This window comes from Aythya fuligula, chromosome 1, assembly GCF_009819795.1.
Source record: "Aythya fuligula isolate bAytFul2 chromosome 1, bAytFul2.pri, whole genome shotgun sequence".
Lineage (NCBI taxonomy): Eukaryota > Metazoa > Chordata > Aves > Anseriformes > Anatidae > Aythya > Aythya fuligula.
Genome location: NC_045559.1, coordinates 175,922,755 through 175,983,702, shown reverse-complemented (window position 1 = coordinate 175,983,702; position 60,948 = coordinate 175,922,755). Strand labels below are relative to the sequence as shown.

The 60,948-nt window shown below is 40.2% G+C and overlaps 1 protein-coding gene across 1 annotated transcript; it reads left to right on the top strand.

Moving 5' to 3' along the window:
- The first annotated feature begins 766 nt into the window (after positions 1–766).
- On the top strand, positions 767–50,385 carry EPSTI1 (epithelial stromal interaction 1). The gene is made up of 11 exons (XM_032205230.1): positions 767–951; positions 11,196–11,254; positions 13,038–13,121; positions 16,980–17,053; positions 17,676–17,759; positions 23,496–23,569; positions 33,717–33,810; positions 40,542–40,615; positions 42,160–42,265; positions 47,805–47,845; positions 50,170–50,385. Exons 1-10 carry the CDS (start codon positions 767–769, stop codon positions 47,823–47,825), a joined length of 855 nt encoding a protein of 284 aa, XP_032061121.1. The 3' UTR covers positions 47,826–47,845; positions 50,170–50,385.
- The last annotated feature ends 10,563 nt before the right edge of the window (positions 50,386–60,948 follow it).

The window sequence follows — 60,948 nt, the reverse complement described above, 5'->3', positions numbered from 1 at the left end:
GCTGCCCAACATCTTTATTGTACTATGGATATTAAGTTGGTTCCTAGTTTTCACCAGCCCTCCAGATTTCACGGTGCCTCATCTGATTGATACAGTACTGCTGGTCAGGTGTGTTCACTTAGAGGATCTGTGTTTTTGCTTAAAAGGATCATGTATTTGTTCTCTTTTCACAAGCTAGAATTAGGAAGATTAAAAAAAAATAATAATCTGACTGAGCAGAACTGAAAGGTAGAGCTGGAATTTTGTATGACCATCACTTTAGGATTAGCTATTATTAGGATTAGCTGACTATTATTAGTTAGCTATTAGTTTCACTTTTATCTTTCTATGTACACTCCTGCAAAAATTTAAACCAATAATAAATAATAATAATGATTGATAATGATAATGAACAGCATCGTTCCCCTCCCTCATTGGGAAATTTGAAGTGCTGGGGTAAAAAATTGTCAGAAATATGGCTTTCAGCCAGACCTCCGCTTGCTTATCAGTCTATTCAAAGATTGCACAACGTGTTACTTGTATGTTTTATTAGCAAAAATCAGCATTGCTGTCAGCTCATGACTCCACCTCCAGTCTTACTCAATGCTGTGGTTCAGATGATCAAATTGAGCCTCATCTGGAGGATGAATCAGAAAGGAGTTTGTGGATTTGCATGTCCTATGGCTGCGAGTCCAGCTGGGGGTGGGTCTTACAGGGAATTGAAACTTACTTGAAAGAAGTCAGTGTTGGGCTTTTCCCTAGCTTTAGCTGCTCCATTCTGACAAGGATGTCTGGGGTTGGAGGATGGAGGGGAGGCAGCAGGTACAGGACAGCTGCTGCCTCCAGTACCCCATTTTCCTCTCAGGGTTACAACAATCAACCAGAGGCGGCTGGAAAACCCCAGCAGCTGATGACATCTGGAGAGGAGGAAGGGCACCAAGCATCAGCCTACCATCAGCAGCAAGAGCAGCAGTAAGTAGAAAGGAGCCTAGGTGAGATTTACTAGGCGAGATCACTTTGCTCAAGGTACACACCTGTAAATGTAGGAATACTTTACAGAGATCCTGTGAAAGGGATTGGGCAAAAAAGCAGCATGTTCTCCTGCACTTGGAGAAGCCTACCTACCAGCACTGCTTCCTAAATGGCACCTGAGGTCTTCCAACAGGTTTTGTGACAGTGTGGCTCACACCTGGGGCTGCTTATATGCAATGTGTGCGGACAGCATCAGTGCTACGTGTGATAGCAGCAGCCAGTTCTGTGCGTTTGGTATTGCTGTACATGGCATCTGCTTCTTGGCATCGCTTTCTAACCAGAATTCCAAATCCGGTCCTACCTCCCTGTTTTTCTCTCTACTAATATTTCATCCTGGGAAGTGCAAAAATACTTCCTTTGGCTGCAGAGACGGATGTCGGCTGCGTTCCAGCACTGATCTGAATGCAATCCAGGACATGGAACAGCTTCTAACGACTTCATACTGACAGAAGTAAAACCAAAGCTTCAGCCCTGAATTTCATTTTAAGTTTTACCGGGATCTATGCCCTGTCCACCTCTGGTTTTCTAGTGACAAGCTTAGATACCTTATAAGCTCTAACGTGCAAAAATAGTGCAAAACAAAAATTGTCAGTAGCAGGTGTGCATTTTGTGCACATGCCTAGCTGACCAAAACTAATTGTTAAAAGTTTTTTTTTTTCACCATTTTTTTCTGAGCTGCTAGTAATAATGCATGTAATGTTGTTGTTATTGTGCACTGAGTTTGCTTACCTTGCTTTTTCTCCCCCATCTTTCATAATGCAGCTGATGGAAACTGGTTTCACTATCTAAAGGCTGTTTCAGTTTCCTTTCCTTGAAGAAGGAGGAGCCAGGCTGTGCGAGATTTGGCAGACTGCTGGTCATGAGCAGCAATCAGCAGCTTGCCACTGTAACCCGTGAATGACTCTACTAGGTAGTAATAATACATGGACTATTAAGAGCTGGGCTGCTTGGAAATCCTCAAGCACTTTAACAACTCACCTTCAGGAAAGCAAACAGCCATTCTCAAGTTATTCTATGTTTATTTCCTGACACTTCCAAACATGAAGGACCCTCTGCCTTGCCTTCATGCATACTGGCATATATCCACATCACAGTGAAGGCAGCTCAGGTACTTGTCCTATGTGCAATGTTTTGCTTTTTTTGTTGTTGTTGTTTGTTTTTTTTTTTTCTTGGGGGTGAGCAGCAGGAGTTTTCCCATGGGTGTAGCTGTCTTTGCCCAAGGCTTGGTACAACCCCCTAGTTAAAGTTAAGTAGATACTTAATCAGTTGGTTCGCCTGAGTTCCCTGCAAAATTTACAGCAAGATTAAATATATCCACAAAGATTTTGACTAGATAATGGAATCCCTATAAAACTAGCTAAGCTTTTGGGGAAGAATAATTAAAAGTCCTGTTTCATGTTTATATGATACTTGCAGAGGGAAAGCTGGTACACATCTACTACAAGGGCTTCACACAATATTTTTCACTATGTGAGATGAAAGATTCTCTCTGCACATCTTAATAAAGCAGTAATGGTGAATTATTTTCTAAACCAGGAGTATACAAATTAAAGTCTGCAATATTATGAAGTTAATGAGAAAGAGGAATGAACGAGAGGCTGGGTCAAAGAGGAACCATGTAATATGAGTGGGAAACAAACACTCAAAGAAGTGAACGAGATTGGGGTTTCTTCACTACCCTTGGGGAGAAGAGCACGAAAGCTGGTGAAGAGACTAGAAACACAAGTTATGAGGAGAAGATGAGTGAACTTTAGTCTGGAAAAAAGGAGTCTGAAGGGAGACATCATCACTCTCTTCAACAACCTGGTAGGAGGTTGCAGCAAGGAGGGTGTTGGTCTCTTTGCTGAGGTCTCAGGTGACAAGTGATGGGACATTAGGAAACGGTCTCAAGTTGTCCCAGGGGAGGTTTAAACTGGGCATCAGGAAGAATTTCTTCATGGAGCAGGTGGTCAAGCATTGGAATGCGCTGCCCAGGGAAGTGGTGAAGTCTCCATCCTTGGAGGTATTTAAGAAGTGTGTGGATAGAGCACTGAGGGACACATTTAGTGATAGGACTTGGTGGGTCAGGCAGATGGTTGGACTTGAGGATCTTGATGGTCTTTTCCAACTTGTATTATTCAATGATTCTGTGAATGAGATGAAGACAATTAAAATGGGATTTCTTTAACTAACCCAGATGAAAGTGGTAGAAAGTATCTGAAATGCTGAAGCAGGCAGGAGGAGTCTTCTATTCTTAAAACTATTACATCTGTTGATAAATATTTGCTCTGTTATTTCAAGTTATGTTTCAAGCCAGCTCTCATATTAAAATATCCTTCCAGAGGTGGCAAAGCTAACTCAACTTTTTGTCTCTGGGTCCCTTTGGACATGGTCCTTCAAACTAAAATACTAGCACACCCTCAGAATAGTCCAGGTTTTTAGGCTCAGGGTTAACAAAGAGTTGAACAGAGAAGTTTGACAGTTAATGTCAAAGGGTGGCAGCAGAATTAAAAAACCTACAGACAAGCATTAGTTAAGAAGGCTTTCTGGTATATGTGTAGCAAAGGAAACAAGAGGGGCCCAAGAAGGATGCCTCTGTGCCAAGAAGTGGCTCCGTTCCAGTCAGTGTGCTGCTTACTATTTTCCAGAAACAGACAAGATCTGGTCTTGATGCCAACAAAGCAGGAGTCTGAGCCTCTGTTGAAGCCTGTGTGCGAGTAGGGGGTGTGTGTATGTAGTTTCCATGCAAAGTCTCAGCCTGTGCTTCAGAGCAATTGGAAGTGGGGAAACACCTCAGCAGCATCTCAGTGTGGGATCAGGTGATGGTTATGTAGACTGGACACATGAAATATGTGTGAGATGTGACATGTTAAAGCCTCACCCACCAGCCGAATCAAAGTTTACTCTTTCCCCAAAAAAGTGCAAGTTGGGCAACTGGTATTAGATGGTAATTTGTCTCTTACTTTGGAAAAGCTCTTATATGATATGTTGAGGCTGCGAAGTGATTATAAAGTGGTTCTAATTAAGTTACAAAAAATACTTGTTCAAATGCAAAATTGAAATGAAACTTCACACATCGCCCCCCTCCAGTTCTGTACAAGATGTGGTTTCAGGCTATGAAGAAAAAACACCAGGATGACAAGTGCTTGAAACTGCTTATAATAATAAGCTTGCATTTAAGTTACTTCACTTTGTCTGCTAAGTGCCATGAAATTAACTTGTAGAAAGTGAATTCCCAAATTGCCCCTGTTCATATCTATTCAGAAACAAAAGTCTGTACAGAAGAAAAGGTGGAGGAAAGTGGGGAAATTAGAAGCTGAACTATTGCTGGTGTCTGAAAAAGAAAAAGGTTGTGATGGTCCCTGCCCCCATTCAGCAACAGCAGCCTGTCCATGGTGTCTTTAAACCTGGCAAGAATTATATTGGTCCTGGCAAAATACATTTAAAAAAAATCAAATTCAAAGTAATAAAATGTGAAGATATATTGTCACACAGCTGGTAATAGTCCTTTATTGTCCAGTGTGAAAGGAGAGCAGTTACTAGAATGCTTGACTTGAGAAATGTTATTCTTTGACTGCAGGAGCCAAATCCATCAGGGCTTTCTTTCCTTCCTTTTCCAATCTTCATCCTGAATTAAAAAGAAAATCTATAGTGTTGTAGCACCTCTTAATCTTTTGCTGATAGAGTGTCCTTAGCAGTTCTTAGGAAAATTATTTTGTTTCACAATCTGAAATTTCTTCTTTTTAATAACTCTGAATTGGCCTATTAAACTGGCTTCTTCTCTAAATGCTTCCTTTGTCCACTGGTGGTACTGGTGTATATGTAATCTGAATTACAGACAATTTGTTTAGAGTTGACTGCGGTATTTGCTGCACGGGACAAAATCTCCCAGCTCTGTATCTTTCAGGGTGATGTACTAATCTTTGCAGCACGGTGGGGCGATTCAGAGATGCCTGGCTTTGGTGTTGTCAGTAGCCAGCCCTACCTCCAGTCAAGCGTTCAGTGGCTGAGTCTAAGTAGGAGGATAGCTATGCAGTAAGATTTGGGGACTGCTGGGTTCTTCCTAAGGGGTGTGTGTGTCCTAGCTCTGCATTAGAAGACTACCTAGGAAGATCTTGATTCGCGTGAGGTTGGATTTGTTCTCTTGATGCATAGCTTGATGAGGAGCTATGTTTAAGAAAAATAGCACATGGGCAGGGGGCAATGAAAGGACACCAGTACTTTGGTAGAGCGGGAGTGGAGGAGAAGCATATTGTTGGAAAGAAAGTGGTGGAAGTGGAGGTGAAAACATGCCACTAGCTTAGGTCTCAATCTTCATGTGGTAGTCTGACCTGCTCAGCTCGCAACACACAAACACCTCTGTGGGGCTTAGCTCAGCTCAGCACTGATGCTGCCAAGCCCAGTGCCTGGCCTGTCTCAATATAAATGCTCTCTGCTGTTGATTTCCAGGTGCTCCAGCTGACTCTGGCACACTCGAACACTCGACACATCCCTGGCACTGTGCTGCACTAAGGCAAATGAATTATTAGGGGACAGCATAAATACAAGTGTGTCTGACAGCAGGGATTTCATGGACTTTGTTGAGTCTAGTGTTTGATTTACTGTTTATTTGGGTTGGAAAAGATTTTCAGGATCCCCAAATCCAATCATCAACCTACTGAATCCCATCACTAAATCATGTCCCTTAGTGCCATGTCCATACATCTCTTAAATACCTACAGGGATGGGCACTCCACCACTTCCCCGAGCAGCCTGTTCCAATGCTTGACCACCTTTTCTGTGAAGAAATTCTTCATAATTTCCAATTTAAATCTCCCCTTGTGGACCTGCCATTCTTCCTGTGGTGCTATCACACACCAAGTGCAAAGCAAACTGCTGAGTCTTAGCTGGGAAATTCAGTTCTGAGTTTTGGTTTTACTCTTTGGACCTGATTTTAACTTTGGGAAGTTCTCTAGCAGCTTCTGAGAGTTGAGATTTGAGTGCGGGGCTGTTGCTTTACTGCTTGTTTCTGACTCAAACTTTCTCCCGGGCCTGTCTCTGCTGCTGTTTTCCTTCTCACTCGTTCCCAGTGCAAGTTCACGTCTCCAGAATTTAACTCTTTGTTTTATCCTTAGGCCTCAACTATAGCAAAAATGTTGTTTTAATGAAAGCTTTAGCTAAACGGAGGGACCAGATACAGAAGTGAGTTATCTTAGCTTAATAAACTTCCAGACATCAGCTGAACTGTGGTAATTAAGTGCACTCCTAGCCTGTGGCAAGTACAGGACAAAACCCATGAACATAGATTTTCAGTGGTAAACATTTTCTGCTAAAAGCAGTTTATTTTCGGTCTCTCATGTTAAGAAAGCTAGGATGACTCAGGCAGTGTATAATGTTAAGCCCCAGTAATTCACTTTTGTGTCTGAGCTGCAAACTGGTAAGATAGTGCTGCTCATACAGATGGAAAGCCAAAGTCCCAAGCCTCCAAGCAAGATTTGTACATATGGGTGCAAAGTGTATTGCACGACTGAGGTCAAATGCTAGGGCTGTCGGTTATCATTAGCTTGTGCACTGCAACATACAGGTACCTACAGGACAGTTGTCTGCTCATTGAGGTTTGGAGTCTTGTAGTGGCAGCTTTTGTGGTGTTTAGCAGCATATGGGCTGCTCCATCAGGCATAGGAGCCTCAGTGAAAATAATATTTTGTGGTGGTGTTGACTTGACTATTCTCAAACAACTACTGGTAACTGGATGCAAAGTTCAGCACAGTGTGTCTTTGAAGAAGATTTTATGATTGTCCTTGGCAGTTTGCTCCTTTTCTTCTTTTCTTCTCTTAAAGTTAGCCAGTCTTAACATATTGTTTAATGCAGTATTTCATTTGTATCTTGAGCCTTAAGCTTATATATTAAGCACATTTACTATAAAAAAAGGAAAAGGTATGCACGCATATACCCACAGTCATGCACATAAATGTGTGCAAGTACATGTCTACATGCCTGTGTACTTTTCCTTTGTGCTTCTTTTTTCATTGATTACTGAGTAGAAATGAACCTTTTCCTTTCAGTGGTTCATATGCAGATGTATTTGGAGCCCCACGAGGGTTCCCTTCAGTCCTTCCTCTATACTAAACCTTCCTTTTTTTTTTTTTTTATTTTTTTTTTCACCAAGCTTTAGTCGTTTGTGTTGCTCTCCCCTGCACGCTCCTTGGTTTCTGGCTCTTATTGAATGCAGACAGCACATTGCTTAGCAGAGCGAAATATTTAGCTTTCAGCTTTGTGGCATTCATGTACTGATGCACCAGCAATATAAAACACAGTGGAACTGGAAATAGTTTATAACAGCCATTACTTTTGTAACTCTTTAAACTATTTCACACTTCATTTGGAAGGCTCCCCAGTGGTAGCTGGCTGGAGTGGGCTCGAGGAAAAACTGAAGGGCACAGCTCTGCAAAAAACATTATTGGTGAACAGCAGTTCTCATGTGTTTATTCAACTTCAGAAATAATCTATTGTATACAAACCTAGAAGAAAGTAGCGCAAAGGCTATGCCCTGAAAACATTGAAGGCTAGTCCTTGAGTAGCGTGAGTTAAATGTGTCAAGTCGCCCACAGGCTTACAAATTTAAGATTGCAGACATGGTTGCTGCTCAGTGTTGCTGATAGTTCAAACTGTAAGCTATCTTTGCAGATTTTCTGTGAGGGTATTGTATGTTTCTCCTGATTGAAAGATTTTTCTATCTATTTGTATATATTGCTTTATAGATATTAATCTTATTATTATTGAGATATTTGATGTCTATGTGTTTGAAAACTCATATGAGGTTGCTTTTTGAGTTTTATTCCAATACAGATGCATTCTCTTATTGGGTTATAACTTTTTCACAATAGTTAATATTTGCTCAGTCTAAGTAATTAGGCAATACATTCCCCTTTTTTGTGGGAAAAAAATAACCAAAAAAGTCTTATCAAGATTAATATGACTTATAAAGGTAGAATAGGGTTTGTTTCTCTTTTATGAAGAGCTATAGCCTGGTAAGATGTTCTTCCCACTCCCAGTGACTTCCATATTCGTATTTATAAATCAACCATACCTCAAAGATAGATTTAAGTCATAGAACAATAAGAATCATTATTAGGGAACCTGAAAAGTAAAATTCTCTGTAATCTTTTCAACTTCACTTCATGTATTGGTATAAAGTACAAAAAGTCTGCACACTGCTGGTAGCTTAAAGTCTTCACATTTCCTTAATTGCTATCCAGGTAAGTAGGATAATTTACTCCAGACTTAAAGCTGCAGTGGCAACTCAGAAACTGCCTGAAATATTAAATTGAGAGGCTGTAGCATTTTCTGTAGGCTTTACTGGATCAGAGGTTCTGTCTGGACAAAGTACTAATTTGCAGTATCCCACAAACTGGCTAAAACATGAATTGAAAGCTTCTGGTGGATTTTTTACTTTATTTCCTTAAAAATATAAATAAAAATAAAATAAAAAAAAAATAAAATAAAAATCAAGAAAATGAGAGACAGTCGGTGTGGATATGAATTTTAGCTTTAGAACCAGTAGGCAGGTAGAGTCTATTGGGCAGCAGCTCATCTGGTTCCTCCTGTGGCTGCAGATTTGAAAAGCAAGGATGGGTTCAATCCCTGGCTTTCACCTATCCCACGGGAATCTTACTGTATGTTTGCTCTTCCTTCTCCCAGTCCCAATACCCCATGTTATACTCTGACATGTCTATCTTTCCAGAGAGACCAAGGTGAGCACTATCAAAATAGATAAGCTCACCAATGCTTATATACATGTATATACATATATATATATATATTACTTTGGCCAAAAATAGAGCATGTTGTATAAATACTAGGTAAAAGAAAACCCAAAGTATCCTGTTCTCCTTTTTATTCCTGAACCAGAGATTTTAAATCCTCATTTTATTTTAACTTTGCTTTTATTTCAATAACATAGAAACCAAACCAGGTTTTAAACAAGCACTCTTTAACCACAGTGACTCTTACTCTTCGGAAAACAAAGCTGGGCTGTCTCTAGGTAGGTCTAGTTTCCTGTCACTGGTCTCACTTCTACCCCTTTAAAGAACTGATTGATCTTTGTTATATTTCATGTGCCATCCTTCTGAACTCCTGGATAACGGCCATGGGCAGATATCAGGAGAGTGGCCCCACCTTGGCCTCCTCCAGCCAAAAAGCAAAAGCAGATAAAGAAAATGATTCATGGCACAAAGGCTATCGTGTCATAAAGCCTAGAGCTGATATCATGGTTCTTAAACATGTGCAGATACACAGAGCTCCTCGTTGTCTTTTTAATTGAATTCCTAATTTAGAAAAAAAAATGTCATCAAGGTACATCTAATGATATAAAAACTCTTCTGCCCCTTATGCTACAAATCAGTGGGATGTCTTAGATGCAACAATGTTTTTTGAGGGGGAGAAGTATATAGTCTTGCAACTTAACCATTCCAGCCATATTTTTTTTTCACTGACAAACAGATGGCAGTGTAAAAAGTATGCAATATTTTTTTTTTGTATGAATTTGAGAGAAATATGATATTAATACCTGAAAAAGCCAAGAAAAAAATAATACTTATTGACACTGACCAGCTGTACAGCAGCTTGTTGGGGCAGTAATGGAGAACATTATGCTAAAGCATGCAAAGGAAGATAGGTTGTCAAAACTTCCTTTAAGTAATAGTTGAAATTGTGCAATGATGCTGGAAGGGCAATGCTGCTACCTTGCTCCTGCCTCTGAAGGCCTGGGGTTTGGTGGAGAGGTGAGGAACAGTCTCACTGGGTGCCAGAGGAAGCAGGCAGGCAGGGAAAGGTCCACATTAAAATGACACTATTAAAGCTTACAGCTCTGTCTTTGCTAGTTTAATCTCACAAATTAATCCACATCCTCCTAGAACAAGTCTTCAAAGAGAAAGAGGTAATTGGATATAAATGCTTTCCTTCCCAAATGTCGAATTACAGTGATATGGCAGCAGGCGGCTTTTTGCACTTTGATCTCCTTGCATGATTTTCATTCCTCTTTTTAGCCTTTGTCTCAGACCTCCTTCTCTCATTACTTTTCCACAGCCAACCGAGCTCTCTCTCCTTCCTAGCTTGTCCTCTAGCCCTTTCTTCTTTCAAGGGGCACAGTTTTCATCTCTCATTAGTCTTTGTTTTCTGCTCTTCTCCTTCTGCCTTCCCAAAGATAACATCAAATAAAATACCAGTGCCCACATGTGCATCTAAAGCTGTGCCGAACGCTGCAGAGATGTGAGCACACTCTGATACGTGGAGCCAACCTCTGCTCAGTGCACGGCTGGTGAACCTGCACCCCTGTGGCTTTGCTTTTGCTGAGGTGGAGTGCAGGCAGTGCAAACTCCTACCCACACAGTATACCTTGTAGATTAAAAACCTTTGTTTCCTCCGAGTGAAACTGACATGTTTTCATCACTCATTTGATCACCTCCAGTCTCTAATACACTCCGAGCCCTGTTCTGTTTCTTTGCTGTCACGCTAGATTGATAGCTCTTTGAGACAGCAACTGTGTTTTGAATTCAGCCTAACAAAACAGGGCCTCAGCCCTTATTCAGTGTGTCGGACCTGAGGCGTGACAGCAAAATAAATATGCCTGAGGAATTCCTGGTTCTGGAGAAACACAAATCTGACAAGGAAACTGAGGCTTGGTCAGGCAGCAAGTCACCTAAGTCCATGCCAAACAATGTGCCTTTGAATTTGTGAGGAGTTGAGTGCCATCGAGGCATGGGGTGGGTCAACCAACACCGATGCTGTTCCCTATAGACAGTGTGACCTGTGCTTGAGCAAGCCGTACTGGAAAACACCAATAGCGCCGCTGGGGAAGTAGTCCTCTACGAAGAGGAACTTCTTGATTTGAGGAAGTGATTTGATTTGAAACAGCTGAGATTTGAGGTCTGCAGTCTAGAGTGAGACTTAATAAGAAACATGGAGACTGGGCTAAGAGTTTCTGAAAATATTATACTTGGTATTCACTGCCAACTGCAAATATAACTGTGTTCCTAAAATATTTACCAAAAATCCCTGAAGACCTGAATCAAAGTAAAAACTGGTTCTGATATAATGTTTTTGTTGTTGTTGTTGTTTTTTGTTACAACAGCAGAACACTGACCTCACTGATGAAGAAAACCCCTTCCAGTCCAATTGTTTTTCTGTAGACAGGAAAAATAAGACATTGTTTTCTTTCATTCTAGTGTCAACTCGTACGTTTTGATAACCCCAGATGAAACCAGAAGAAATCAGTTGCAACAAAGTAAGTTGAGATGTCTAATGCATTATTTCTACTTGAATAAGTTTATTTTTGTGTGTGTTTTATCACCCTTGCAACTTTTATCTGCATCCTTTCAATACTTTTATGTCTGCAGCTGTAAGTATAAAGCCAGGGCTATGAGCCTTTGCCATCACCCTGTAGGCTTTTCTCAAGTTCAACTTCTCATCTGGCTAAACTGCACGCATAGTAAGGCTTCTTCGGGAACAAGTTTTTGGTAATAGCAGTGCTGTAGCTGCTCAAGCTGACTTGTACAAGACTCATCTGGAATTAACTCAACCCTGAATTTGTAAGATTGAATTTAGATTGGAGAACCCAGCTTTGAACACTCTTCAGGTTATGGGGAGGAGGAAGAAAAGTACAAGAAAGAAATATTTTTGAAAGTGCTCTCATGTGGAAGCTAAAGCAACTAGATCCATACCATCTGTTGTTTCCTGAATCCCTGCTTAAAGATTGTATATGGATCTTTTAATGAAGGTGGGAAAGATTTTAGATAGCAAAACACCTGCAGTTATATAAGGTCACTTTTGCTTGGCTTCAAGTCTTACTGGTGAAAGTAGGTAAGCAGGAACATCCTGAAGCTGTACAAGAAAGAATAGGCATGTGTTAAAAGTCTTTCATTGGCCAAAGTTACTACAAAAGAGCCATGAAAATAATTCTGTGTACAAACATGACAAAACACTGCAGTCCTGCACCCCTGGCTGTTTATTTGTGTAGAATATGACAGCTGAGGGAATGTCAGTCAGCACTCCTCAAGTTTTGAGCCCTCAAGTAAATAATGCAATTAAAACAATTCTTCTCAAACATCATGAGTTTGGCTGAAATGCTCTATGAGCAGCCTATCATGGGGTGGGATTTCCTTTGGTTGAAAGAAAATGGACTTTCCCTGAACCAAACCATAATCCTCTGGAAGGAGGAATAAAAGCAGGTCATCTTATAGGTGATTGACTCTAAGAAGATAGGTCCTGCTGCCTTAGTAAAGGTCTGTTTGACTTTGTGCAAGGTCTCAAGCATGCAGAGTGCTTCCATTTTCAATATTCACAGAAATGGGGCCTCAATGAATCCAATCCCAACCTAAGGGCTTGTTTTAAAGCTGAAATAAGAAGCTGGTGTCAGTCTTGGGACTCTTTAGAGACCTGCCCATGGACTGGCTTTATCATGTTAGAGAAGAACTGGTGCTAGCATCTGTTAGCTGTAGCCTGGCATTAGATAATACGGTTCATGTGTTTAGTACAAGTGAGTAACTGAGGTACTACTTTAAAACACAGCTCATTTTCTCATGCATTTTGTGGACTTTGATATGAAATGAATTGCCTTTTTCTCTGTCAGTTAAATCTGGGGAACAATTTAATCAACCAGCCATCCTAGAGCATAGGGCTGGCTCCACAAGTCTCCCAATGCCTCTGGCTGCATTGACTGGATTTCCAATGAATACACTGGGAGCTTGGCACCCAGCTCATCTGCAGACATAAATGCTGAAGTGTCTTAATTTGAAGCTGAATTGTGCATACCTCTTGTTTTTATTTAAGAAACAGGGTCAGGAGGAAAAAAGTACTTACCATATGGTTTTAAGTTAACAAAAATATTTGCCTCTCCATCTGATTGTTCCAGTGACTGTGTAACCTCTTGCAGGGGTGTCTGCATGCCTTCAGAAAAAGTGGGTCTGTTCCTAGATGAGTCTTCACTGTTATACGCAGCTAAAGACATTATGTGCTTTTTAGGATGGCTTCTAACTTCCACATATTTGTTTCGTTTTGCACCTGTTCAGTTGCTAAGAAAGAGCTAGATGAGCTGGAGCGCTGGAAGGAAGAGCACAGGCTAAGGCCAATTAAGTTGATTCCACAGAGACTGGGTAAGACATTTAAATCAGCTATTATGAATTGGAAAATCCGTACTTTTTGTTTTATGCAATACATATTATATATGCTCACATACCCTTTACGATATAAGACATCTTTCACTGTTTTTCTCTTATACTACTTATTAAGGAGATTTGGTGTTAACAAGGGCTGACACGAGCCTGCTGTATGCGCTCTGTGCTTTTTGATGGTCATGACAATGAAGATGTTTCTGAAACAAAACAGCACAGAATGTCACTCAAGAAATTTGTCAACATCAGTGTAGAAAATCTATAGTTATATTTGGGAAAAAAGAGGTTGATGAGCCCTTCCGCTGGTAATATTGATTGGTTGATGTGTCAGAGGGGCTGCACATATGGCATTAGCATGCAGGTGGACAGCATATGTTGGAGACCCTCTGGTTATCCATAAAAAAAAACTCCTCTGGTTTAGGGGACAGTACACATACTTCCCTGATTTCTGGCTCCTGAAGAGGTAAAAGTGATCCCTGAAGCTTCAGGCATTTGCAGGCTACACATGCATGAGGCTCTGTATTACCAGTTTTATAAAAAGTAACTACAAGGGTAGGTAAATGAAAAACAGGAATAAAAAGCTGCATGAACTTAGGTCACACTGAATTGAGCTGATGTGTCTGATAAGACAACCAACCTTTTTTTTTTTTTTTAGACAAGTGAGAGGAACTGTAGTAGATCTCTTCAACTGTAACCACTATAAAGCATTTACTATAGTGCTTTGGGACAGTTAAGGTTTTGCTTTTTTGTTGTTGTTGTTGTTTGGTTTTTTTTTGTGTGTGTGTTTTAATTAGAAATTGAAAGAAAAAAGCCAACAACCCACCGTTAGTTTTCTATAGAGAATAGGGTTGCAGGTTGTGCTACAGCAAGGAGAAGGTTATTAGAAATGCTTTCAGGTATCAGTCTTCAGACCTATCTTGTTTTAATATCTTTCTTTAATGTCTTTGGCACAAAAGGTAGGAGCAAGCTGATGAAACTTGCTGACAAGACAAAAGTTGAAAACATCGTTCTTATAGAACATGATGAGGATATAGAGCAGCAAAGTGGGATGACCTTGAGGGCCTGCATTAGTAGAAATGGGGCAAAATTCATTATGACAAAATGAATGATTATAATGATGCCTTTATTAGTTTTATAAATGTAGAGCTCCTCTTCCTTCTTTTGGCTGTTGTAAGGGTTTTGGGGGTGTACACTGCAGGTTATTGTCTGCCTTGACCTCCTGGGAATGAAGCTGGTAAGCCATGCTACCCAAGATCAGTCTGGGGTGGCTTTGTGCACATAAAAATTGATACCAGGTGGGAGATTTCAGATTCAGAAATCTGAACTGTCTTTAGTCCAGATTTGTTTCTGGAGTCAAGGTGATGCTGGTTCCAGTTCCAGCCTGAGTCCCAGCTGTTGGCAGTGGTGATCCTACCTCTGCAAGTTGGTGTCAGGCCTTGTGTTTCCCCTCCCACATGCAGTCGTGTGGCCAGACGTAGTCTTGGTGAGTTCATGTGTACTAGCTGCTTCCTACCTGTGAGGAAGTCCTAGAAGATATGCTTGTGCCCCAAGAGGATCACAAAGTTTATTGCTGAAGAAAGTGAGATCTGAAAAACAGAAAGTTGGTGTGTGGTGTCTGCTCAGGAAGTGTGCAGGCTGGCTGCGTGGCTGGGGACGTGGTGGGAAGCCTGCAGTGGATGTGGGGGGCCTTAACTTCCCTCTGATCTCACTGCATTTAAAAACTTCCCAAGGAAAGAAGTGAATTTAAAAAAATAAAGATGAAAAAAAAAAGCAAAAAAAAAAAAAAAAGCTTCTGAGAGAATTCAAGGAGGTTATATGAACTCTTCAGTCTCCATCTAGCTGCCGCTTAGAAAGACCCCTGGAGACCGAGACACATGCACTATGTTCAGTGTTTCTGCAAAGAGGAAAGGTGCAAAGATTATTAGATCTTAGCATTCCCAGAGGAACAAATTTGGAACAGAAGAGAGCTCAAGGAGGGAGAAAAAAAATCTAGCATCTCTAATTTCACAACTGTATGTACTCATTAAGGTAAAAAAAGTATCCAATGTTATTTTCTCAGAATGAGTTTAAGAGACTACCCATGTAGTCCAAATCACCAGAGAATTCTTGAAGTTTCTTTACACTTGTGCTTTCCATAGGGAAATAAGTATTCTGGATTTCAACTCTGCAGTATTTGACTGGCAAACTTTCAGGTACCGTGGAGGGATGAGAGCAATGAATGATGCAAGTGCCACCCTCCTCCATAAGCAATGAGTGGAGGAAAAAAAAATCATGCCTGTTAAATGCAATGGCCTTTTTTTCCATCATACTGTATAAATTTGTCCAGTCATAACACAACCTGACTTTAGTGAAACATTTGACAGATTACAGTCTAACCAACTTGAAGGAATTAAACCTCTCTGAAAAGCTATAGGCAATGGCAATTAATGATAAGTAAAATACTTATTTAGATCTGATATCTAGCAATACATGCAGAAACAGACAGTGAACACAAGTGTGTTAAATGTTGACAACAGCAGGTTAGAAAGAAAGAAATACCAAGCATCTGGAAGGTTTCAGAAGTTGTTTAGTAGCAATTTTATTTCCCAGACTTCACGATGCCAGCTGTATGCTTGTTGCTACTGTAAGCTTGTTGCTTGTATCCTGCATGGCCAGTCATTCTTGAGTGCTCAATCCTACAGAGCTTTTTGTATGCATGAGAATGTTTTTGTGCTTAGGGAATTGATCTCCCACTTGCTGAACCTCACAAAGTCACGTAAAGATTGGCTGTCTTCCATTAGTAAGGGGAGAACACTACTTTTAGTCAAGGGTGATCCATCCTAAAGGATCTAGCATGGTTGTCTTATATTTCAGGCACCCCAGGTAGCACAGATTGGTCCACCTGATCATATTGAAGTAATGCTCATATAGTGGGGAATTTCGCAGAAAATCAGTAGGTGTAAATATAGCCTTCATCCTCAGAATGGAGTGGGGACTGCTGTTGTTTTTACTGTTTGTTTGCTTGTTTCCAACAACCAAGGGAATAAATTATTGAGTTTCCTACAGCAAGAAAATACTTCAGAATATAATAGAGCAGAATAATTGAATCAAAAGCACTCCTTCCCATCCCTTGGTTGCTACTAGCACTTTCTATTTGTTCTGCTTTCTTTTTTTATTATTTTTTTATTTTTTTTTTTACTTTTTTGTTCAAAGCCTGAACATCACGGCCAGAGGTCTAGATGGTCTCAGTAGAGAGTCTTTGCCTCTGGAAAGGACACCTTCTGCTAGCTGGATATGAATATGAGGTCTGTGGAAAAGGTTTTGATTTCCATTTCAGAAAGCAGATCCTTCCTCAAGCCTCATGATATTGCTAAGAAGATCCTCAAATGATAGCATCCCATTACAGCTGGTAGAAACTCCAGGCTCCTAAACTTGATAAAAGAGAAACTCTTGGCCAGTAAAGTTTTTGATTCAATATGTGTGCATGATAAACTGAGCAAAGGTAGGGTGAGCTAGATCTGAAAATCAAGACTCATCTGCAAAGCATGACTGATCTTCTGAAAATGGAATAGGTCCTCAGTAAACTGATCATATACAGTAGGATATATTTGCTGGTAGAGTGGATGATACAGTGGATGCTCTGCAAATAATAAGCTAGTGCTTTTGACGGATGGATAAAATGATCAAAAAGGTCTCCTGCCCATTCTCTTTAATGTCAGACAGCTACTGTAATTATGAAAAATTTTCTGTAGATGCATACATTCAATTTGTTATATTGCTCTGTTCAGAAATGACTGGCATTTTAACTTTAAATGCTCATGCAAAATGCAATTTATACTTTTTTTTTTTTTTTTTTTTAAGGTGGAAAGGAATCAGAGGCTGAAGCAAGACAAAAACAGCAAATGATGCTCGTGCAATCTAAATACCAACAAAAGGTCAGGAAGAATAAATTTGTTTGTTTATATCAGGAATCCAAAAAAGGCTTTTCATGAAGTGTTTCATATGGCTATAAAATGAACTCACAGCTGCTCAACAAAAGAATTTCATGAAACCTGAAGGAAACAGCAGAAAACTAGAAACAAATGATCTTCACCAAAGAAAATGAGAAATCTGCCCATGAATATGTATCAAACAGTATCACAGATCATATCTAAAATGATAACCAGTACAGTTGTAAAGACACTTATAAGCCTTGCTGTATCTTCCAGCGTGCTGCCTACTGTTTCACTAATTGATCAACATACCACCCCCATCCAGTGCTAGGTAGTAGATGTGTTGTTCCTGTTATGAAAGGTATAAATGCTTGTAAGTTATCAATCATCTGTGTGATTCCTTGCATGGATGCCCATTCATCAGTCACAGATTTCTCAGCCTTTCCAAAGCCAATATTGGAGCAGCAGTTACACAGCCTGCTTTATTCAATGTCTCTAAGAAAAAATCTGGAAACTTTCATCAAATACACTCCAGTTTTGAAAGACATTGTACAAGAGTCATGTTACCTTATGTGTTCTTTTTATGTACATATGGAAAATATTTTTTAATTTTAATTTCATACAGCACAAGAGAGAAGAATACATGAAAGCAAAAAAAGCAGCTGAAGAAGCTGAAATCCTGAAAAAGAAAGCAATTCAGAGAGAAAAGGTAAAACATGGTTACTGTAGATTCAGAACCAAATAGCAAAGTTTATTTCTTGATGCTTGATTTTGCTGAACTATGTGAAACAGGCTCATTAAATGAAATGGTAGTCCTGGATAACATCAGGGAAACAGGAAATCCGGTCCTCCTTCTCATAGTAGCTCACTGAAGAATATCTAGCCTGGTTTTCTTTGGGGTTTGTACCTTCCTTTGGTTCTTCAGAAACTCTAGCTTTGTGTTTGCATGCAACCTGGAGAGTTAGTAGAGAGAAAGGAATAACACTAGGGTAGGGGCAAATGTTGTGACTAGTGATACAGCTTATACAGTTCACTTTGGCATGAGCTTTCTCTGTAAGATCCGATTGTGGCAAGTGGCATAAAGACTATAGAAATCCATAGCTGCTTGCTGTACACACAGAAAGAACAAAAGAAAACCCAGCCTGTCATGGTGGAAAAGGCATCCAAACATGAAAAGGTCATTATAGTCTAACTGCATTGTGCTGACTGCCCCCTGAATTCCTAATGCTTCTTCAACCCCTCTATGGCTTGCACACTCAGGTGCATAGCTTAAATGTAATATCTCTTTTCCTTCTAGTTTTAACCATATATCCATATATTGACACCAGCAACAGCTCACTTTCAAATCATCAGTTTTATTTTGCAAGTGTTTGTCTCTTTCAGTTAGTTATTCCCACAAAGCATTTTCTCATACTGTGTGCTTTATAAACCTTTGTAAAAATTCATTCATTTCTCCTTGGTGGAGACAAAGTAGCACTTGGTTGAGAATGTACCATTTTTAAACAAAACAAAACAAAACAAAAAGAGGAGGGGGAGCATGATGCTGATGTTTACGATAGTAATGAGAGAAAGGGAGATTTCAGGTTTGCAAGTTTTGTCTCCATAACAATAAAAATGATCTTCTGTGCAGAAGCTGAAAGCTGAGTTAATTCCCAAATCATCGCTACTGGATTGCATACAAGGAGATGCATAAACAAAAATAGCCTTAATTGCCTCTAGATGAAGCTTAGTCTGTTCCCCGTCTTTTAGTGGTTAGCATTAATCTTTGTGAAAAAGCCCATACACAATAACTCGCAGGGGCAATAAATAGTACCATCTGAAATGTTTTTAACAGTTACCAGCTCATGTATAGCTCCAGAAGCAGTGATGATAGCAATGGTAGAAAGGGGATTAATTATATTTTATTCAGCTATTAAATATATGTTTTTTGCCCATGGGCATTGGACAAGAAGTTGTTGCAAGACTGCAATAACTTCTAGTTACACCTAGAAAATATATTGATATATTGGTTTTGTTTTCATGCTCTTTAATTTCCTTACCTTCACACTGACAGATTATAAAATCTTTATAGGTGTTGTAGATAATAAAACTGTAACTATCAGTTTCTTCTAAAGAAGAGTGCAACATCATGGTGAACATCTTCGCCAAACAAACTGTTTAATTTGAATAAATAAACCTACACCCACAAAGCAAGCAAACAAAACTGAGAAGCATGAAGGAGAACTCTTAATCTGAATTTGTTTATTTGTGTTGTCTACCACAATAGTAATTGAGCTGATGAAGATTTCTGCTTGGAAGACATTAGTATATTAAAAAGGCAACTCTGTGGTTAAGAAAAGCATGCTAGAAAGCCACTGAAAGATGTTGATTTGCATATCTCACCCAGATTATCTCTCACCCAGAGAGCTAGACATGACAGAAAGGGGATCCTAAAGATCTAGTGCTTTATGTACTGGTACTATAGGCTAACACAGGGGGCTAATACAGGCTAAAACTTTCTTTTTTTTTTTTTTTTTTTTTTTTTTTTAAGTCATAGATTTGTAGACCACTGAACCAAAGGGCATTGGCTGAGAGAAAGTCTTTCTGCAAATTCACAAGCCGCCTTCTTCCTGGGCAGTCCTTCTTTTGCTCAAGGTTATAATTAATTCAACAATGACAACAAAACAAACTGATGGTCTGAAAGGCTATCTGCCTTTATTGTCAGGGACCCTGAAACTTCCACAGTTGGAGAGCTACTCTGCCAACAAACTTGAATGGTGAAGCCCTACAGACTAATGTGTCATGACAAGAACAGGTGCTGGTGCTCAGCTGAGTTCTCCCGTGACTCTCAGGACGATGTGCTGTAACCCAATGCTGCCTGTGAACCTAGGAGCTGTTTATGTCAATAATTAAATACTAGTTTTTTACAGAAAAGCAACATCCACTCTTCCTTTATCTTTGTGACCAAGAGAAAAATGGGTATTTGCCTAAGCTGTACCCAAATGTGGAAGGTCTGTATGACCACATGTATGAGTCCACCTGCCTGTCTCTGTTGTTCTTTAATTAACCATGAGGGTAGATGCTGGAATAGCAACACTCTTGGCATCAACCTTGTCTCTCTCCAGCTGCCAAAGAAAAGAAGGGGGATCCTTCCCCCACCATTCTATATACCACAAGACCAGTCTCTGTGTGTAGCATTGAGCAGGGATTTGGGATTACTTTTGCTCAATGTCAGCCATATCGTCCTGGGACTGCTTTGATTGTTTCATGGGGTAACCCAGGGTTGCATGAGTTTGTCTTTTCCTTTCGCGTAAGCTAGTGAGCTCTGAGTGCTCACAGAAATAATTTTGGAGAGATTTTGTAATGTTAGCAAGGGAATTCCTATTTCTGTATTTCTCCCTAGTGCTGAGATATGTGTCTGATCTGCAGACAGTGTGGGAGTACGGGAGAAGCAGTGTTGTTATTTGCTCATTAGTAGCAGGCATCTGCAGCTTGGTGTCTTTTGTACAGTTTTCACATGACAGATTTTGACCAGACTGAGCTATAACTTACTTTGAGTCTTTTGGATGAAAGGACTGTCAAAATTCCCAAGAAAATAAACAAGTGGCTGATATTTGGCTTCTTGATTTTTAAGCTTTCTGTATACCAAATAGCGTAACTTCAGTGTGCTGCATGTTTCTGTTTCCTGTCATTCAGCCTCTGTTCCTGTTATCCTGCCTTTAGCCTTTCCTGTGTATATTCTAAATGTTGACTAAATATGAAAAGGTTAGAAGATTTGAAGTAAAAAGGCTGAGTGTAATTTTACTGAATGCCACTTTCTCACTTCTACTCTTACATTGCATAGTAATGATCCTGCCATCTTTAGAAACTGTCCTGTTTAGAACAAACTGTAATTTCATTTTATTCTTTATCAAATCGTGTGCTCTTTAATTTGACTGTGTTAATCATCACAAATGGCCTTTTTCAGGAATTTGTTAAGACCAGGCACTTTACAGACCTTCTGCTAATGCTTTTCAACATGTTTACCTTCAATATCACAGCTGTTCCACGTTTGGCTTTGTTTTTGAAGACCATGCCAAATGTGAAGTGCTCTGGCAATGTCTACTGATAGATTGTCATTAGTTAGAGAATGTCTGAGTCCCGTTTCCCATCATTTGTATGCATCCTAAGCAAGGGTCTCAGAGTAAACTTCCGAAATAGGAACCAGTTGCACCAGCCACAAGTAAGTAATTTGAATATGCCTGGATTTTCTTCAGGCAGCCTCCTGCTGGGAGAACAGCTGGAGGATATTCCTTCTTTTTTATCTAGTGGATATGATACTGAAGGATTATATTTATTACTGTGTTGTCCTATCTCGGAGATAGAGCAGGGCAACTCCAGCGGGATTTGGATTTGAACTTAAAGAAGGCCTGCAAGATGGTCCCATTTCAAACAGTCTTTCAGAGGTGAAGGCACCAGATTTCATTGTTGAACAGTGATTGTGAAAAGTCTGGGAACTCACTGATGCCATGAGGGTATCAGCATCACCTTTGCCAACAGTAGATGCCATCGGATTCTTTGTCTTTCCTTTCTTCCCTTGTAAGTTGTTAAGCTGCACAGATGGATGGGAGTCTTCTGCCTAAAAAATCATCAGTCTCTGGATGGATGGGATAAGAGCAAATAAGCTATTCTTTAAGCAGTCAAAATTTACTCATATTGTGGGGTGATATGCCTTACTTTAATTTGAGTTTTCTTTTAGTTATGTCAGTACTTCATACATTCTACTACTGTCTCGACATCCCAACTGCCTGAGCAATAGGACACCTTATTCAGAGATTTGTCTTTGTTCTTTTGTTTAATTTCCCATTGCCTTTTTCCAAATAACAACCTCTAAGTCATTTGTCTTTCAACAGTTTATATCATTGTTACACAACACAGTGGCTCTTTTCCTGTCTGCATACATCTGACAGGATTTTTTTTCTTAATCCAACACATGCTGAGAAGGAATTTGCACTTGTTAGGCAAATCTCTTCCAGACAGTCATTCTTTATCCAATTAAAAAATGCCCACCCTGAAATCACTGAAGGCAAAGTAATCGAGTGACTGGCAGTAAATTGTAATTTTTCTGAAATGCTATTGATTGTACTACAGAAAGAAAATGATGGGGTGGGGGAGTTACAGTCATATTCCTAACATCAATTTTCTTCCTTACATCCCCTGACACACATATACACACTTTTCTACCTGGTCTTGCACAACACCTCCACCCAGGTCCCAGTGTCATCTCTCGTTTGGGGCTCTGCCCAAACGGGCCATTCCCAGCTACAGTCCCTTTCTCATTTCTTTAAGGTATTTTCTGAAATTTCCAGGGCACTTTGTTTAGAGCAAGGTCTGGTTGCTGGGTTACGAAACAATTGCTTTTTTTTTCATCTGAAGGTGGGAGGTGAGCAGAGTGGCAGTCGGAGGTGGCAGTGCCTGCTTGCTCAATGTGGTGCTAGCTGTTCTGAGCCTCAGATAGGCGCTCTCCTTGCAGCATCCCCCCACCAACCTCAGAGTGGGAGCCTTGTGCTCAAAATACAGCAGGGCTGAAATCACGGTTTGGCACTTCTGATTTGTTGCTTTTAATACACTGAACTGCCTTTTGACTGCTCTTCCCACTGGACCTACTTACAGCCTGCGTGTCAAAAAAAAAAAATTGGCTGGCCTCCTTTTGACTGGAATTTAGCTTGAGCTACATATTGCTGCTGCAGAAAGTTCTCTAGCTTCTGCTCTATTTTAACATTTTATTCTGCTTCAGTTTGAGGGATGGGGTAGCTCAGACTACCCTTCCACTGGAAATTGTGCAATTTTATGTTAAAGGACCTGATCGCTTCTGTGGTATCCAGATTTGCCCATGAGTTTTATGTTTCTTTTTTGTGTGTTGAGACTTTGGTTGACTCTTGCACTGGACATAGTATCTGAGGTAGAGTTGGATAAGCATAAATGGATAACACTGGATGAGCCTAAATGTCTCACATCCTCATCAGCCTTAACATTTATCCAAACTGACCAGTACCTGATGCTCCTGAAGGCCACAGGTCCATCTTCTTGAATCATTGTCCTTTCAGTGTTACAGGGCTATGACTGGCTTTTGTGCTCTGGTTCTCATCCTCTACCTTCTTACTAGAACGTGTTGCACCAGATGTTAGGAGAGGTGGTCCTAACAGTGGTGTGAGAGTCATTAAGGTTCACAAGGCCCCTTATGAGGGTACACATATCAGCCAGGAGCATGGTGTTATTTTCAGACTAGTTTCTTGATGAGTTTAGTAGGAGCTGTTTGGTCATGCTTGAATACTATAAAATTGGGGATGGGGTCACTTGTGCACCCACCTACTGCTATTGTTGTTTTGAGAACTAGAATACAGAACTGCTTGAATTGAAATAATCAATATTTTTTTTCTTGCTGACTAGAAATCTCAAGTATGTTTTCCTGTTTTTAATGTTGTAGGCAGAGAGACTTGAAGTTAAAAAAAGGCAACAAGAAATGCAAAGAAGAGAGATGTTCCTTGAAGATCAATATTAGTGAGTAAGATTTGAAACTTACTATTTAAATGACCTCATTTTCTTGTCCTTCTGGTTTTGGGGGGGTTGAGCTTTCTTGTTTGTTTGCTTGGTTGGACGGTTTTTCTTTTGGCTGGTCTGGGGATCAGGAAGGGTTTGGCTTCTGTTGTTGTTCTCACTTTTTTTTTTGACTTGATATATTCCAAGCCTCCTCCATATCTTATCCTGTGAGCTCTTTGGTTCAGTAGATTTCTCCTAGCTTCTCAAAGCATACACTTTGAAGCAAAAACTGTGAGTTATAGACTGACTTTGTGCTTTCTTTCTCTAACTGAATCAATATGTGATCATTCAATCCAAGACTAATTATCAAAGCAGTATCTAAATTACATCTCCACCCATTTATTTTAGTGAATAGTAAAGAAATCTAACCCACATGGAAAAAAAATGAGGACTCTACATTCACTACAGTTCTACAGCTTAGATGTAGAGATCTGCAGTGAAGACCTGTTTCCCAATAATCTCTCTTTAATATCAGATTTAGATAGGGCTTAAGTCCTGACATAATTAATTCCATTGGCAATGAAGTTCCTGCCTTGCTAATTCACTCTACCCTATTTATTTATTTTTAACTGATCCAAACTAATACTATCACATAATTAACACACAGTGCTGTTCAGTCACCTTTACCTTTTTTTATCTTTGACTCTTGAAATTACTCACCTGTGTTTCTAGCATGATTGATTGCTCTTTCTTCCTCTGTGACCTTTGGAGAAGTCAGTTTTGTCCCATGCTAGAAGCTCCACTTCCTTCATCATTTGCCCAGACTATGTTCTCTAATCTATAGACATTTTAGAGATTTCTCACTGATCTCAGCCTTTCTTGACATTTTTCTTTTATTTCTTCCTGTTTAGCTTTAGGTACAGCTCTTTCCTAAAATATATTGCTAATGTTCATCTCTATGTATTGGCATTTTGCCTGCAGTTTGTCCTCTGCTTGTCCCAGCATGGATTTCCCCTCAGCATACCCTGATTCCTCAGGATTTCTGAAGACCCTGCAAAATGTTTATATCTCTGCCTTTTGCTGAGAGATACATTCATGCTCTTTGAGCCTACCCTGAAACAGCCTCATGAAATCTTTTCAGAACGGGGTCCTTAGTTATGGGACTTGCTTTTTCCTGTGGGCATTGTGAGGGTCCTTATCTTCCTGTTTTTTTGTTTTGTTTTGTTTTGTTTTTGTGTGTGTGTTGTTTTTTTTTAATTCTGTTTTTTTATTGTTTTTGTCTTAAGTTTTATTTAGTCATGAATGGAGACACATCTCTCCTTTCCCCTCATCTCCTCATTTATTTTTTTTTTCCCCTTAGGGTGAAAGGAATTCTGCTGGTTAGTGCTTTTTCTGTTAAAAGTAAGCTTGGTCATGTCAAAAGCAATTCCAAATGCTCTGGAACACCTTTATGTGGGCAGTCAGTCTGTCCCCAGGTGTAGCAGGGGCTCAGGCTGGCTGGGCACTGAGAGGAGACTGGCTGGCAGCCACTCTGTCCACTGATTTAAGAGAGCATTGTGAGTGTTCAGCTGGAGTCATCCCAGGAAACCAAACTGACTGACGTGACTGAAATTAAAGGTGGACTGTTGAGCTCCATTGCAGCAGAGATGTCTAGCTGTCAAAAGATTATTTGTATATACTGTTTATTAAACATATACCAGGAGAGTCCTGAAGGTACTGAAAGAGGTGAGCTGAAAGCCTACCTACAGCGAATGCAATTTTGGTTAACCGAAAAAATTTCATATTGTACAAAATAACATTACTGCCTTCCCTGGTACAATGAAATCCCCTGATGGGGAGAGGAAGGGAGGACTTGAGCAGTAATGGATTTACTACCAGATGTTGAAGTCATTGGTAAGACACATTGGTGTTTCGGAGCACACCATCCCATAGTAATGGGAAGATGTTGTGTGACACTTCAGATAAGTAGTAACTCCAACTGATGCACTGCTATTTATTAGAAAAGTGCTTGGTATTTAAAGCAGCTGTGTGCTTTTGTGCACTATGCAAAAATGAGTGACTCATTACTTCCATCATCTAAGAGCCTGTGTCGAGTGGCAAAGAGAACAAATATGAGGTTGTGCCCCTTTCCTTACTGTCTGTGCTAGAATATTTTGATTTCCTTCCCTGCTCGGGAGAGGTCATGCACTGCATATAAAGCAGTGACCTCTGCAAAGCCATGTCTGCAGAGCCATTTCAAAAAATAAGCTGCCTTGTTAGTCTGTCTTCTGCAAGCATCTCTAGCTGCAACATCAGTGTTTTCCTGGGGAGATCAATGCCTACCAATGGTCTCATTAGCTGGGAAACCTTTTAAATTGATCGCCACCATCAGCTGTATCTTTCTCCACAGGGTATAGCCCGATGAATACCTCTCTGGTATGAAATGCTGATTGTATTTGATATGGAAAGGCACATATGGTTCTCGTGTCATTAGCATGCTCTGCAAATAAAGCATAATACTGCCCAGAAGTTCCTTGTTCTGATTAAATTCCTGTCACTATTAAAAACACGAACTTCTCAGTGAAATCCCTTTTCAAAGGGTGTATACATGAAATAAGCAAATGCCAAAAAGAAAAATTGCCTGCTGCCTTGTCCTCTGCCTGCAGACTGCAGGTATTTCCTATCTCCTGAAACCTTTGCTAGTGTCTTTCTGTGGAGCTGGCCCTTAAAAGTCAACTGCATGTGTTATCACAGTTGTTTGAGTAAGTGTCTTCTTGCAAGAATGAGGTCTAGGCATGCATGCAGAGTGTTGGGGAAAAGGCTGCGAGTCTTTTGAGGGAACAGCTGGATGAAGGCTCTATCTGAAAGTCCAGGCGACTGAACTGAGTAAAACTCACAAGGTATGTCCTAAAGTAGCTTTGTATAAAAAGTCCAAACAACATTCAGGAGCAGACTTTGGGCTGAAGGAATTGCTTCATGACAGGATTGCTGTGGTTGGTGCTAACACCTGAGGGATTTATTGGTGATAGCATTGCTGTGGCTCTGCCTCTGCAGATACCAGATCTAGAAAATAAAGAGTATGTGCACACTTCCCTACTGAAAGCTACTTATATGGGAAATGGAGCCCTTTCTTCTGAGTAATGGTGTCTTGGATGCATTTTACATTGATGGCCTGTGGTAGAGGCTGTATTTCTGTCAGATTGCATTAAAAGATAATAAATGTGTAGTCCATGCTTTGCAATTACCTAATCCTTGTGAGGAAAGGACTGAGTGTAATGTTACAAATGGGAATGAAGAAGTGGTTAGATGGTTGGCCCAGGACTTTTCAGAATGTCCCTCTTTAGTTAGGACACAAAATTTGTCATTTAAACAACAGTAAGGGATGGACAGCTCGTGACTTGCTTTTCTCTGTGGCTTGCATGAATGCTCTGTGTAAGCTGTGTGCATCTGAGCCTGAACTGTAGGCTATCTTTCCATAAGGTTTTAGCCCAGCTCTCTGATAAGGTGCTTTCACTTAATTTGAATTTGACTTCCCAGAAACTGTAGCGTTGGATGTAGTCCACTGCATTTCTAATAGCCATCTACCAATTTATGTAATGGGAAAAGCAGTCTACACATAGGGTTTCTTTTTAATAGCACATGACGGCAGTGGTACAACTTCACCCTTGCCTTTATACATGCATGTCACTTTTTTTGTGAAGGTTGCACTCCTGTAAAAATTCCTGGCACTGTTGCACTCTGGTACATGTGTGTGCTTGATATATTCAGCACAGAATTTGGAACTGGAAACGCAATTTGCCAGAGTGCCTCTGAGTGCATATTCCAAACACAGAACAGGAGCTTCACCAAACCAAGCTGATATATGCTTGCCTGCCAAAGCAGTTTTCTCAAAAGTCATAAAATGCAAGAAAATAAAACCTGAATCAAACCAGAATTTTTATTTATTTATCTATTTTTACAGGATAAATACTCGCGTCCTTGCCAGTTTTCAGTCCTCTGTGATGTGTGGTTCAAACAGCAGGCTGGTAACAAATTTTCCCCACAGAAGTGCAAATGTAAACCTGACCAGACTTTCAATGTAGGTTGCTAAAGAGAGTGAGAGGGCTCACACAAAAAGGTTTTCAGCCTTGAGAATCTTTTGTTTGCTTCTTTTCACCACAATGGTCTTCATTTTGTTCATTTGCTCCTGATTATTTTAAGCGTTGTCAATTATTTAGCTAACAGGCAGAAAACTAGGCTTTTATAGACATCCAAAGGGACTCTCTTGAGTGTAATAATGAAGGCAGTTTATTGAACGCCTGTGAGGTTGCTTTCTAATTGTATGCATTAATCTGCCCATGCAAGCTGGCTGAAAATATAGAAGCAGATTGCACATGCAGATGGAGCACACAGAATGGAAGATCTATGCAATAGACTTATACAAAACTGCATTTTCCTTAAAACTGGATTTATGCTTATTGCTTCAGATAATAAATGAAACTTGATGTCTAAAATAACTTCCAAGATTATTGGATGAGTCGGTGGGAGGAAAAAATAGCTCAGTAGCATTATTTCATTCTGTCAGGAAAACAAAAAAAGGAAGTGGGTTGACACAAAAAAAATAGTTTTGTGTGTGAGTGGGAAGTGATGAAAATAATTCTGCTGAGAAAGTTCCTATTTTTTATTACTATTTTTCTACTTTCTTCAAGCCTTATACCTAAAATGAACAATTGCCACATTTTTTGTTCTTATTCCCTAGACCTCATGCTCAAAGACTTGCAGGCAAGAATGGCTACCAGCCAAGGACAGCACCATTTTGATCACTATTATTAGATTTGTGCAAGTCCTCCTTGGCATGCTTGTGCATTACTCCCAGTGAAGTCTGTGAATACTGCATGAAGCAAGTAAACTACATAACCAGAATATAGCTTTTCTTCCCAGGAAAGTGCATTGGGGAAGAGCCATCTACATCACACAGGAACTTAATGGGTTAGTTATTCAACTCTGTAGTCTTACGGCTTATAAATTCCAGCAAAAGATGAATCTCCACGCATGTACTCACCAAAAAAAAAAAAAAAAAAACAAAAAACAAACAAACAAACAAAAAAAAACCTATCAGTTCATGCTGACAACTTTGCACACTATTAATGTTTATTTTCTTCTTACACTGAAGTGGATTCTGTCCTCTGTGTGTGGGTTAGAGTTGAGGTAAAGAACGAGAATCCATGTAGAGCTGAGGGCATGCTTGTTGGCAACAGATGGAGGTGTTTTTCTTAAAAATAACTTTCTTAATGGCTTAATTTTGGAGTATGTGCATTTGGTAGAATTTGTTTTCACAGATCTTGGTTTTGGCCTCTAACTTCATTCACACTTAAGCAAATTATTTTCATCTGCAAAAATCCCAACTACAGCTCTGCTTGGAGTCTTTATCTCCTGACATGGAAGCCATGGGAAAGCTGCATAAATGGGCAGTCATCTCATCTACCTTTGGGCCAGCTTCTGGAATTTCTGCTATTTTAACTTTTGATTTTGATGGCCCTTGTAAGGCCATGAGACAGAGGAGCAGCAATCACCCTAGCTCCAGCCAGTCTGGTTTGTTGGTCATAGCAGATGCGTGACTGAGTTGTAGTGCACAAGGCAAAGCTGTAGCTGAGGAAGGAGCAAGAGAAGGGTTTAGACCTCCAAGTTTTCTTCTATTCAGTCTGTTGGTTGTCTGGGCCTGGCCTAACCTAGCTAATTTTAGGCCTCTGGTAAGAATGCACCTCCCGTGGACTTTACTGCAGTGAATAGCAGCTTTTCTTGCAAGTAGACTTATGTAGTGTTAAGCAACAGATCTTAATTTCTGCAAAAGTAGATGAAGTTGTTATGCTTAGCCAATTAAATATTCTGAGGTGTGGAGAAGTACAGGTATGCTTGTTGGTGCTGCAAAAAAAGATGCATCTTGAATTAAATTAAGTTTTGGGTTTTGTTTTTGAGAAGGGGAGTCCTTTTACTATTTAAAAAACATAGTGAATGGTGAGGTATGAAACTAACACTGTGTATGCATTATTCATGGTTCTTAATTTTTCAGTAGAATTGGAGGGAAAGCATGAAAAGTCACTTCAGCATTGCACACTGGCCAAGAATTTGGAACCTGGTGTGCCTGTGTCATCCAACATGAGATGCTACTTCTGTTGTCTTAGCCACTCAGGTTGTTTCATCTCTGAAATGAATATAATGATTTATTTGGCTTAGGCTTGTTTATTCTTATTTTTTACTACTTTTTTTTTTTTTTTTAATGCCTCTTAGCATACTTACAGACATTTGTTAGAGTAGAATTGTAATGCTGGAGATCCTGCAGCTTGAGAAACCAAAGAGCTCAGGAACTGTCTTGTTTTCAGCAGCAGTAAGTGTCCATTATCTTTTTAAAATTGTCAGGAGAAATAAATAGATTTATGATATATACAACAATATTGTGCTTTGTTTTTTTAAAGCACTGGCATTAAAGCTGGTATATATTTCTACATTCTGGCATTTCAATATCCATCAATTAAAGCAGAAGAATTAACTGCCACTGGTTTCATTGGAAAGTGGTAATGAAATTATGAGAGGCCTTTTTAATTGATGCATTTTTAATGTTAGTCTGTGAAAAGGACCTAAAGCCAAGAACTATATTTGTAGGAAGAAAAATTATTTTCATCTTCTATGCCAAATGAACCTAGGCTCATTCAGGCTTTTATATCCACCCCTTTGTCTTACCTCAGTGGTAATGTGGAGAGCACACATGTTTAGTACCCCAAAATTTGAAATGCATGTAGATTCCCTGATCTAGATGTAGCTCGTGAGGTTGTAGGATATACTACTCTAAATCCCTAAATTACACCATTCTCAGTGGAATACCTAACAGATTCACGTTTCTACACTCTACATGTACTTGTTGCACTTCAAGCATAAGTTTTTAAGTAACAGCTTGTAAGAGGTGCACAAGAAAAGACTCAGCTTGAAGAACAGTTGTGAAATGTAAAGTGTTATATCCAAGGACCCACAGGAAGAGTCACAACATGGACTGACTTCAATGGTCACGCACTGTCCCCATGTTACTCAACATGTTACTGGCAACAGAGTCAGGATTTTCCCATGACAGCTCTTAAGAGTTTTTCAATCCCAAGCTTGACAGTGCTTCACTCCACCACAGCTGCATCAGTGCTAATAAATTTAACACTGTCAATCACTGTCACTTTTGAGGCCAACAGGCTTGAGGCTGCCTGTTTCTGTTGCTAGCAAAGTTTTTTTTACCTCCCAAAATGGGGCAATTGCATCCATAGAGCCTTATAGGAGATACTTGTGGTTAATATTAGTTCCCGGACAGCAGCCAACAGCTATTTGGGAAAGTACTATTTGGAACAGGTCAAAACTATGCCAGAAACTGTTACCATAATGCAGATGGCTGAGTTCCCATTGCTACGGGTGCTATCCATTGCCTGGTGCTATTAAACCAGTATGGGAGTAGCCTATTTTAATTAGTGTAGCAAAAGGCTTGTTCCCAATTGTGTGATGGGAAACAGAAGTACAGAATACAACACAAAACACAAAACACAAAATATTTTTGTAAGAATGCCTCAGCTTAACCAGTGCTTCTAAACACTGCTCTCTTCCCTGCAGCCTGATATCTTGGGGAACTAAGAGCTCAAGTTATCAGCCTGTTAGGACGGTGCCATCTCCTTGCTTTGTCTAAATTTTGTATTTCCTTCCGCCTAACTATTTTCAAAGAATATAAGGAGGCTGTTGTTTGCAGAATAATGCTTGGCACAATTCTTCAGTTCATCTTCTTCTTTCCTTCATATTAATTATTTTAGAGGACCATATTTTATCAGCATTTTTGATTAGCCCCTGAAGTTTTAGCAAGTGAGAGTGAGATGTTGCTCCAACTGTCTGCATGTGAAATACCTATGGACACTTTGATATGCTGATTTCCTTCTGGAGATAATGCTTTCCTCTCTGGAACGTTAATTGAACTGTCATCTCTCTGACTTCCCCCATTCCCTGCAGCATGGCTTGTGTTATGCTCTACATTATTATGACTTTAGGATTAATATTATGAAAAGTACTATTCAGACAACATTTTGACAGTCTGGCATCTCAAGATGCTCTGCTGGGTTTTCATAGAGACAATACACAATGAATTAACATAGATGACTGACTTGACAGAGTTTGTCTTCAGTCATATTCAGAAATCTGAGTCCCTTTGCTGTGATAGGAAAACATTATTATTGTATCACTTAATGTGGTGTAGTGAGATGCCTTCTGTACACAAAAGCAGTACACATTCTTGCTGAGAAACTTTATTTGCTTCCACTCTCATAAGCATCTTTTCTAATACTGAAACTGAGTTAGTTTTTCACATAACAGTGTGCTGATCTGGGGAGAGTAATGTCTTAGCCATCCACCTCCTTTTTATGCAAGTACTGAGAACTTGTGCATACCCCAAGTCATTCTTTTACCATCTGTAAGGAATTAAGGCGTCCAGATATACCCCCCAAGAGGCCAGATATTTCTTTACAGAGCTACAACCTTCTCAGATAAAGTCCAGACTTTCTGTAGGAGTACTTAGTCTTTCTGGTGTAGAAATAAATAGTTATTTTAGCATAGGTAGAAACACAATCTGCAATTTAAAACTTCAAGTTCACAAAATTATTCTGTGCAATCTCACCACTCTATCACTCTACCACTCATTTATCCTGAAAAAAAAAAAAAAAAAAAAAAGTGTGTGCATAAAGCTTGGATAAGAAGATACTATTAATTCCTTTAACATATAGGTGTTTTACAGATCAGGGAAACTTGTGTTCTTGTGTTTCACTTGGTTCTTTTTATATTGTGCGTTGGCTGAGGTTATCATAACTTCCCAGGTAATGAAGGAAAGGGAGTGAACTGGGAATGCCAAGACTCTAAAGGCATGGTTTGTTACAGTGTGAGCAAGTCCTCTGTACTTAAATAGCTAATGTGGTTTTATATTCTGTGGAGTAGCACAGAAGAACTTGTAGGTAGGTTCCTTTTCATTTTCTTCACTTCTCCTCAATACACCCACTGACCAGCAGAACATTTTGCATCTACTCTCTGTTTCAGGACATGGAGTGAAAGATAAAAACACTTTTAAGTCTGCTTCTGCAGTTAGTCATCATCACTATTTGGCAGACAAGGCTTTTTGTGCAAGGTTAAGTAGCTTTCTTTGCTGTTGGCATCTTCTCCCCCACAGAGTTAGCTGGCTGCCCTGTCAGGAAAGTAAATCTTTGTGTTGAATCCCTCTTGAAGTACTTTCATGCTTTGCAAAGCTGTATACAGAAATAAAATTGCCTCTAACTCTACTCTTTTGAGTGAGCAAGGACTTGAATATATATGCCTGGACATGCAATTTAAGAAACTGATTCCTGATCACAGTACCAAAACTCCTGCTTTTAGCATATATGTTGTTCTTTGTGACTTTGCTTATCTGGGCTTTGAGCAACCTGGTCTAGTGGAAGGTGTCCCTGTCCATGGCAGAGGGGTTGGAATTAGATGATCTTTAAGGTCCCAACCCAAACCATTCTTTGATTCTAAGAAACTGTGAGAGACAGGATGCTACTTTGAAAATATGGTTTATAAGGGATGCAACTGGAAAAATAAAATTGTCCTCACCAGAATAAGGAATGACAATGTTGTGCAACTCTTTTTCAAATAAAGACAAGCTTTTTTTTTTTAATGCTACAAAATGGTTTTAAGTCTTGCTATCTGATTAAGTAATATGTTGTAAGGGTGCATTGTATTAACAATGAAGGAAAATGCCTTAAAATAATCTTTTAAATTACTTGTCTGAGATTTATGGAGCTGGTAGAAGGATTTGCAACAATTCAGTGAAGCACTTGCATTCTAATGAAGTCCAATGGTATGTGAGTCTGTATTTTAGGAGCTTTTACCATGCAGAAAGAAAGCATAGCCCCTATAGACTGCAAATATGCAAATGACAAAAACTATTTGCTTAAAAAATTCTCCCAGCAAATGTCTTATCCACAATATAGGTTCTGTTTCCTCCGTCCCCTTTCATTCTGTCTGTTCCCATAACCTTTTGTTCCACCTGTGATGTTTTTCAGCAGTCACATGATAAAATGTCTAGTCTAGATTCCAAGGGTGGAATAAAAATCTGTATTTATTTTTATGGAAGCACTAACAATTCTATTTGGATTGGATTTCTTTGTAGCAAAACCAATGAATTATTGAACAGATTGGAGTTGGGCTTGCCAAAGAGTGATTCCTGTCAGCTTGCTAATCGTGGCCCAGAATCAACAGCACGGGTAAGCAAAATTGTGGAATGTACAATATTTTTCTGTCAACTTTCCAGGTGCTGTCAATAGTGTGATATTAGAATATTCTAATTGACTTTAATTGCCTATACATAACTCAGTGAGAACCAAGGAGTCTTTCTGGGTGAATTGCCTACGTTGTCTGTGATAAATTGGCAGAGTATCCTACATAGTAGGGGACTGCCTTTATTACTCGCAGTTCTCTCTCTGATAAATACGAGCCAGATTTATATTCTATGTTCAGATCAGAATCTTAAATGTGCTCTGTACCCATCAGTCGGTGGCAAGCCTTTATGAAATCTCAACTAGTTCATGTCAGCAGATGCTCTGCTGCATTGAAAATCTAGCTTATTTCTCACTGCATCCTAAAAGTGATTCCGTAGAGTGCTTGGGGACTTTATCCCAGTTTGAATGAGCCTGGTAAGTATCAATGTAATTAGGGAATAGATAAAGTATTGCTAAAGTTTCATTATTCTAATTGCCTCAAGAAGCCTTTTGCACATCTGATTAGTCTCTTCACATCTAAACCAAGCATTCCTACTGATGTAAAAACTTGCAGTGAGGTATATTAACCCTAAAGACAGAAATCTTCCCCTTTAGGGGGGTTTGAAACTGGGAGATGACAAAGCAGGCAGTCAAGTAGGCAGAAATTATTGTTACAAACAATGGTCCCAAGTCAGCAAAAACTTGGAGATATCTAATCTGGGTAATCCTCTGTTGTATACAACCTTGAACACCAACAGCTGTGTAAGGGATGTAAAAATTTGCCTGCATGTTTCCTCAGAAGTCTTGGAAATGTGCAAGACACTCTCACTAGAGAAATTGCTCCAAACAATATATGACAGTTCTGTCTTGCTTCTAGTATCTCTTTCTGATTTTCAGTTGCTTGAAGAGGGAAGGTGTTATTGAAAGTAGCTTCCTTTCCCCTTTGATTCCCCAGGTCATTTGGTGTCTCTGAAAAACAAGGAGAAATCTTAGCACATGTGAGCAGATTTCTAGCTTGAGGGAGCCAACGTCTGCTCAGCAGTGCTGGGTACTCTGGATTTAATAGTAACAGAGTGGCTTTCTGACCGTCTTTTGTAGTCCTGAGTAGACAAGCAAGATAAAGGACTATAGGAAGGGAGAAAAGGTGTTTTGAAACTCCTTCTACCCCTCTGAAGCATCCCATGCTCTGAATGGTGAGGAGCTCGTTCTTTAGTAAGGAAAACCCTGCTCCACAGCCTTTCATATGGTGTGAACATGGAACTGTGAATATAAGTGGGCTCATGGCCCTGAGACTGACTTGGATTTCATAATTTTAGTGTGGTGTCTGCATGTCTGTGCAGAACTGGGTGGATGCCTAAAGTAACACTGAACTATTTCAGACATACAGGTGTACCTGTAGTCTTTGCCTACTACTTGACCTACATACACCTGCCTTTCTAGGTGCAGGTTTTGAAGATTTCGTAGTAAGTTATGCCAAATTACATACCACAGTTCATCTTTTGCTTAATCAGTATCAAAGCAGATAAAATTCATAATTTCTCTGTCCTATTCTTTATTAGTACCACCTAATGCATGTCTTTTGTGTGGCAGCATTTCTATACTTTTCTGAATCAATTTATCACTTCCTTGTAATGCAGCAATACAGTTAGCAAGAACTCAACCAACTTGGACGAAGTACGGTCTCTAGGCATACACACAACCTCTGTGCTCTGCGTAAGGAATCTGAAGCACCTAACTAATGAGTTGTTGTCTAAATAAACTTGGCATAATACCGAAAGGCTAAACCACTAGCGAACCTTATACTCTAATTTTGATGTTATCTTGGATCTGTCTCCTTTGTCTGGAGTAACTAAAACATTCAGGAACAGTGTATTTGAAACTAGGATGTGCGATAAAACTAGGAAGTGCCTGATATGCATGTTAAAAGAGTGGAACATATATATATACATATATATATATGTATAGTTTTTTTATTTAAAGTTATTGCTCTGAAACAAATCTGGGACAATGCCATGTTGACTGACTTTTTTCCCTTGCAGCATTTCTTTGATATTGATACTAATTCAGTACCTCTAGTTCAAATTTCAGTGTCAAATATCACTTGATGCATGTGAACAAATTTGACTTCTTTGGAGAGATTCTGCCATCGGTGACTTTTTTGGCCTACTTATTTAATCAAGCTCATAAGTAATTTTAATCCTGTCTTTCAAAGTGTTACCAGTCCTGTGTAGATTTTTATTGTCTTCCAACTTGATTAACATACACTCCACACAATTCTCCAAGCCATTATGGAGAGTAATGAATAATACTGGACCCAGAATGAGTCTCCCAGGACAGATGTAACAACTCCTCCCAGCTCAAAATTGAGCTATTAATAATTGCTTTCTCTATTCAGTCTTTTTAGCAAATTATGTGCCTGTCGTTTTAATGGTGTCATTCTGCACACATATATCAAGTTTCGAGAACATTGTGTAGACCTGCAACAAATTCCTCACTAAAGTCAAACCTGCACACTTCTTCTATTATATTATACTGGCTCATTATTTAGTGTGCTGTGCTCTGTCCCTGCTCAAAGACTTTACAGTGTAAGTTCCTAAGGATCCCATAAGATCCTAATGCTATGCTGGCCCTTTACAGACAGCTACAGCTTATGAAAGACCAGGGCTAATCACTGTAATGGAAATTTACACAGCTGAATACTTTATTCACGATGTCTGGTTCAGATTTTCAGTTCTCTTGGCTGCCACCCAACTAATATAGTAAGCTTGATCTCTCAGCTTCTGTTGCCCTACAACCACACATCCCTTTCTGATATTCCTATGGAAATAATCTGGGTTTCCCCTCTGCTACCAGTCCTCCCTTCTACTTGGTAACAGTTCCAGTGCTTTTCTGTCTTCCCACAACACCCCACCTCACTGTCGTATATCCTGATTGTGTTTTCTGATTGCTCAGGGTAGCTTCATGCTTGCCGCTGGGACAAGGAATAGAAGGTGCTGTGGCTGCTTTGTTGTGATGTGCAGCTGAACGTTCAGCCAAACTGGATGCCTGAAAGGTTTCAGACCACTCCTTGGTTAAATTCTAGTCTTCAGTTTGATCATTTTTTTAAGTAAATGGAATCCTTCAAACAGTTCTGTTTTGTTAATAACCTGTAAAAAGATTTGGGAATGAGGTCTGGGATGTTGATCCTCCCTCTCCCCACACCGATATGTATATTTTCTCAGCTGAACAATAGGCTAGAAGCCATTCTTATAAGCAAGCTCTTCAAGAGAATGAAAACAGAAGATTAGAGGAAATGAAGCAAGAACAACGGAGGAAGATAATTATACATTATCAGTTTGCATATTGTATCATTTTTGCATGCTGTGAAACCAATTAAATGCATTGATTACTTGTAGCCTACGCACACAGCTTCTCTATAAGGAAAGTGTTTTTAGACACTGTTTTCAAATATTGTGAGAGAGATGAGCCAAGTTGTAAAATTTGGACAGTTATCTTCTGGTTTCGTGGCTATTTGTATCTGGATGACTAGCTCCTGTTTGCCTCTCCATTTGCACAATTGTGTAGAGCATTTTTTGGATTGTGGTGCACAATTTCATAGTCTAAGGAAACCAATTTCCTCTCTTTCAGGCAGAAGTAACCTTACTCAGATATTTATGATCTCAGATTCTCAATAGTCTCTTTCTGGAGAATAGAGACCTGTGCACCCTGCCATCCCAAATGAGTATGTGGAAGCACTCGGATTTGCTATCAAGTCTACACTTGCTAACCACCTAAAGGAATCACCTAAAAAGAGGGTGTGCCATAATTACAGGTCTGAACTCCATCTTTGTGCAGCATGCATTGCCTGAAATGCATCTGAACCACTGCATGGTTTTAGGTACTAGATCCACTTAAAGTTCATCTACACCAGGCAATAGCACCGTAATAAGTCACCTTTCTAGGCTCCAGATCTAATTGTGCAAATGTGTGGAAGGCAGCATTGACTGCAAATCGTTCAAAAAGATATTAGTTAATAGAATCACGGAATGGTTTGGGTTAGAACAGACCTTAGAGATCACCCAGTTCCACTCCCCTGCCATGGGCAGAGACACCTCCCACCAGGCCAGGTTGCCCAAAGCCCCATCCAGCCTGGCCTTGAACACCTCCAGGGATGGGGCATCCACAGCTTCTCTGGGCAGCCTCTGCCAGGGCCTCACCACCCTCTGAGTAAAGAATTTTTTCCTAATATCTAATCTTAATTTCCCCTCTTTTAGTTTAAAGCCATTACCCTCTGTCCTACCACTACGCTCTCTGGTAAAGAGTCTCTCCCCACCTTTCTTGTAGTCTCCCCTTAGGTACTGGAAGGCTACTATAAGGTGTTCCCAAAGCCTTATTTTCTCTAACTGAGGATCTACTTATGTCTCTGCTGTTACTAATACCCAAATTAATGTTAATGTTAAAATGTTGAGGGTAATTGCGCTCCTTTCATAGCAACCAGGAAGCTGGAAACAAAAGGTTGGGGTAGGGAAGGAGACTGTCAATTGCTTTCTCAAAGCAACATCCTTATTCCTAGAAACTATATGGAGGGAAAGTCTTTGAATGCTAGTCCTCTTGGGCATAAAGCCTGTAGCTATTGTATTCTTTATGTTTATCTTTCAATTGAGAAAATAAATAAAAATGTGGATTAGCATGCCCCTTCTTTATTTGCCTTGGTTTAAGGAACTTGTGTAGAGCTTTAGACTCCACACTGATTTCCATAGATTAGGAAGAAGCTGTGGACTGCCTGTAAGTCTGCTGTTTCTTAGTACACGCTTCCAGTGCTCCTTGCCTTCAACGTTGCTATTACCTGCTGTGCAGAGTAATGCACTACGTATAAACCTACTGTAAATAATATGCATTTTAAAGGCTCCAATAATTGTCCCCCAGATTTATGTTGGCTCATTTCTACTTCAAACCAATATTTATTAAAGTAATTGTGAATTCTGTCCTGTGTGCACCTCCTAGCACAGTGTAACTATAAAACGAATAGGTATTGTCAGTTGCATTTTTTTTTCAGAACAGGTTTTAGTATGTATTGCTTGATTTAAAAATATTCAGTACACTTTGAACACCGCATCATATACATGCAATATATTTCAGAACATTACTCCAAGAGAGGACTCAGCATATTGGAAAGTCAGATACCGGGTTTTAATTTTCAGGTTGAATAGTTATTTAAAACAGTGAAAATTAAGGTTGGCTTTTTTATTTCTTAATTCTGTTTCTTCTTTTAAGGCTAGACAAATATTGATACACAACACATTCACAGTTATTGATTTTGTTCACACATTTATTGCATAGTTTTTATTTAATGTTCCACTTAAATTGATTTTTTTTTTAACTTTTGTAGTTCCATTCAGTTATTGAAGCTTTTATCTAACTGCATCATTTTATTTTTACTTCCTATTCCTACTGCTACTCAGTTGCTATGGAAAATATGAAGGATGGGTCTGTTCCCATCCAATCTCCCTGACCCTGGAAGCCAAATTCTTTTCAGGAAAATCTGCATCTTCAGTCCTTGGGTGCATTGCAGGGAGCAACAGATAGACAAACAAGCATATGTGTGAAGCACAGTCATACAAGCTGTGTTTCCTTAGCAGTCCCAGCTAAAATTGGATAAGCAAACTCTCCTCGTCGGAGAAGTCTCTTTGACACTGTTTATATAACTCTATACTGTGTGATGTAAGGATTGTAGGCTGCTGCAACACTGGGAGCTTGCACATGCTTTCACAACACCAGTAGGCACCAACTGACCTTCACTCACACTATGGGGAGTCCAAGGGAGCTGGAGGTGATACACCATGCCATGAGCTCATGTTGTCTGCCCATGCTCTACAGAGGCCAGAGGCATGTCTCCATTGTATCCTACCGGCTGAGTCTGCTCCTGCTAGATGACTCCAGCTTTCTTCCCCTTGGACCTGCTGGGAAATTCAAACCTGAGGGGTGGGGAAGAGGAAGCTGAAGGTCTGCTTCCTACTGCCCTAAGCTTCCTTGCACAGCAGAGGAGCTGCAGGCATTCCAGCACTTGGGCAGGAGCACAGGCAGGGTTGTGAGCCTCTGCCTCATACTGTATGGCCAACTGGAGCTAGTGGGGGCTTGCTATGCTAAGGAACAGTGTTTGTCTGGAAGAAAAGGACTAGGCTAGATGGACAAATCATAGAATCACAGAATGGTTTGGGTCGGAAGGGACCTTAAAGATCATCTTGTTCCAACTCCCCTGCCATGGGCAGGGACACCTCCCACCAGCCCAGGTTGCCCAAAGCCCCATCCAGCCTGGCCTTGAGCACCTCCAGGGATGGGGCATCCACAGCTTCTCTGGGCAGCCTCTGCCAGGGCCTCACCACCCTCTGAGTGAAGGATTTCCTCCTAACACCTAATCTAAATCTATCCTCTTTTAGTTTAAACCCATTCCCACTTGTCCTGTCATCTGCCCATGTAAAAAGCTTGTGTGCAGGCTGGTGTCTTCAAATGTAGGACTGTAGCTGTCTGAATTCACTTATACCCAGTCCATTGCAACACTGAACAGAAAAAGGAGCTCAGTTTTGAGCCCTGTGCTGTCATGTAAACAAAATGCTGCTGAGCGAAACACAGGAATGACACATAGCTCTATTTGAAATTAATGCCACATGGAATTCATTGGGTTTTCAACATAGGCATGTTAACTAGGAGTAAGTTAATTTTTTGTTTTAGTTTTAGTTTTTCACTTTTATCATTCCCAGGCTCAATTAAAGGAAACAAAACAAAAGAATGAAGAGGAAGCCAGGACAAGAGCTCTTCAAAACGAACAGAGGAGGTATGATGCAAAAACTCATAATATACTTTAATTTATATCTGGAAAGGGTCTCAAAATTGCAGGCATTCATGCATTCATGCTTAAGAAAATTATTGCAATGAGGAATCGTGACTTAGCCTCTGGTTTAACATCACCTTTGGAAAAACCACCAATATCCATCATTACAGCTGCTCACAGTAATGCAGTACTACTCAGAGTGTCTTGTTCATTTTATTTTATCAGCACAGGATATAGCATGGGACAGAAACTATTAGTAGTTGCATGAGAACTTAAAGCCAGTTGGGGAAAAAAAAATATATATATATATAATATATATATATATAAATATATATATAAACATATATATATATATAAATATATATACAGTAATTTTATTTTGGAACAGGCTACTTTGTCCACACAACTTTTTTGAAGTTGACTGTCATTGAAGCTAACAGGCAGAGCTAAGCATGGGATTAGATACTGATACCTGCAGTGCAGTGAGGCTTTCTGCTGCTGTGGTGCTTTGTGTCCCAGGCTGTGCTCACTCCTGCACTGTGTTCTGATCTTGCAGTTCTGTCACTTAAATGACTTTTCATTATCTTGAAGTTCAGCTTTTTTCTTAGCTTTATTTTTATTTTTCTGCAGGTATAAAGAAATAGCCCTCAGAAGGTTTTTGTTTGTTTGTTTGTTTTTTAAAGCAACCCTTTTTTTATAGTTAGGTAAATTAAAAAAAAAAATAAAATACTTCTGTAGGCAACCACTTTCTGCACAGTTTTCATTGCTTTATTTCTCCAGCAAAGATATCGAGATAATTACTCATAGAATTTAATGAAGGATTTTCAATTGAGTCTTTCCTGTGTCCCCAGATAGAAATAATCCAGTATCTTGCATTCTGCATCCTTTGTGCAAAGAGCATTGTAAAACACTGAAACAACAGTCATGTCTAAGCATGTGTGTCAGTACTGAGCATTAATAAGGATAAAAAGAAACAGTTTTCAGATGGTTTGAAAATTTTTGAAATGGAGGGAAACTGCATCTGTCTGTGTGCATGCATTGCAGATTGATAAAGCAGTACAAGAAAATGCTAGAGTTGCTTTCTGAGCTAAATGGTTGGGAAAGTTGTCAGCTACACAACTGGTCTCTGTTAGGAAGAAGCTTAAGTGGTTTTTTTCATTAGGAAATCTGAACTTGTAGGAACTTGTGTAATGAAGGCTGAAAGACTACCTAAGGTGAATTGTTGAAATAGCTAACCTCGCTGATCAAGTGAGTGGTATGCAGGATGACTTTCTAGAGAGAATTTTGGGCCATTTCTCACAAAAGCCAAGGTATGCCTTTTAATCATGATGGATTGATCACAGGATAAGAATGCACCTAGTGAATTGAAAATGAAAGCTACCCTATCTCATGCCAGGCTGTGGTTATTCAACACAGGCTTGAAAAGCATAGAATGATATGTATTTAACTGGGAATAGGGAAAGCTGCTCACAGAATGTTAAATTTCAAGAGTTTGTGAACTCCTCGGCTATCTTCAATCAGTATTCATTTTTTAACTATATTTTAAGGGTAAATAATGCTTTCCTGGACCGACTCCAGAACAAAGCACAGACTAATAACATCTGCCAACCTGGATATTCTGGGAGTCTGGACTACCTCAGTAATGGTGCCTGGGTAAGTTTTTTGGTACAGAACATGAAAGCAATGGTATTGTTTAAAAATTGACTTTTTCCCTTACACTGTTATATGTCTGTGTGTGATTAGCCTGCCTGGCAGTCTTGGCTGGCTGCCTACAGTAGCTTTTTAAGAATAAAACTTGTCTTAAATATAAGCTGTTCAAATGGGAGGAGGAAGTAACAGCTGCTCTTGCAGCAGAACTCGGTTGCTGTGCATGGAAGGTAGTGCAAGGAACCGAATCCAATGTACTTTCTGAAGTTCAGAACAAGGGTAGTGAAATTGTATGGGGGTTTTGGAAAGTCTTTAAATGAAAGATGTTTGGAAAGGCTGTAAACACTTTAATATGATATTGAAAGTGGAAGAGGGAAATCTCATTTCTGTTCATTTCTTCCTGTATAAAATTATGGTAAGGAAGAACCAACTGCATCTAATTGAAAATATATAGTATTTGTATTTTATTTTATTTTATTATTTTTTTTTTTTTTCTGGAGAAAAGGTATCTTGACTGGAGTCTATTAAATGGCCAGTACTAAGTACTGTGTTTTTTTTTTCAGCTGTCCTAACGAGCATTAATATGACTTATTTAGAATTGCTTCAGTGATCAAAAAACAAACAAACCCAAAAAAGTGTAGTATTCCCACCTTGAAAATTTCCATTAGGGTGAAATTCCATTGCTGAGAGGACTACACTGTGGAAATGGAAGATTTTCAAAGACTGAGCAGCAAAATGGTGTGAGTTTAAGAGAACTGAGTGTATGTGCCAGTGTGGGGAAAACTGTCTAGAAGACAACCAGAAGAAAAGCTTGAGGATTTCTTGGAATGTTTGGTGTGGATTTGGATCTTGGCAGATGAATGCCAGGAAAACCTGGGCATCTATAAAATCTGGGAATGATAGAGAAGATAGTGTTGCTGCTGGAGTTTTCCAGATACTGAAAATGGAAAAGGAGTCTCAATCCCTTTGAGCTTTGGGCAAGCCCCAAACCATGGTGGAAGGCTCAGGAATTTCGGCCACCTCTGTGCCCAGCAGTTCTCTTGGACTTGCTGAGGCAAACTCTACATGGCAGGCCTGTATGATTTTCTTGTAAGTAGCAGTGTTAGACTTCAGATAGGACAGAGGTAACTAATACCTAGTAAGATGCAAAAGGTAAAATCTTCTGGAGGGGGCCTGGTTAACCAAGGCAACAAAGGTAGAAATAATTCTTTTTATTTCACTTTGTGTTCTTTATCCCAATGTGTAAACTGTTTCCTGATAAAAGAAGGTCTATAACAACCAACAGTCTCAATATCTGAACTCCAGCATCTTCACCAGTGCATCTGCTGTCACCACCTAAAACTTCTGTACTGTCTGCAGAAGGAGCAGGGTTTTGCCTGTAGTCAGTTGCCATACGTCCTCTCCCCCGTGGCAGGTGTTGGTGCCACCACATGCAGCCCAGGCACAGTTTTAACAGCAGACAGCTCTGTAATGTCCACAGCCAATTTATGCTTTTCTTTTATATATATATATAAATAAATATATATATATATATATTCAAAGAATACATCAACATAATTAACAACAAAACCCTGTGTGCAGAAGTGATAAATTTCCTACTCTGGATGTTTACTTAATGGTTCCCAAGGAGCCTGCCTTCTGTTGCATAATGCTAGGTTATCCGTTTTTCCTCTATGCCACAATATGAAATGTTCAGAAGACTGAACAAAGCAGGGAAAGAATAAAGTATGAAAGAGTATGTCATCAAGGAGAGGAATTAAAATGAGTTTTGATAACAAGAGCAAGAAATAAAAATCTCTTTCAAACGGTAGGCTGGAGGCTGCAGCCTTGGTGTCTTTGATTATATCGAGGCTCTTCTCCGTTCCCTTGGGATTTTAAGCAAAAAGAGCTGAACTCCAAGAGTGGCTTACGAGTCATGTCGTCTGCAACATGGTGTTTTGCATTACAAGGGAGCTAACTGAAGGAGGTCAGACCATATACTAAGATTAAAAGAAAAGGAAAAGGTTCCCAAAGTTGAGACCTGCAGGTAATTTTTTAACCTGCTCCTTCTTTGTAGTTGCACTGAAGAGGAAATATTTTTTCTTCCCTGTTTTTTTTTTTTTTTCTTTTATGATTGAACTCTTCACAGTCACAAATGCTTCACGCTTACAGAAACTGAACATTGCACCGTTATCAATATACCTGCTGTATTTTTCGTTATTACTTCTATTAGCCTGGTTTCCTAAGGAAATGAAGTTTGTACGGTCATGCTGTCTGTCTGCATGTAATTAGGTTTTCAACCTGCTGGCCGGTCTTAGATGAATTTGAAAGGGAGTATAAGTCTCAAAGATAATTAAGTTTCCATTTGTTCCATGAAAAGCAGTGGCTAGGAGGATAGGAGAAGCTGGGCAGTGGCTGGGTATCATGAGGGACATAAAAAGGCAGGGGAAGGTAAATTTGTTGCGTGTGTTTGGCCGGGGAGAAGAGAACAGTTGCACCGCCCAGTAGTCCACCAACTGATAATAAACCAATTCTGCCTTCCAGACATCTAGTGTTTTATTAAGAATATTTATATCCTGTTATTTCAAGAAGTATCTTCATGAAAGTAGTCTTTTTTCCCCTTTTGGTTATAAATGCCAGAGCGCTCTCTGGGTGGTTGTGTGGTTTGCCTTTTTAATGGGAAGACAAATTAATGAATTTCTCCTTCTCTCTGTTGAGTTACTGCACCCTTGAGAGAGAAATGAATCTTCTTGTACGCTACCAAGAAAATGTTGATGTCCTTTGTGCTGCCATTTTTTCTAACATACATATAAACCTTTTAGGATATGAGGGAAAAAATAACGGTTGTCATATCAACATCAAAATTTAATCAATAAGGTTTTCTCTTTACTCAGCTGGGGCCTATAAGTGAGACAATATCTGTTCACTGTAGTGGCACAAATGATTAGCTTTATTTAAATACAAAAACATTTCTATTTTTACAAAAGAATAACTTTAAAATAATGGCACATTTTTATATTCACTCCCTTGTGAGATTTGCCCATGCTCAAGCACTGAGGGATTTCCAGAGGCCACGTGCTAATGCCTGTAACAGAGCCTTTGTTTATTTTTCGGGTCCCTGTCAAGGACCCTATTGTCTATTCTATTTATGGGAAGAGGTCACATAGTGAACAGATGAAATGTATATGTCTACTCTTCTTTAATGAAGTACTGGATGTCTTGTTGTAACTCTCTGAGCTATAGTAAACCCAGAATCTACAAGGCATCATGACATATTGCACCTTCATGTTTCATGCCTCCATTACGCCCTGTGTCATGCATATGAATGAGAAATGCTCTCTCAGATGCTGACTCTGCTCCTTCAGTTGATGCATAATTCTAGATATTTAGAGATGGAAACAACTATGCCCTGAATACACAGGTGCAATGCGACAGGAAACCACATTCTGTTTCTTTTTCTTCCACAGGACAGGAACTAAGAGGATGTGGGACAAAACTAACATGGTTTGGGGATAAAACTAAATTAAATGAGCATGGTTTGTGGATTAGCACTTGGTTTAGTTCTTGCAACATGCTTCATGGTAATGTTACTTTGGAGTCTTAACCAGATTTATGCTATTTGCTAAGAAACTGAGAGGGAGCATATTGCAGAGGTTTCACACCAATGGGAAGCTAAGCTCCATGATGCCGCTCCCTCACTACCTCTCCTCAAAAGAAGAGGGGGAGAAAGAAAGCTCATGGACTGAGATAAAGACAGGGAGATCACTTAACGATTACCATCATGGGCAAAACAAATTCAGTGTAGTGGGATTAATGTAATTTATTGCCTATAACTGACTAAAGCAGTGAGAAACTAAAAGCAAACTATGAACACCTGCCCCTCATCCACCATTTTCTATGTCCTCCCCCTGGAGAGCACAGGGGAATGGGGAATAGGGGCTTCGGTCAGTCCCTGACGCTTCGTCTCCGTAACTCCTTCTCGGTCACTCTCTGCCCCTGCTCCCCGTGGGGTCCCTCCCACGGGATGCCGTCTTTCCCGAACTGAGCCTGCGGGGGCTGCCCACAGGCAGCAGCTCTTCAAGAACTGCTCCCACATGGCTCCATACCATGGGGTCCATCCCCCAGGAGCAAACTGCTCTACCAGGGCTCTTCCACAGCCTGCAGCGTGGAGATCTGCTCCATGTAAGACCCATGGGCTGCAGGGGGACAGCCTGCTCCACCAGGGGCCTCTCCACAGGCTGCAGGGGAACTGCTGCTGTGTGCCTGGAGTACCTCCTGTCCTCCTGCTACACGGGCTTGGGGTCTGCAGGGCTGCTTCTCACTCCTCTCTCCCAGGTGCTGTTGCCCGGCAGTTGTTTCCCCTTTTCTTCAACCTGCTCTCCCAGAGGCCCACCCAGCATCACTCGCTAACTCAGCTCTGGCCAGCAGCAGGTCCCTTTTGGAGCTGGCTGGATCTGGCTCTGACCTACTCACCAAGGCCACCGCTGCAGCCCCACCCCAGCTGCTACAAAAATCCTTGTCATGTAAACCCAATACAGTCATGCAGTTTTACTGTTGCACAGCAAAGAAGAATCATAGCTCTAAAGTCAATGAAGTTACAAGGCTGGCATGTATGCAATAGTTTTCCATACACTTTAAGTCTTTCATATAGACTTCATTAAGCTTATACATGTCTAGAGTTACGCTGAAAATGCTGGTTTCCCAGGACATAGAAAAATATTTTATTTAACATAGGAATGTTTGGAACAGAGTATTTATATTAGAAGGCTCCAGAGTGCCATCCACAATAGCTAAATTTGTTTTAACAAAGACTGCTGTTTTCTGTCTTAGATTTAGCCTGGGTGGTCTAAAGTTGTTGGTTTTTGTTTGTTTGTTTGTTTGTTTTTAACTGTTTTGTTGCAGTTGTTTAGAGTAATGGGCTAGTTTTTCCTGGCAGGATGATGAAGGAAAACAAAACAAAAGAAAACAAAACAAAACCACTCAGCAGAAGTACTGGCATTGATATAGGGAGCTAAGATGAGTAGGTCCAGGCATGCTATAGCTGAGTTTAATGACTTACCTCTGATGAGGCAGTCAAACAGCATATGCAGATGTGTTCTGCCTGGCTTGACTCTGAGCTCAATCATACTTTCTTTTGAAAATCTCATCCTCAAAGACAATAGTGGTAGTCTGGGGAGGAGCAGAAGAAACCTCTCACTCTTACAAATTGTGTGTGACCAAGAAAGGACCAAAACATCTACAGATACTTGGAACACTTCTAGATCGACTTTTTTTCAGCAAAACCAAAATATGTTTATCTCCTGAGTCAATACATCCCACTATTCACATACAGTTCAAATCAAAGAAATATTTGTTACTGGAACTGGGATCTTCCAAAAGGACTTACTTACTATTTTAAATGGAGCTTCAAATGACAGGAAATGGCACTAAGTAACCAGGAAAGACCCACAAAACTGGATAACCATAATTCCTGGCATAAATGTCCCATTGTACTGTACTGCGCATTGAACTGTACTAATGCTTTTTTTTTTTTTTTTTTTTTTTTTTTTTCTTTCTTTTTATCTAGGGATCAAACTACTTGGAATAAAGGATCAGTGTTACTGAAAGGTAAGAATAATTAATTTGTTAGTTCTTGTTCGTGCGGTGGTTTTACTCAGTTGGGTAGCTGAGCTCTACCACAACCACTCTCTCACACCCCCTCCTCAAAGGGAAAGGGGGAGAAAATACAATGGAAAAATACAATGGAAAATACAATGGAAGGGTTAAAGTGTTGAGATAAGGACAGGGAGATCACTCAACAATTTTTGTCACAGGCAAAATAGATTCAGTATAGGGAGATTAATGAAATTTATTACTAGCAAGACAGAGCGGTGAGAAACTAGGAGCAAACTAAAAACACCTTCCCCTCTTCCACCTCCTCCCCTCGAGTGGTGCAGAGGCACAGGGATTGGGGGCTCTAATTCCTTGGGGATTCACCTCTGCTGCTCCCTCACAGTCCCTCTCTGCCCCTGCTCCCCGTGGGGTCCCTCCCACAGGATTCTGGCACCCCCAGCCCCCTGCTCCTGCGTGGGCTCCTCTCCACGGCTGCAGCTCCGGCCTGGGGCCTGCTCCTGTGGGGGCTCTCCATGGGCCACAGCCTCCTCCAGGCCACATCCACCTGCTCCACCGGGGGCTCCTCCACCCATGGGGAGGCTACAGCGTGGAGATCTGCTCCATGTGGGACCCATGGGCTGCAGGGGGACAGCCTGCTCCACCAGGGGCCTCTCCACAGGCTGCAGGGGAATTTGTGCTGCTGTGTGCCTGGAGCACCTCCTGCCCTCCTGATGCACTGACCTTGGGGTCTCCAGGGCTGGGTCTCACTCCTTGCTCTCCCAGCTGCTTTTGTGCAGCAGTTTTCTGTTTCCCTTTCTTCAATCTGCAGAGGCCACAGCTGAGACCCCCTGCTACCAAAAACCTTGCTATGTAAACCCAATACACTTAGTACCAAAGCTGGTATTCATTTCATTTCATCTTTGACATTTCAGTATGACAGCTTATGTAGTTTAATTCTACAGTATTATGAGGGAATGTCTTAAACACTTTCCAACTCTGTGCATGGGGCTTTGCAATGCACTTACCAAATCTTAAACTCCTTCTCCTTTAAAGAACTGCAGAACGTTTATTTCAAGTCAGAGGAAACTGATGCCATTGAAATTGTGCACTGAGGGTGTGGTGATATTTGCTGCTAATACCTTAATAAAGTCATATTCTCTACATTGTGGACTGTGAGTGGATACCTCTGGGCAGCTGAGAAGTGTGACTGTAAATGCAGAAAGTAATTCTGCAAACTTTCAGTGGTTGTAAGTGAAAGACTACAACTTTGTTATTGGCTGCAGTTTTCCTGCTGTTTCCCATGTTCAAAAAGGGAGACTATTTGAATCAGTAGAAACTGTTAAAAAAAAAAAAAATCAACAGTATTGCATCAGAAAAATGAGGTCCCCTGTTTTCACATGACCTTTTCATAAGCCTCACTGAACCTATGTTCTTTTCTGAAAGAGGTTCCCTGCCCCAATTCCCAGTTCTGATTTAAGGATTTGTCCAGAACCTTTACTTTTAGGCTTGGGGACTTTTGATGCAGGTTCAGGTAGTGACATGCATTACTCTTGCCTTAGGAGATGACTGATAACTCCTTTTTGGGAACCTAGGATTTTTAAAGAGGAATTAAAAAATAATAATTTAAAAGCCCTTCTCTTTCAGACATGAATTGACATATTCTTAATCTCTTATACAACTTTATTTCTCATTTTCTGCTCCAAGTGTAGTTTTAGTTAATATTTTCATAGCAGGGTTGTATCCTAAAGGTAGTATCTAAATAATACAGTTGGCCTCCCATGAGTCATCTTTTCAGTTTTATGAGGAGTAGAATTGTTATTAAAAATTAACTCAAATTCACCAAAGAAATTGCAATAAGTGGATAAAGGCAATTCCCCACAGGGGTAGAAATGACCATCTTTTGCAGCTCAGAATACTATTAAGCTTTGTAAACTTTGGGCTGCTGAAGGAGTTCAACATATTGGGTTCTTTGTTGTTTTTACTCAGTATCTACTGTACCACTGATATATTTACATATGAACTTTATAAGAATTATGGACGGATATACTTTTTAAATCCTTGTATTACTGTTGTTTTTAAAACCCATTTCAGCTTGCTACATTAATATATTGCTCAAAGACTTATTAATATGTCTGCAGATAATTAGAATGTTTTGTGAATTAAATTTACAAAAAGATAGAAATCCCTTCATGAGTGCTTTACATAATTAAAAGCTAAAACCTGTCACAAAAAGGGAGACTTTATTTTCCAGTGGACTTAATTCTAGGGTAGTATGACTTTGATTTTTATTTTTGCTGCAAAAGATAATTTTTAATTCTGTTTTCTCCCTCTTGTTACAGGGTACTGGAGAAATATTCACTTTTATCTGGTATTGGCCAAATGACCTTGTAAAAGCTCCAAGAAAGAGCTCTTTTATCATTGTGATTTTTCTTCCTACCCTGACTTCAACTTCACACCCACTTCATGAGCGATCTGCAGAGACTGGTTTCTAGCTGTCATTATTCACGCATATTTGAAGCAGCTGATTGTGAAACTCCTATTTAATTTTTAATAAGTGAATACATCTTTTTTTTTTTTTTTTTCCTTCCCTTAAATTGTTTTCCTTTTGCAGAATGCAATTATTCCAGTCTTTGGGACCTCAGAAGAAGAAGACATTAGTGGTTGCAAAACCTGCAGGAATATCTATGTTTACTTTCTGCTGTATCCAGCAAAAAAATATCTTATAGATATTTAAAATAGAAAAACAGGTAGTGCTTTAGTTTAAGGACAGGGGATAGGAGAGCTAGTTTTTTTTTCGGGGGGGGGAGGAACAGGAGACTGGAGGTACTTTTTGCATAGTATTAAGTAGAGACTCAGAAACAAGTGTGTGTATTGTTGTGTATTCTTCTAAAAACATTTTTTAGGAAAATACGACACATGAAAGAAATAAAACTTTAACACTGAAAACTTCATCACAGTATTTGATCTCTCACATCTTTTGTGATATATCAGCTTTTCACTTTACCTGTTTTACCTTGATAACTTTCTGTTACATGAATGGGAAAAAGTACTACAAGGTTAGCTTTTTACTTTTTCTCTCTAGTCTAAAGGAATTGAATTTATATATCCCTCTTTCTACAAACAACATTTTAATACTTTCCAAAAGGCAGTTGCATGACCTAGATATTTCTAAGGAAAAAAGAAGGGACTACAGTGTATTAGATAAACCATGCAGACAAGAAGTATCCACTGCATTTGCAAGTACATCTTATGCAAAGTTAAAAGTTTCTTGAGCAAACACTTTTTTGGAGAGTACAGGCATGCCGTGATATTTTCCCACCACCCTTACAATATGGTAATTTCATAATGCATCACCTGATGTTTTCTTCTGAACCAGGAATGTTGCTGTCTTTTCTTTCTCCTTTGGGATTCTCTGTGGTTGCTCTTGGTTATCTCTGCCTCAGAGAATTGCTCTAGCCTCTCGTACTGCTAGCTAGCTGATGTTAATTCAGAGTGCCAGAGGTCTTGATAATGTTCTATGATTTAACCTTTTTTCAATCACCTGACATTGGGAAACTTCCTTAGGAAAACTTCTGCATTCCTACGGAATGACACTTGATTTCAAATGGTACTTCACTCTGCTATTGGACTGCTGCTTTGAAAATTAAATTCACATCTCCTTCCAAGAATGCCCTCTCCCAACCTCCTTTGGTAGATAGCTTTGGTCTGGGGCTAGATGTCTTCAGAGTGGCATATATGTACATGCATGCACATATATTTTAAAGGAAATTTTTTGATCCTTGTGTTGTATTCTGATCAGACTAAGGCTTACAGGTAGTCTTTTTGAAGTTGTGAACCTGCAGCTTCCTATGCTTGGACTACCATGCCTCTATACCTCACTGAGAAAGACTGAGTGGAAGTTGCTGTGGTCACTGAGAAGTTAAAATTTAGTGTGGTTGTGTTGCTGTGTTTCCATTTCCAAAGAAAAAAAAAAAAAAAAAAGAACTTTTTATTAACCTGCTACTTTCACATTCAGGAACAGTGATGGCAAGTCACCTTGAGTAACCTCTTCCGTTAAGCTTGTCTACTTCCTTTTGGCTGTCTTCAAAGATGAAACTGGATCACAATCTTCAAAGTGCTTCCCCTTATCTAGCATTTCAATCTCTTATTTGAAATGCTTTCTACAAAGTTTAACTATTATTTCAGACATTAACTATTCCAGCCCTTTTTATTGTCAAAGTATCTGAATTTTCCCTCGTCTATCTTTCTGAACAGAACAAACAAATCTATACGAACAGTGAAATGTCTTTGAGAACCATGGCCTGCAATGGAGATGATAAGAAGTTACATTTATCCACAAATTGATGTTAACAGGATGTCTGGAAGCTGCTGTTCTTATCCTGTTGGAAGGCTTCCAGTATCTCAGAATTACCACTTCCCCACACATACATCCTGGCAAAACCTAAGCTTGAAAGTAAAGGGATGGTATGACATCTTTTTAAAGGGGTTATAATGAAATGAAAGACTCTGGACTGGGAAAATGGCTTCATGTCAGTCAAGAGTTAGGAAGTAATTGTTGGGTGTGTTTGCTATCAATCTGTTAGAGTAAACCTTTGCTAGAGATTTTCAAGTAAAAACGGTAGGTTCCTCTAGTTACAAAATGCACTGAGTTAAATATCTATTATGCAGTGACATAAAAATAAATTCTATTAGTATATAGGATAGTATACTATTGTATTGTAGTATATAATGGAAGTTAGGTTTTTAAAATTATTGTTATTAATTTATTTGTTTATTTTGAAATTGTTGTTGACTGAATATAGTCTGGAGTGATGATCTCAGTGTTATTTCAGAAGCCACCCTTCGAACAGGGAATTGTATGGGGTTGGAAGCTACAACAGGACATGCTGAGACAAATTCAACTGAACAGAATGACTAAACCATTACGATCAGCTGTTCTGAAATCCAATATAAGCTGACAGTAAGATTCCTATGTTTAGATTTTACAGTCTGTCTAAATCAGAAACTACCTTCCTGTGAAGAAATGCAATGTTCATTTAAGGACTTACAAGACTGATTCTCCATTACATTCCTAAAAGTTGTTCCAATGGTTTAACTGTCCCTACGGTTAAAAATAGCTGCCTGACTCCTAAATGAAACTTGCCAAGTTTTGAGTTTTCATTACTGAATTTTCTTACACAATTGCCTAGCACATTAAAAAGTTTTGTTATTAGGACTCTTGTTTCTTCAATGTGCATGCGTTAGGAAAACTTCATTCAACCTGGAGTCCTTGTTCAGCTTTTATTCTAGGGTTTGCTGTATCTTCTTTTCTACTCTGGAACTGAATAGTATTATCTATTAGAAAGGGAAATAATCTGAAGCTTACATCTTATGGTACTCATCCATGTTCAATTCACACCTTTGCTTGAAAGCTCTCCCCTCTCAGAGAATATCTCAACCATCAGGCTCTGCAGGGTAGTTCTTAACACCTGTGCTGTGGTGGCTATTCTACTTTGCACAAAAGAATAGAAAATCATGGAAAGTGAGAAGACACATGGCCTAGCCCACGAATGTAATGTTTCTTGCCCTGTCCCATGCAATGACCCTGCTCTCTGTAAATGACTCTTCCCTGAAGGCTCCTTCCCATAGCTCACTCAGTATTTTACACTTCCAAATATTTGTTTTCTCTAGTCCAGCTCCCAGAGAACAGGCTGTCTGGCAGAAATTTCTTTCACTCTCTCTTATTTATTCCTCCTCCTTCCCCTTCATTTGTGTCATCTTTCTTGTTAAGTCTCTCTACTTCACCAGCTGATTAAATCAGGTGCCTGTAATTCATAGATTCTTCTTTGGCACTCTTGACTCTGGTCTTCAACAAACTCTCTCTCCACTACATCTTGTTCAAGAACAAATGGACAAAATACGATTGCCATTTTCTGTTTTGATTTAACTCTGCTCTACTCAACACTTGGTGAGACCCAGCTGGAGTGCAGGGCTCCTCAATACAAGAGATATGGACCTTAAGAGCCTCACATTACCTGGAATGATTTTTCTTATCCTGGTCTTAAATGAGTCAACCTCAGCAACCATGGAAAGGTGCTCAACAGATTCTGTCAATGGTTGTGCAGGTGGAATTTCTGTGTGGCTGGGGCTGTGCAGTAGTGTAAGAGTGAAGAGAGAAAATTCACCTGAAAATTCACCATTCCTCACTTACTTTTTAAAGGCTTTCCAAATTTTACATCATTCTAGAGATCTCATCTGAACTCTCTCCAGTCTGCTCTCATTAAAAAGGGACAATTTTTTCTTGTAAATGTTAATTCATTTTTTACTTCACTTACAACCCACATTCCCCATTCCTAGCCGTGTGATCTTTGCACCTAGCTCTTTAATTAAAAGAAGGTAAGCCCAGATTTTCCTGCAGTCTGGACCTTTCTATAGAAGCTGTCTTTATCTCTCATTCCTTTAGTGCCAACCACAGCCTTTACCACAGATTTCTCTTGCCTTCACTCTCTATCCATGAGCTGCCTGAACTACATTTGGATAGAAAACAATACAAGAAACATTCCTTTATCATTTGCATTTAGCATTTTCTTTTCAAATCTCTCTGGTAAATTTTTAATTTGCTTACCTAGACTTTGAAGTTGGAATAGTCTTTTTTTTTTTTTTTTTTTTTAATGAGAAAATGATATGTCCTTACATAACTCTGTTATTTTAATAATTTCACATTTCATCAGACTGGTAATTCCACCAAAAATGAATCTTATTTGTGTTTAATATTTGTGTATTAACTTTCACTAAACCATGTTGTCTGGTATTAATTATGTCTCTCAGCCTTAACTCTCCCCTGAGCACACCCTGTTTTGCCTTCCTGAGATTTTGTCTTGGATAAGCATTAAACTGACAGACCTATAGTTACATTTTCAGCACATTATCCTTTTGAAATACTGATAGAATTGTTTCTTGTCTTTTCTGTTCAATCTTTTGGACAGTTACAATATCTCAAAGGACTTATCCAGTATTCTGCTTTGAAAATAGCAGTTTAACAGTCTCATCAGTCAATACTTCTACAGTTGATGGTCCAAAGTTTCTGCTTTGTTGATAATTAGTAACCCATATTACGTTACTAAAGGAAGAAATAATTTATTTCCTAACTCTAAATTGGAAATAGCCATCTTTCTGTTTCCCAGAAATATATAATAATATATTTTGTTACCAGAAATGAGGATTTTGCACTTTTGCCTCCTCTTTGTTGCAGTGTTTATTATTGAAATAATTTGTGGGGGTTGCAAAATTAATATGCTGGTGCTGTTGTCTCTGCACAAAGTAGGGTGTTTCCCTGGAGGTAGGCACCTAGCAGGAGTGGCCCTCCAAATGACCGTGACCTCCTAAACAGGAAAGTATATTAGGTGTACGTAGCAAGGGTTTGGTAGCAGGAGGGCTGCTGGGGTGTTCTCAGTTTGGGAAGGACGGCATCCCATGGGAGAGACCCCACGTGGAGCAGGGGCAGAGAGGGACCGTGAAGGAGCAGTGGAGCATAATGGAGAACGGGGGCTGTGGTCAGTCCCTAACACTTCATCTCCACCACTCCTTCATGCTGTACCAAGGAAGAGGTTCGTCTCTGAATTAGAAAGGTAAAACCAAAGTTATAACAAGGAAAACATCAAATTAGGTCTTGGTGTATTCTTAATACCAAAGCTGTCTTCTAGGTGTCACTACAGAGCTTTGAGTAACACTATGGCCGAGAGGCCAAGAGAAAAAGTCAGCTCTATTCTTCATTACCATCCTCTCCAGTACAGCCAAAAGTTTTCTGGTTTGTTCAATTACATTTATGCAATGGAAAAAAGCAGCTCCCACCTTGAGAACCTACAATTTCCTCCTTAATGTAGCATAGCCTATGCTATTTCAGTTTTGCTCAGCTCCTGGGGACAAACTTTATTGCTATTGACTCACTTTTTCTCTCTCTTTTTAGAAAATGTTTAAAAGGATTGTTGAATGCTTGTACCTTGATTTATATTTGATTTGTTGATCTGCACGGCAAAGTAGACACTTCAGCCTTCAGTCCTAGGAATTGCACTGCCTCTCCTTATTCACATAATTGACCCAGCCCCATTTAAATAAATCAGAAAGACTTGATATGTTGAACTAATCTGGACCTCTTACTGGGGGTTAAGGTAAGAAGATTGCAACTGCAAAGCTGTAATACATGAGGAAATTTCTTAGGTAGATTTCACTTTTTCTTCCCATTTATTATTTTTTTTTACCTTGAATAAAACGGAAAAGGAAAAAAAAAAAAAAAAGAAAAAAAAAAACACACTCTTTTTACGATTTCCTCCAGAGAGAAAGAAAGGTTGAAGTATAACAACTTGATAGGCTGAAAATCGGAGGGTTTAGCCTTTATTTTACATGACTTTTCAGAAGTCCTACAGTACCTTGTCACACTGAATCAATTCTGATGAATTCTCTGTTCTCTTGAACTTTTATGTTTTCTATATGTGAGATCAAAACTCAAAGTAGTGCCAATTACTTTACTCTTTAACTCAATGTCTCTCTTGGCTCTCCTTCAAAAAAAAAAAAAAAAAAAAAAGACTATGAAGCTGTGATTCATTCTGCTTTCTTTGTTTAATCTGGGAAAATGCATTGCTAGCTCTTGTACTCTGGCAAGTGTCTCCACACAGAAGGCAATGGGAAATACTGGAACTGAAGTAGGTTAAACTGATAGGAAAGAAACCCAACCATAAAGATAAAATAATCTAATAAATAGTAAATAAATAGATTGCAAGTAATTCCTGCTGTGTAAATTTCAGTTCCTATTGACTCCACGTAGGGTAGCCAGCACTTGGGTCTTCCGAAGGTTAACTTTCTGGTGTCACAAAATGGACATGCAAAATGGACAGGTTAGGAGTGAATATGTGGGCACACAAGCAATTACTAAAAACATGCTACTCTGTCAGCATTTTGCCAAATTGATGATTTTTAGGGGATATCTTGTTTGCTTGTTCTATTTTCAATTTAACATAGCTAACAAGAATCTTTATAGCAATCTTTTAATGTTGTGAGGCAGAATAAACTGAGGAGGCAGGTGGAACAAAACCAAGGAATTGGTACAAGTTGACCCCATATAAGATTTGTTGTTTACATGTGGAAAGGAAAAGTAGACATAAATCAGTCCTGCAGAAGGAGCTTATTTTGTGTTCCGAGGAGTGTCTCTGTGAAGACAAGGATTTGTTTTCCTGAACTTCAGCTTCCTGAGGAACAATCTGTGAAGCTTTCTGGTAGGGGACTTTTGATACCCAAGGTGAAAGAGCCTCTGAGAATGTCTGGCTTTCTTTGCTGTCTATGGAGAGAACTCAAATGATTGCCATGGACTATGTTCCTAATTTGTAGTTGGTGCAAGTCCCAACTATAAGAGACTAAGCACCAAGAAAAGTGATTTACTTGTAGCATGTTCCCATAGTAGCAACTATATGGGCAGTCCTGGGGCCTTTTTTAAAAATTGCTTTCTCAAGGGTAACAGTACCTCCACTGCACACTTCACTCTATCAGCTATCACAAACCAGCCTTCAAGGCAAATACAAGGATCACAGTTAAAAGAGGAGCCCTCAGTGCTCACTGATATCACTTAGCACCACATCCCACAAACAGCTGAAATTAAATGTTGATATTTGTGGTTTTTGAAGGGTCAGCTGAGATTAGAAGCCCATTGTGGCAGCACACAATGCTGTGCATTACTGTTCATTAGGGAGCCCCTGACCCAAGAACGCTTTGTTTAAACAGACAAGGCAAAGGGTAGGGGAAAACGGGATATAATATATGAACACAGTGATGGCTGGCAAACAAGAAATTAATTCTCAGACGTGTGTTTTTAATTATTTAATTTTTCTGGAGTTAATTACAGAGGATTAGCTAAATGGAAATAAGGGACGATGACGGAGATCTAGGAGTGGAAGAAAGGGTGATTAATGTGGGGCAGAAGAGTACAGGGGAAAGGCAGGAGCCTGTAACTGAAGTGAAGAGGTTGTAGAGACAGTATGTGAACAGCCAGCCAGCTCAGAAGCTTTTCTGACCCAGGAAGGTGTCATCAGCATGAAGTTCAACAAGGCCAAGTGCCGGGTCCTGCACCTGGGGTGCAATAACCCCAAGCAGAGCTACAGACTGGGAGAGGAATGGTTGGAGAGCTGCCAGGCAGAGAAGGACCTGGGAGTGATGGTGGATAGTCGGCTGAATATGAGCCAGCAGTGTGCTCAGGTGGCCAAGAAGGCCAACGGCATCCTGGCTTGTATCAGGAACAGTGTGACCAGCAGGGCTAGGGAGGTGATCGTCCCCCTCTACTCAGCTCTGGTGAGGCCGCACCTCGAGTACTGTGTTCAGTTTTGGGCCCCTCGCTACAAGAAGGACATGGAGATGCTTGAGCGGGTTCAGAGAAGGGCAACGAAGCTGGTGAGGGGCCTGGAGAACAAGTCCTACGAGGAGCGGCTGAGGGAGCTGGGCTTGTTCAGCCTGGAGAAGAGGAGGCTCAGGGGCGACCTTATCGCTCTCTATGGGTACCTCAAGGGAGGCTGTAGCGAGGTGGGGGTTGGCCTGTTCTCCCACGTGCCTGGTGACAGGACGAGGGGGAATGGGCTTAAGTTGAGCCAGGGGAGTTTTAGGTTAGATGTTAGGAAGAACTTCTTCACTGAAAGGGTTGTGAGGCACTGGAACAGGCTGCCCAGGGAAGTGGTGGAGTCACCATCCCTGGAAGTCTTCAAAAGACGTTTAGATGTAGAGCTTAGGGAAATGGTTTAGTGGGGACTGTTAGCGTTAGGTCAGAGGTTGGACTCGATGATCTTGAGGTCTCTTTGTCGTGGTTCCGCTCGAGTGGGCAGCCGAGCTCCACCACAGCCGCTCTCTCACTCCCCCTCCTCAAAGAGGAATGGGGAGAAAATATGTGAAAAGGGCTCAAGGATTGAGATAAGGACGAGAAAATCACGCAATAATTATTGTAACGGGCAAAACAGACTCGGCATAAGGAGATAGTAAGATTTATTGCCTACAACTAACAAGCGAGAGAAGTGAGAAAACAAAGGAAAAAAAAAACCAAAAGCACCTTCCCCCCCCATCCACCCTTTTCCACCTCCTCCCCCCGAGCGGCGCAGGGGAACGGGGAATGGGGGTTATGGTCAGTCTACAGCACTTCTTCTCTGCCGCTCCTTCTCGGTCACTCTCGTCCCCTGTGCTGTGGGGTCCCACCCACGGGATGCAGTCCTTGATGAACTGATCCGGCGTGGGCTTCCCACAGGCAGCAGCTCTTCCAGAACTGCTCCAGATATGGGTCCGTACCACGGGGTCCATCCCTCAGGAGAAAACTGCTCCAACCTGGCTCCCCTACGGGCAGCAGCTCCTGCCAGATCACCTGCTCCTGCGTGGTCTCCTCTCCACGGGCTACAGGTCCGGCCCGGAATCTGCTCCGGCAGGGGTCTTCCACAGGCGGCAGCCTCCGTCGGTGCAGGGCCACCTGCTCCACCGTGGTCTCCTCCACGGGCTGCAGCGTGGAACCCTGCTCCACCGTGGTACTCCATGGGCTGCAGGGGGACATCCTGCTTCACTACACTCTTCCAACCTAGAAAATTCTGTGATTCTGTGATCTCCCTAGAACTGCCCTCCATGGAGTCCACATGGCTTGAGTGGTAGAAAGAAATTACTCTGTGGACCAAATATACTAAGAGAAATGTTCAGGTCATCACAATTATGCTGGAAGTAGAGGGACACCGCCCAACAGCTGTGGAGTGGGATTGTCAGGGGAAGCTCTGACTATGCCAAAGTGGCATCTTTCCATTGGCATCCCTTCCAGTGGTCTGGAAATTATTCCCATCATTTCCAGTGGCATCCCTTACTATGGTCTGCAAAGGTGCCTCTGCCATTGATTGGCTTTCATTCACCCCTCAGACAGTAGGCACCTAAGCAGGGTCGTGCCTTGAGAAGATGAGGTGCTCTGGCTTTAATGGTGCTAAAAAAAGCTTTTTATCCCTGAGCCACCTTTCTTTACTCTAGGCTGCTGTTTGTCAGGCATCCGTTTGAAGGAGATGGTGACAGCCATAAATACCCACTGCCAGTACTGAGGTTTATGTCACTTGATACTCTATTTCATCCTAAAGGCGATATAGACCACACAGAGCTCTAACATACCGTGAATCTGACAGCACTTTAAATAAATATATATGGTCAGATCATCATGAGGGGTAAATCAGCATAGCCTCAGTGAAAATGGGTCCTTTAAACTGCACATGAATTACGTATCTCAGTGTGAGCACTCCTGAACAGCTGAGTCTCATGCACTGTGAAGGAGCCATGCAGCTGGATCGGGGAAAGGTGTGGGATTTGCTGCCACTCCTGTGGCAGATTGGGCTGGCAACAGACTTGATCTTGGGAATCTTTTGAGTAAGGTGAAGCCTACTGCTACCACACCTCTTTGCACCTCCTAAAGACACCAATTGTGCATCCCGTGTGGGTGCCAAAGCAGTGAGGTCATGCACATCAGTAAAGGAGATAACGGAGATGCCTGGCAGGGTCAGTCATATGCCAAGACATTGCCCGATCACAGTTGCAGCCCACAGGTGAAGGCAGAACACTCTCACTGAGTTTAATTGCAGAAGGACATTAACTGCAGAGATATGAGGCCAAATATTTGGCTATTATGTTCAACCCTTCCACATGCCAGGGAAAAGGGCCAGTACTACTGCATGCTAATGGCTCCCAGCAGTGACAAGTTAGTCTTGTCCTTGGACACTTCCTTGCTAATAGACCTTGCTAATAAGTGTTGTCCCACCATAATAAGGTACAGTTCTCCTGTCAAAGGTGGTACTTTGTTCCAAAGCCTGGTCAAAGATACTCTACAAATATTTTATTCAAGGATTTCCCCAAACTTCCAGCAAATGATTAATCCATCATTCATCAAAGGTCGCATTCCTCAAAAGTGTTAAAGGGCCAGTAAAAGTCTGCCATAAACTTTTATAATGAGCTTATCCATCAGTCTCCCTTTCTCTGTTACCTGGCCTTGCATGTGTGCAGATCAGACCCAGCCTGCTGTGGGGTGCCCATGTCTGTCTCTCGGAATAGATCATGTTGGTATTTATTAATCTGCTTTGTTCAGCTCTGCCATTCAGGTC

Coding starts and splice junctions, on each gene's coding strand:
- EPSTI1 (XM_032205230.1), top strand. CDS start 767: ATGTCTGGGGTTGGAGGATGGAGGGGAGGCAGCAGGTACAGGACAGCT. Junction 952..11,195: donor CATCAGCAGCAAGAGCAGCA/GTAAGTAGAAAG, acceptor CTTTCATTCTAG/TGTCAACTCGTACGTTTTGA. Junction 17,760..23,495: donor AAGCAATTCAGAGAGAAAAG/GTAAAACATGGT, acceptor TTAATGTTGTAG/GCAGAGAGACTTGAAGTTAA.